The sequence below is a fragment of the Grus americana genome, chromosome 32 (assembly GCF_028858705.1).
Source record: "Grus americana isolate bGruAme1 chromosome 32, bGruAme1.mat, whole genome shotgun sequence".
In the NCBI taxonomy this organism is placed as follows: Eukaryota; Metazoa; Chordata; class Aves; order Gruiformes; family Gruidae; genus Grus; species Grus americana.
Window position 1 is genome coordinate 1,234,605 of NC_072883.1, and position 69,301 is coordinate 1,303,905.

The 69,301-nt window shown below is 58.1% G+C and overlaps 2 protein-coding genes and 2 long non-coding RNA genes across 4 annotated transcripts; 1 reads left to right on the forward strand and 3 right to left on the reverse strand.

Moving 5' to 3' along the window:
- Positions 1 to 313: 313 nt before the first annotated feature.
- On the reverse strand, positions 314 to 26,385 carry LOC129198251 (butyrophilin subfamily 2 member A2-like). The gene is made up of 7 exons (XM_054807403.1): positions 26,307 to 26,385; positions 7,096 to 7,443; positions 2,973 to 3,254; positions 1,613 to 1,636; positions 1,341 to 1,373; positions 705 to 852; positions 314 to 527 (listed from the first exon to the last, which is right to left on the reverse strand). Exons 1-7 carry the CDS (start codon positions 26,383 to 26,385, stop codon positions 314 to 316), a joined length of 1,128 nt encoding a protein of 375 aa, XP_054663378.1.
- On the reverse strand, positions 23,786 to 24,522 carry LOC129198388 (uncharacterized). The gene is made up of 3 exons (XR_008574468.1): positions 24,475 to 24,522; positions 24,026 to 24,130; positions 23,786 to 23,806 (listed from the first exon to the last, which is right to left on the reverse strand). It is a non-coding gene; the product is annotated as an uncharacterized LOC129198388 (long non-coding RNA).
- A 7,035-nt stretch (positions 26,386 to 33,420) lies between the features above and the next one.
- Positions 33,421 to 34,183, reverse strand: LOC129198390 (uncharacterized). Its single transcript, XR_008574469.1, has 3 exons — positions 34,136 to 34,183; positions 33,687 to 33,791; positions 33,421 to 33,467 (listed from the first exon to the last, which is right to left on the reverse strand). It is a non-coding gene; the product is annotated as an uncharacterized LOC129198390 (long non-coding RNA).
- Positions 34,184 to 57,877: 23,694 nt separating this feature from the next.
- On the forward strand, positions 57,878 to 64,910 carry LOC129198252 (class I histocompatibility antigen, F10 alpha chain-like). The gene is made up of 9 exons (XM_054807404.1): positions 57,878 to 57,992; positions 60,082 to 60,309; positions 61,057 to 61,320; positions 62,072 to 62,347; positions 62,425 to 62,697; positions 62,780 to 62,881; positions 63,035 to 63,061; positions 63,361 to 63,393; positions 63,573 to 64,910. Exons 1-9 carry the CDS (start codon positions 57,878 to 57,880, stop codon positions 63,584 to 63,586), a joined length of 1,332 nt encoding a protein of 443 aa, XP_054663379.1. The 3' UTR covers positions 63,587 to 64,910.
- The last annotated feature ends 4,391 nt before the right edge of the window (positions 64,911 to 69,301 follow it).

Genomic DNA, 69,301 nt, shown 5'->3' on the forward strand with positions numbered 1-69,301 from the left:
CCGTGCTCATCCTGCAGGGAGCTGCCCCCAGGCTCCTGCTCCAACCACTGCTCCAACTGCACTGGCTGCAAATGCCCTTTGCGGGCAGGCAGGAATCAGGACAAAAAGCCCCCAGGAACCAGCACGGCCACACTCCATGGTCACCCACAAAGCTTTCTTGAAGGCCATGGTGCTGTGCCTGGGCAGGGTGGGCTTGGGCAGGGCAGAGAGGGACAAGTGCTCCTGCGGGATGGAGGAGAGGAGAGCGGGCAGCGTCTGCAGCAGGGCAGGGGCTGTCCGGGGCTGCGGTGGGGATGGAAGGGGGGCAGAGGGTCTAGGAGGTGCAGTCCCTCAGGCACAGTTCGGTTTCCTCCGTTTCCAGCAAAAACCAGGGTCGGATGATCTCTGCATTGAAGGAGGCTGGTGGGAAAGTGAAGATCTCGACCCCGCTGTCAGCATCAATGAAACTCACCTCCCCCTGCATGCAGTCCAGACAGACCCAGAATCTCGTGGGGATGGGGATCGGGGACAGGGAGGTGCGAGGAGAGCTGAGAGACACAAAATGCCCTTTCCAGTTCTGCACCGCCCAGATCCCTCTTTCAGGGCTCAGGTCCATATACCCCTTCCTGTGCACAGAGTCCCTGGCCACCCCCACAGCCCACCAGGAATCACCTCCCACCTCCCCCTTCACCTCCACCCCCCAGCAGTGCCTCCCCTCCCTGAACCCCTCCTGGCCCAGCACACAGCACCGAGTGTCAAATCTCTCAGGGGTGTCGGGCAGGTCCTGACGTGCTCTTCCCCATCTCACACTTCTCCCATCTGCTGACAGGACAAGATCAGGATGAGCCGAGTTTGGATCCAGGGTCACCACGTCTGCAGGGGACAGGAGGAGCCAGAGCATCAGGGGCAGAGCTGCGTCCTGGGCAGGGTTTGAGCACCCTGGGGCCAGGCTCTGCCCCGCGGGGCAGCACACGGGGCATCTCCTTCCTCCTAGAGATGCCCATGACGGGGCCGGCCCCAGCACGGCCACGGCCCAGCTGGGTCCCCTGGGAACAGGCAATGGTGGGGCTGCAGCCCCAGCAGGGAGGAGCAGCCTGGGGAGGCAGTGGCTGGGTCTGGGCAGTGCACGGGCTCTCAGGGGGGTGGCAGAGGGCTCCTCTTGGCCCCAGGGATGCCACTCACAATGCCTTGGAAAGGCAAGAAAACAGGCTGGAGAACAGGCTAGTGCCCTGCTCTGGGGTGTCTGAGTCACCAAACACACCCAGGCACGGCCAGTCCTGGGCACTGCCCAGCCCAGATGCCCCTTGCACACAAGCACAGGGAGGAGACCCACCCAGAATGACAATAAAATACGGGATTACCTGGATGATGGGGAAGCAGAAACTTTCTCCAGGCTACAAAGAGAGACAAGAGCTGGTCACATCCCCCAGCCGGTCCCCAGCATCTCTGGGCAGAGGAGAGGGTCCAGGCGTGGGCTGGTGTCCCCGAGCTGCCCACCCTGCCAGGCACATCGCCTTGGGCTTTCCCAGAGCCAGGGGCTGCAGGGATGGAGAGGACGGGCAAGGAGGGAAAGGGCCGAGCACAGAGTGCCTGGGACAGCACCCAAACCATGAGAGAGCTCATGGAGACTCACCATTCAGTCCTGCAACTGTTTTCTCTGGAAAGCAAAACCAAAAGCATTACAAGATCAGAGGGGACAGGTTGTCATCCCAAGGCTGCTCCCACAGCAGCAGGCAGAGCTGTGGCAGACCTCAAATTCCTTCTTTGTGGGGATTGGGAAAAGACCACCTTGCTCCTCGGAATGGCTCCCTGCCAGCAGGGTCACATCCAATGGCTAGTGGCCAACGAGAGTGGTGGGGGAGAGAGGACAACCCTGGGCTGGTGTCCCTGAGCTTCCCACCCTCTCAGGCATAGTGCCTTGGGCTTTCCCAGAGCCCGGGTATGCAGGAATGGAGAGGACGGGCAAAGAAGGAAAGGTCTGAGCACAGAGCACACGGCACAGGACCCCATGTTGTGATGGAGCTCATAGACTCACCCAGTAATGCATCTCGTTCCTCTGGAAAGCAAAACCAAAAGCAATAAGTGATCAGAGGGGACAGCTTCTCATCCCATGGCTGCTCCCACAGGAGCAAACAGAGTTTGGGCAGACCCTCAACTCCCCCACCTTCTCTTTGGGGAGTGCAAAAAAACCCCAGACCCCAGGGAATGGATCCCTGCCAACCCATCCCCCGTCAGCCCACCCAGGCACTCTGGAGTTCAGCCGTAACTTCAGGAGCCATCCAAACCCAAGTCCCTCCCAGGGGGGCTCCTTTGCCAGGAGGTTTGCTTGGTGGAAGGGGCCAGAAGGACTCACCCAGCTCTCGGGACTGCAGCACTGAAAAGCAAAGGCAGAGGAAGAGGGGGTCAGGACAGCAGCTGGCTTCATCCCTGGGAACATCTCAAGAGGGTCTCTTGCACCTTCCCTCCAGCCAGAGATGGTCTGGCCATGCTCCCTGTCCGCCCACACACACCCCGCCGTGTCCTTGTCCCCTTCCTTCCTTTGCCCAAAGAGCTTTTTGGTGAAGGCAAAACATTCTTCTGACACCACTTACCTTTCCTTCTCCACAGATAAGCACCGAGGCCAAGGAACACAAGTGAAAGCACGAGGAGCACCCCCACACCAACCATCCAGGGACGGGCATTGTGGAAAAAGGGAGCTGAGAAACAAAACCATCAGCAGGAAAAGGGATGGTTTTACAGTCCCGTGTTTGAGCAGCAGAAGAACAAAAAGACAAATGCCCCAAAGCTCGAGCTCACAAGCCCCTTGTCCTGGGAGCCCTGGCCTCAAGGGGACATAGTCCTCTCTCTCCCCTGCAAATACCAATGCTCACCTGAAGCGCACGAGGCTCCGGTTCTCTCGTGCACGAGAACTGCTGTGAAGGTGCACACCCCTCCCGTGCCCCCACACCCCACACCTTGCACCGGGAACCCCAGATCAAAGCTGCTCAAAGCACCTGAGATGTGCAGGGACGTCTCCTGCTGCTGGTTGAGGCGGCTGTTCCTGACCACGCAGGACCAGTTCCCATGTCTGTTCCCAGTCACAACGATGACGCCTTCGATGTCAAATAGGCCCCTCACATCCGAGGAACGTCTCTGGGAGACTGAGGGGAGACGCTGCCCATCGGGATCTTTCCACAGCACCTCCGGTTGTGGGTACCAGCCGGCCGATTGACACACCACCCACATTCCTCCATCCTTGTAAGCCTCGAGGGAGAGCTGAGGGACAGAGCCTGTGGCTGGGGAAGAGCCCGTGGTTGGGGTCAGTGTGGGATGGACTCAGCTCAAAGGCAACGACTGATCAAAAGGGACTTCAGTCTCTTGGGTCAGTCACTGAAGGATTCAGGAGTGCAGGTAATATTCTCCTCCCTCCTTCCAGTTGAGGGCAGCAATGGTGGGTGGAACAGGCGGACACAGTCCATAAATGCATGGCTCAGTGGCTGGTGTCAGCGCCACAACTTTGGGTTCTTTGACAATGGGACAGCCTACACGGCACCTGATGAACCCTGATAGGATTCATTTCCGTCAAAGGGGGAAGAGGATCTTTGCCCAGGAACTAGCGGGACTCATTGACAGAGATTTAAACTAGGCTTGAAGTGGGAGGGGGATAACATCAGGCTTGCCAGCAACATGTGGGACGACATGCCCAGGTTGGAGGGATGGGGTGCTGGTGAGGGCTCTCAGCCTACTGCTCAGAGACATGCTGGATGCTGGCCAGCACATTTGAAGCCTAGAGAAGATGAGCCGGGGACTCCAGACGCAACAAGAACCAACCCAGGTAACACTGGGAAGATACATCAAAAGAATTCCAGCCACCCCAGCCAATAAGTCAGCCTCATCGGGGGCACAACTGAAATGCCTCTACGCGAACGCACAGAGCATGGGGAACAAACAAGAGGAGCTGGAGACGTGTGCACGCCTGCAAGGCTATGACCTTATTGGCATTACAGAGACGTGGTGGGATAGCTCCTATGACTGGAGTGTTGGGATGGAAGGGTACAGGCTCTTTAGGAAGGACAGGCAGGGCAGATGAGGATGGGGCATTGCCCTCTACATCAATGACCAGCTGCAGTGCATGGAGCTCCACCTGGGGATGGATGAAGAGCTGACAGAGAGCCTATGGGTCAGGATTAAAGGGAGCGCTGGGGCAGGGGACATCATAGCGGGGGGTCTGCTACAGGCCACCTGACCAGGGGGACTGAGCAGATGAAGCCAACTATAAGCAGATAGGAGCAGTCTCATGTTCACAAGCCCTGGTCCTTAGGGAGGACTTCAACCACCCCAAAATCTGTTGGAGGGGAAACACAACAGGCCACAAGCAATCCAGGAAGTTCCTGGAAGGTGCTGATGATAACTTTCTCCTCCAAGTGATAGAGGAGCCAACGAGGAGAGGTGCCATGCTGGACCTTATTCTCACCAATAAGGAGGGCCTGGTATGGGATGTGAAGCTGAAGGGCAGCCTTGGCTGCAGTGACCACAAAATGGTGGAGTTCAAGAGCCTCAGGGCAGCATGGAGGGCACACAGCAAACTCACTACCCTCGACTTCAGGAGAGTGGGTTTTGGCCTCTTCAGGGACCTGCTTGGTAGAATACCACGGGACAAAGCCCTGGGGGGAAGAGGGGCCCAAGAAAGCTGGTTGCTATTCAAGGGTCACCTCCTCCAAGCTCAGGAGCGATGCATCCCATCAAAGAGGCAGTCAAGCAATAATGCCCGGAGGCCCCCCATGGATGAACAAGGAGCTCCTGGGCAAACTCAAACGCAAAAAGGAAGCCTCCAGAGGGTGGAAGCAAGGGCAGGTGGGCTGGCAGGAATACCGAGAAACTGTCTGATCAGCCAGGGATCAGGTTAGGAAAGCCAAAGCCCTGGTAGAAATTAGTCTGGCCAGGGATGTTAAAAACAACAAGAAAAGCTTCTATAGGTATGTTAGTGAGAAATGGAGGACAAGGGAAAATGTGGGTCCCCTCCAGAATGAAATGCACGACCTGGTTACCTGGGATATGGAGAAGGCTGAGGTACTCAACAACTTCTTTGCCTCAGTCTTCACTGGCAAATACTTGAGCCACACTGCCCAGGTCACAGAAGGCAGGGACTGGGAGAATGCAGAACCGCCCACTGTAGGAGAAGATCAGGTTCGAGAATACCTAAGGAACCTGAAAGTGCACAATTCCATGGGACCTGATGAGATGGGGTTACAGTGTTGGTGAGCAAGGGAGAGTGACTGACGTCATCTACCTGGAATTGTGCAAAGCATTTGGCACTGTCCTGCATGACACCCTTGTCTCTAAATTGGAGAGACATGGATTTGATGGATTGACCACTCAGTGGATAAGGAATTGGCTGGATGGTTGCACTCAAAGAGTTGTGGTCAACGGATCGATGTCCAAGTGCAGACCAGTGACAAGTGGCATTCCTCAGGGGTCGGTACTGGGACTGGTGCTGTATAACATCTTTGCTGCTGACAGGGACGGTGGGATCGAGTGCACCCTCAGAAAGTTTGCCAATGACACCAAGCTGTGTGGTGTGGTCGACACGCTGGAGGGAAGGGATGCCATCCAGAGGGAACTTGACAGGCTGGAGAGGTGGTCCCGTGCAAACCGCATGAAGTTCAACAAGGCCAAGTGCAAGATCCTGCACGTGGGTCAGCGCAATCCCAAGCACAACTATAGGCTGGGCGAGGAATGGATTGAAAGCAGCCCTGAGGAGAAGGACTTGGGGGCGTTGGTTCATGAGAAGCTCAACATGAGCTGGCAGTGTGCGCTTGCAGCCCAGAAAGCCCAACCATGTCCTGGGCTGCATCCAAAGAGGTGTGACCAGCAGGTCGAGGGAGGTGATCCTGCCCCTCTACTGCGCTCTGGTGAGACCCCACCTGGAGTACTGCATCCAGCTCTGGGGGCCCCAGTACAGGAGAGACATGAAGCTGTTGGAGCGAGTCCAGAGGAGGGCCAAGAAGCTGATCAGAGGGCTGGAGCACCTCTTCTATGAGGACAGGCTGAGAGAGTTGGGATTGTTCAGCGTGGAGATGAGAAGGCTCTGGGGAGATCTAATTGTGGCTTACCAGTACCTGAAGGGGCCTACAGGAAAGATGGGGCGGGGCTGTTTATCAGGGAGTGTAGTGACAGGACAAGGGGTAACGGGTTCAAGCTGAAGGAGGGTCGATTTAGATTAGATGTTAGAAAGAAATTCTTTACTGTTAGAGGGGTGAGGCACTGGCACAGGTTGCCCAAAGAGGTTGTGGATGCCCCTGGCTCCCTGGAAGTGTTTAAGGCCAGGTTGGATGAGGCTTTTGGGCAACGTGGTCTAGTGGAGGGTGTCCCTGCCTGCAGCAGGGGGGTTGAAACTAGATGACCTTTAAGGTCCCTTCCAACCCAAACCATTCTAGAATTCTATATGATTCCATGACTAAATCCGATAGCAGACACATCACAGGTCCCACCAGGGCTACATGGCCGGCCACCAAAACCACCCCAACTTGTGCAGGAACTGCAGAGCATTGATGCCAAACAACCCCAGATCTCCCACAAAACACCCCGGCAGAGCAAGACCCAGCTGCCGAGCTTCAGCACCTCAAGGCAGCATCAGCACTGACCCGTCTTTGTTCAAGAAGCCCCAACGCTTCCAGACAACGTGCCAGGTCTCCTACGGCACAAAGGGCAAAGCCAAAGCAAAGATCCAGCTGCTCAGAGCCAGGAAGAGATCTCTTCCCAACTCCACCCCTAACAGCGTCAGGTCCCAGCCTTGGCTTGGCTGGCAGCCCCAGCTCTCAGCCCAAGGAGCTGCTCAGCACCTTGACCCCACGGCCTTCACCACATCACCAGGACACCCTTCACAGGCACCGCGCACACCCAGCAAAGCCACCGCAGCCATGTGGCTCTGCCCCAAAACCACCTCCAGCACCACCTGCATGCTCCCTCCTGGGCAGGCACTGCAGGCAACAGCCCCCTCGCACCCCACCTCTTTCAATGGCTCCTGTCCTTCGGCACCTCATCCACACACCTGAGGATGGGACAGAGCTCTGGGAGGGACACACAAACCCAGGGACACGCGCACCAGCCCCTGCAAACACCACACCCACCACAAACCTGCCACCTCCAGATCCACCATAGCTTCTCCATAAGAGGCACCATCTGTCACAGTGCAGACGTACTGACCATCGTCAGAGGGTCTCAACCCAGAGATTCGCAAGTCCAGGCGTCCACTGGAGAGACCATCTCTGACCAGCTCTGTCCTCCCAACATATTCCTCCATCTGATCCCCATACAGGTCCTCTCCATTTCGGTAGTGGTGCACCGTTTCAGAGACATGACGCCGAATCCACCTGATGTCCAAGCTCCGAGTGTCCGCACGGGGGGACAAGTGACATGGCAGCACGACATACTGCCCCACGGTGACCTGGAGAGGGCGGTCTGGTCCCACCACAGTAAAGTCAGCTTGGTGACAGAGAAGGAGACAGAGACACGGAGATTGCACCTACGTTAATTTAGGGGCATTGCATGGCAAGGGGTGAGCTTGGAGTGACCTTGGTGCATGCTCCATCCCACGGGCGTTGCTTTGCCCTCCCTGTGGTCCAAAGACCCTGGAGAAAGTGGAGAGGGAGTGGGAGGACTGGAAGGAGAAGGAGGTTTCCTGGGAGTGGGAACGTGCTCCAGAAAACGACCTCCACCCCAGCCAGCCCTGCTGCAAGCCAGAAACGTTTGAGGGGAGCGCTGCAGGATGGGACCGAAGGTGCCCCCAGGGCAAGGGACGTATTGCAGAAAGAGCCCAAGGGAAAGCAAAACCCATGCGGGGCCCAGCTCTGGGCTCGGCTCCCCCCACCCCACGGCAGCTCCTGTGCCCCACAGCTGCCACCCAGAGTGGGAGAAACCCCCCACCAGCCCTGCAGGATCCCTACCTGATCCCAGCCGCAGGACATGGAGAGTCACCAAATAACTTAGGAGGCCCCTGGGGCTCGCGGGGAGCCACATCTGCGTCCAGAGCTGGAGAAGAGGGAGGGGAAGGGAGGCAGAGGGAGGGTGATGGGGGGTTACAGCTGCTGGAGAGGGGATGGGGAAGAAGGGCTGCACCTGCCCCGAAAGAGGCTCCGGAAATCCCACCAAACCACCTGCATCAGCACCCCAATGGCAGAAAAACTGTTGCTCCGGGGCGGGACGGGACCAGACACGGCTCCCCCGGTGCAGCCCCCTGCTCTGCCCCACTCCCCCTCACCAGCATTTATTCCAAATCCCTGACAAGACTCTAAAGGAAAGGAAATATTCTAAATCCCCTGCGGAAAGAAAAGTCACTCACCAGATGGGCACGAGCTGTGGGAGGCACCAGGCTGCTCGGTTTCAGGTGCAGAATTACTGCCTGTGGGGTGATGTTCAGGGTTTGCGTGGCAAGGTTTTGGTAGCGGGGGGGCTACAGGGGTGGCTTCTGTGAGAAGCTGCTAGAAACTTCCCCTGTGTCTGATAGAGCCAATGCCAGCCGGCTCCAAGAGAGACCCAGTGCTGGCCAAGGCCAAGCCCATCAGCGACAGTGGTAGCACCTCTGGGACAAAAGAGATAAGAAGGAGGAAAAAAAAAAACAACAAAAAAACCAGCAGCTTTTGCAGCCAGAGAGAGGAATGAGAAGATGTAAGAAACTCTGCAGACACCCAGGGCAGTGCAAAAGGAGGGGGAGGAGGCAATGCCGGTGCAGGAGCAGAGATTCTCCTGCAGCTCGTGGTGAAGGCCATGGTGAGGCAGGCTGTCCCCCTGCAGCCCATGGAGGAAGGATGGTGTTAGGGGCCTTCAAATGTCAGGACATGCCAGCTGTGCCCTGTCCCTTTGCCCTGTCCCCTCGGGGACCTCAGATCCCAGGGGAGGACGTGTCCCCCGCTGTCCCCACCCTCCCATCCCCATGCAGGGGCAGCCCATCCCCAAGAGAAGGGGTGCAGGGGGGTGCAAGGGGCTGTACCCAGAGCAGGGTATGGGTACGGGGGCCCAGGGGCCATACCACGATCTAGGAACAACGATGAGGGCAAGCCCCATCTACCCCAGAGCTGCCTGGGAGCCCAGACGTAGATCCAGGGGGGTCTGGGAGCACCAGGGGGTAGGGTGGTCAGAAGGAGGCCCTGCAACACCCCCCCGGGGACTGAAAAATTGGTCTGCAAATGCCCTTCGCAGGCAGGCAGGAATCAGGACAAAAAGCCCCCAGGAACCAGCACAGCCACACTCCATGGTCACCCACAAAGCTTTCTTGAAGGCCATGGTGCTGTGCCTGGGCAGGGTGGGCTTGGGCAGGGCAGAGAGGGACATGTGCTGCTGCGGGATGGAGGAGAGGAGAGCGGGCAGCGTCTGCAGAAGGGTCAATCAAAAAAATTCACTCAGTAGCCAATGTGACTATTAAGCAGCGCTGGGAGTCGCACCAGGATATTTCCACGAATGTGCGTCTCGACGAGAAACAAATTGTACGTAATTTATATTACAAAAAAGTTACAAATTCATCAGGTTTCCAATAAATTTAATACATATTCATTATTATTCCGTGAACGCATGAATATATGCTAATGTCCTGATACGCCTGCGCAGTTTCTTTCTCAGGTGGTCATCAGGGGTCGTCCTCCTCAAATCTTCCTCTTTCTCCGCTTCTTCAGTGTACACAGTTGGGTGACCTCTTCTTCATGATCTCCGTTTTGCAAGCTCAGCAACCTCGTTATCCGCCCTGCCCAGATGGTCCCAGGCTCGTTGGCATATTGGGCCCCCTTTATCAGAATGCCTCAAACTTTGTGTCTTTTTCTAGTTTATACCCAAAGACTATTCCCTAATTTACAGCTTCTCTTATCCTGTTTCTACATTCCAACTATCTTACTAATTGTTGTCTTTTGTACTGCAGCATGAGACAGGTGAAGCCTGAGTTTGTGGGGCCTGACTCAAGTGTTGCCAAGTTATATATTCTGGTTTAAAATTGTTCTACGCTAATTAGTTTCCCTTATTCATTCCCCCCTTTTCATTAAAATTGCCGATTCTTTCTCAAGAAGGCCTATAATACATTCTATTTTTGCAGCGTTCTCTTAAAGTATTTCCCTGACTCTACTGCGTTCCTTATTTTATTTCATTTCCAGTTCTCATATTCTCCTGAAGTTCGCCTGCTACACCAAAATGCACATTGCATTAATATACAAGTCAGGATTATCATCAGTCCTATAAGCAGGACAAAACCAAATAGCTGCTGGAGTCAGGTCAAATTAGGTAGCCAGGAAGGTAACTTGTGCCAAATTTCTTCAAAACCCCATGAGGTATGGTCTTTAGTTATTTTATACAATACTTCGCTTTGTCTACGGATTTTGTCTAAATCTGTGGAGATTCTACCGCTTTGGTCTATGTACATACAACAGCTTATATTTATGGTTGCACAAACACCACCTTGTGAAGCTAGTAATAAATCAAGGGCCATTCGGTTTTGAATGACTTCTTTCGACAGACTAGTTATTTCAATTTGCAAGGCCTGTATTGCATCAATGGTTTTGTTCTCAATGTTTTCTATTACCGCCGAAACGTTCACTATAGTTTTTTCTAGTTCACTTACCCCTAGCCATGGGAGAAACCACCTTACAAAACTATGGAACTTAGTAAACCTATCTGCTATAGCATGATGAGTTTTCTCATAAATTATGGGGAAGAGGTGCTTGAATATTGACCAGCTCTCTTGGGCCCCTCTACCTTCTAGAGCCCTAACCCATGGGATTCTGCCAAGCAGGTCTTTGAAGAGGCCGAAGTTAGCTCTCCTCAAGTCCAGGGTTGTAATCCCACTCATTACCCTGCTTCTTCCACGCAGGAACCTGAATTCAGCCATCTCATGGTCACTGCAGCCAAGGCTGCCCCCAGCCTTCACATCCCCAACTGTTGTCCCTTTAAATCGGGTTCGTTAGCCCGGTGTGCAATAAGCCACAGAGATGAGATATTGTTTATTCCATATTTGCTCAAAGATGGGGCCTAGGTAGTTTCCCACAAAGTTCACACACCAGTTACAGTTCCATCGTATATTTATACAGTCCAGGGTGTTAGTTCTGCCTACTGTTCACACCTTCTAAATGACAATTGGTTAACTCTTTGCTTCGATTTAAAGACACAGTACCTTCTAAATTCACTACGCATGTTCGGTGAGTAGGGGAGGGGGTGTTTTCAGCAGTGGAGGTGTGGTTTTCATATTATAATGAGACAGTTCACTCAAAGGACACCAATTAGAGGAATTTAGCTGACTTTTGACTTTCAAGGATGTACATCTCCTTGTTAACAAGTGTTCCTCTGTTCAAGATGCCTTTACTACATCTTATCTAAGTATACTTCATTCTAATTAAATACATTTGAAGGTTCCAAGGACAGTCCTCCTGTTCTCAAATCCCAAGTTACCTTATTCTCAAGCAATAAGCAATAATGAATACACAGCTCAGAACACACACTCTAAATGTTAACTCCTTCTTTCTTATTTCAGAAAATGCAACCAGTACTTCTTTGTTTGTTAGTACAAGGTCCAGCAGCACCCCTCTCCTCGTGGGCTCCTTCACCACCTATGTCAAAAAGTTATCATCAATGCTCTGCAGGAACCTCCTGGACTGTGCGTGCCTGGCCATCTTGCCTTTCCAGCAAATATCAGGGTGGCTGAAGTCTCCCATGAGGACCAGGGCCTGTGATTGTGAGGCTACTTCCAGCTGTCTGCAGAAGGCCTCATTGACTTCCTCATCCTGACCAGGTGGCCTGTAGTAAGCACCCACAACAGTGTCACCCATAGTAGCCTGCCCCTTACTTCTTACCCATAAGCTCTCGACTCGTCCTTCATCCACCCCTACGCAGAGCTTGATACATTCCAGTTGTTCTCTCACATGAAGAGCAACTCCACCACCTCACCTTGCTGGCCTGCCTTTCCTGAGAAGTACATGGCCATCCGTGAGAGCATTCCAGTCACATGAGCTATCCCACCATGTCTCTGTCATTGCAATGAGATCATGGCCCTGCGACTGCACACAGACCTCTAGTTCTTCCTGTTTGTTCCCTGTGCTGCGTGCGTTGGTGTACAGGCATTTCAGAGAGGTAACTGAGTGTGGAGGTTTCCCTGGAGGGGTGCAAGAGGGTCCACCATAGCCATACACATCCGTGAGGTGGTTGGCTTTCTGGTTGTCAGAACCTCTTTCTCTTTCCGGAGGCAGCTAAGGAACATTTGTTGCCGCTCTGGTTGGCCTGGCTTATTCCCCAGTTGGATGCGATGCTACGAGCGTTGCCACGTTGGACCCCATCCCCTGAGTCCCTCAGTTTAAAGCCCGCTTCACCAAGTTGGCCAGCCTGCTGCCAAAGATTCCCTTGCCTCTTCTAGGCAGCTGGATCCCATCCTTCTCGAACAGGTTAGAGTCATCCAGGAATGTCCCATTGTCGTAAAAGCCAAAAGCCTTGTGGTGGCACCAGCCATGTAGCCAGGAGTCGATATGCATTATACGCCTAGTTCTGTCTGCCCCCTTTCCCCCAACAGGTAGGAGGGATGAAAAGATAACTTGGGCACCGATGTTTGTCACTTGCACCCCCAGGGCTTTATAGTCCTCCTCGATTCTGCCCAGGTTCTGGCTTGCAGTGTCATGAAAGAGAGCAGTGGACAGTAGTGTGTCCGCTTGACAAGTTGTGGCACCCTCTCAGCAACCTCTCGGATCTTGGCTCCCGGAAGGCAGCGTACCTCTCGTGACTCCCTGTCAGGTCGGCAGATGGGCGCCTCGGTGCCCCTTAGCAGAGAGTCACCCACTATGAGCACTCGTCATTTCTTTTTACGGTCCCCACTGTGTGCTGCTGGTACAGTTTCTCCTTGCACGCCTTGCTTGTGGGTGTCTATAGCTGTTAAAGCTTCATATCTGGTTTTGGTTGTGAAGCTGGAGGGTGGAGACTGAAGCAGAGTCCTGCTTTTGTGGGTCAGCAGGGTCCAAGGTGCCTCATTCTCAGCGGTGCCCACTACAGGTACTTGGTTATGGAACCACCCATCTATCTCTGTCTTGGCCCCTCTAACACTGCGCAGCCTTTTCACTGTTTCCTGCAACTCGGACACCTGACACAACAGGTCATCAACCTGTGCACACCTCGTGCCGGTACGGACCTTTTCAGCAGGAGAGGGGTCTGGGCACTCCCTGCAACCTACCGCCTGGCCTGAAGTCTCCTTCCTTACCACTTTCATCTGGGTGGATGCATCAGACATCTCAGGGCAGATGTTCTCTGTAGGAACACTGGCTTTACCTCTGAGGCGAGTGCCCCCCGTTTTGACAGAGACCTAGAGCACTTCCCTGGGCTGTGTGGCCTACAAGGAGATCTCAGTCTCCCCTCTTTCATTTTCAAACCACGGCCCATGTCCTGTCACTACAGCCCTTGGTAAAAAGTCTTTCTCCATCTTTCTTCCTTGGAGGGAAGCTGCAGAAGTCAAAGCCAGACAGCTGGACCTAGAGATTGCTGCCTGAGAAACATGGCCAGTACTCTGTACTGACTCGTTGAGGGTGGCCAGTGCCCTGTGGGGGTGGCTACAACAATGGTCACAGAGGTAAACCCCTCAGGACCTTGCTGCCTGGGCAGAGCTCTGTGACATAGATATCCAAGAGCCGTGTCCCTGGAGAACATCAACACAAGGACCATGTAGACCGGGTGGCTAAAATTGGAGTGGCTCGGGTAGACCTGGAGTGAGAACATCATTGTGAGCTGTTCACGGTTCTGTGGGCCCATGGGACACTGGGGGAAGAGACACTATGGATGGGTGGGCTCACGATGGAGGGGTGGACCTGACCTGGCGGAAATGACCGAAGGGCAATTGCATGGCTTCAGCACCTGAGACCCCGCAGTCGGGCCAGGCCCCCATGACCCAGCCGGCTCCTCTCTGAAGCAATTCTGCTTTATTCCATACAAATTTCTGTCTCAACGTGGGCAGGGCAGCCCCCCTGGCCAACCCATTGCTGCCTCCATCCCTGCACCCCTATTTCAGCCCCCCATCCCTGCAGCCCCTTCCCCCACCCCATCTCTGGGGTGCCCCAATACATCCTGGGTACAAACAGAAGGATTTATTTTGAACTCTGTGTCCTGTGGCCAGCCCTGCTGGTTACCAGTAGCACCCGCTGGAACCTGCTGGCCCCCTTGGTCACCATCACGCAGCAGGGACGTGGCAGCATGCCCAGCTGGGCGCCTGCACTCCCCCATCACAGCTCTCATGGTTCCTTGTCACAGCTTTTGGTGTGCCCATCCCTGCTCCTGGTGTCCCCATCCATGTCCCTGGTGTCCCCATCCTGGTATGAGGTGTCCCCATCCCATCTCTTGGTGTCCCCATCCCTGTTCTCAGTGACACCATCCCTGCCCCCAGTGCCCCCATCCCAGCTCCCAGTGTACCCACCCCTTGGTGTCCCCATCCTGGCATCTGGTGTCCCCTGCCCCTCACCCTCTTTTCCTGTGTCCCCATCCCCCGTTCTCCCCCCTCCTCCCCCACCCTGCAGCAGGTGCCAGTAGTGGCTACCTGGGCGCAGGAGCTCCCCAGGGGACCCCAGTTCATGCAGTCGTCCCCCCTCCAGCACGGCCACCCGCTGTGCCCTCATGGCCAGGGCCACCTGCCCCGTCACCAGCAGCACTGCGCGCCTGGTCCTGCTGGCTCTGAAGATCTCCTGCTCCACCTGCGGCAGGTAGAATCATCAGTGGGGACCCCCGGGTGTGGGGACACAGGGGACGTAGGGAGCAAGGACCCAGGGGACACAGGGAACAGAGACCCAGGGGACATGAGGAGTTGAGACTAAGGGGACACAGGGACCAAAGACCCAGGGGACATGGGGAGTGCAGATCCAGAGGACACGGGGACCAGGGACCCAGGGGACATTGGACGGAGGGACCTAGGGAACACTGGGAGTTGAGACCAAGGGGACATGTGGACCAGGGACCGGGGGGGATGCTGGGAGAAGGACCCAGGGACATGGGGACACCAGGGGATACCAGGACTGAGGGCCAAGGCAACCCAGGCAGCAGGGACCAAGGAGACACAGGGACCAGGGACAGAGGGTACATTGGAACTGGGGACTATGGGAACACAGGGGCCAGGGACCCAGGGACACTGGGACTGGGGACCAAGAGGACATGGGGACCAGGGGCCCAGGAGATGATGGAAAGAGGAGACCCAGGGGGACCCCCAGGGACTGGGGTGCTGCTGGACAGGGGGACCGAGGGGATACGGGTGTCACTTCCCACCTGCAGCTGGCTCTCGGCATCCAGGGCGCTGGTGGGTTCATCGAGGACGAGGACACGAGGGTCCCTCACCAGGGCACGAGCAATGGCCACCCCCTGCCGCTGTCCCCCAGAGAGCTGCCCCCCCAGCTCGCCCACCTCTGCACGAGACGGGGGGTCAGTGTGGGGACATGGGGATGCGGGGACAGCAGGGGTGGGGGGCACCTCCTACCTGTGTCATAGCCCCGGGGCAGGCGGGTGATAAAGGTGTGGGCACCCGCACGGGTGGCTGCCACTGTCACCTGTGCCCGGCTCCAACTCTCCGGCCCGTAGGCGATGTTGGCGTGGAGTGAGCGGGAGAAGAGCACCGGCTCCTGGGGGACGGTGGCCACCTGCGGCACAGGGGACGGCTGGGGACACGGTGGGGATGTGGGGGGGGGACATGGTGTGGAAGTGGGGGTAGATGGTGGGGACGTGGCTGGGGATGTGATGGGGAGATGGTTCGGACATGGCTGGGGACATGGTGGAGACGTGGCAAGGAGATGGTGGGGATGGATGGGGACGCTGCAGGGGACATAGCAGGGGACTTGGCAGGGACACGGACGGGACAGCCGAGGATGCAGCAGGGATGCAGAGGTGACATGGCAGGGACATGGCGGGGATCGGGATACAGTGGGGACACAACTAGGGACGTGGCAGGGATGGCTGGGGACACAGCTGGGGATGCGGGGGGAACATCTGGGGACACGGCAGGGATGCGTTGGTGACATGGTGGGGATGGCTGGGGACATGGCAGGGACATGGTGTGAGAAGTGGTGGGGACACGGTGGAAGCGGCCTGTGGATGTGGTAGGGATGTCTGGGGATGCGTCGGGGATGTCTGGTGACACGGGGTGCTGGCGAGGTCATGGTGAGGATGGCTGGTGACACGGGGGTGGCAGTGGGGACCCGTTGGGGGCGGCTGGTGACACAGGGGTGGGAGTGGGGACCAGTGGGGACATTGTGTGATAGGGCGGTGGCAGCACCTGGCAGCGCAGGTAGGCGTGCTGGTAGTCAGGGAGGGGATGACCATCCAGTAGCACCCGCCCGGCCCCCGGCGGGCGCAGGCACAGGACCAGGGACACCAGGGTGCTCTTCCCCGCCCCTGGGGGGGCCACCACCGCCAGCACTTCCCCGGGGTGCAGCTCCAGGGACACGCCCTGGGGGGGACAGAGGTGACACCCCCACACCCCCTCCTGCAGTGTCCCCGGCCCTCCCCATACTCTCCCTGCCATGTCCCCATGTCCACGTGCCATGTCCCCTCACCATGCCCCCATGCCCTCCCTGCCAGGTCCATGTCCCCATGTCCCCTACCATGTCCCTCTGTCCCCCCAATCAAATCAGAGTAGGATAATAAGAACAAAACTCAAACCCGCTTCCCCCCATCCCTCCCTTCTTTCCAGGCTCAACTTCACTCCTGATTTATCTCCCTCCTCTCCCCCAGCACCACAGGGGGATGGGGAATGGGGGCTGTGGTCAGTTCATCACACCTTGTCTCTGATGCTCCTTCCTCCTCAGGTGGAGGACTCCTCACACTCTTCCTCTACTCCAGCACGGGGTCCCTCTGTCATGGTTTAACCCGGCTGGCAGCTAAAACCACCACATGGCTGTCTGCTCACCCCAGTGGGATGGGGGAGAGAATCAGAAAAGAAAAAAAAAAAAGAAGTAAAACTTGTGGGTTGAGAATAGAACAGAAAAGGAATAACAATAATAACAACAACAATAGTATACAAAACAAGTGATGAACAGCACAATTTCTCACCACCTGAAGTCGATGCTCAGCTACTTCCCAAGCTGCCCCACCTACTGGCCCACCCCCAGTTATATAAAGAACATGATGTCATACGCTATGGAACATCCCTTTGGCCAGTTTGGGTCAGCTGTCCTGGCCGTGTCCCCTCCCAGCTTCTTGGTTGCCCCTCACCTTCTCCTTGGCAGGGTGGTGTGAGAAGCTGAAAAGTCTTTGACTGCTTGGCAACAACTAAAAACATCGGTGTGTTATCAACATTACCCTCATCCTAAATCCAAAACACAGCACTGTACCCGCTGCTAGGAAGAAAATTGACTCTATCCCTGCCAAAACCAGGACAGGATCCCCCACTTGTTCTATATCATCTACATCATATCCAGGTCCCACACTTTCCAAGACATTGCAATTAATCACCACTGTTTTTCCTGTCTTCTGATATATACACACAGATATGATTCCCTTAGTCAATGGACTGTGAAGTGTAGGTAAAATATTCATAAATGTCCAGAAGATGTCTGTTGAGTTCATTTAGTCCATGACTTCTGGCTCCATCTGTCATAACAGTCTCCCAGGGCAGGGGAGATGGTGGGTGCTGTTGGGTTGCTGCATCCAGAGCTCCTAGCTGATGCATCTGGCACGGTCCACGCTGAAGCGCTGTGGGTTGAGACATCAATCTCGAGGAAGTTGCTGGGCGGTTGTTGCTAAAGCCAGTTCGGGTTTCATCACCTCTGCACCTTGCTCAGTTTCATCAAAGTTCATCATTAATCTGGATAATTCTTACTGTAATGCCATTATTACGGCACACAGCAATCAGAACAGCAATGACATGCAATATTATTTAGTAATTAACATCATACAATTTTAATCACCGGCTATTCTCACCCAAACCCAAATCCCCCTGAGGTACACATCGGACTTCCCCATCCCTCCGCATCACCCACCAGGTGCACCCAGGTCCTTGAGCAAAAGTAATTCCACAGATGGGTTTGCCTTTGCCACCTTGAGTCTCCCCTGGTGCTTTCTGCCAGAGACTCCAGGTCTGGCCATTCTCCCCGGCTGCAGTGTAGAGTACTTTTGGTTTTAACATCTGGTCCTGCCCAGGCTGGCCCAAGGGATACTCCATGGACAATTTATTGTTTGGTTTCTTCAAAGGCTTGTTGTTGCTCGTGGCCCCATTTACAATCATTCTTCTTCCAGGTCACCTCATAGAGAGGGCTTACAATCAGACCGTCATTTGGGATGTGCATTCTCCAGAAACCCACAGCACCTAAGAAAGTTTGTGTTTCCTTTTTCTTGGTCAGTGGAGACATGGCTGCTGTTTTGTTACTCACATCCATTGGGATCCGATGACGCCCATCTTGCCATTTTATTCCTACACACTGGATCTCCTGTGCAGGTCCCATGACCTTACTTTGTTTTATGGTGAAAGCAGCTTTCAGCAGGATTTGGATTATTTTCTTCCCTTTCTCAGAAGCTTCCTCTGCTGAGTTGCCCCATGCGATGATGTCATCAATGTAGTGCAGGTGCTCCGGAGCGTCACCCTGTTCCAATGCAGCCTGGATCAGGCCATGGCAAATGGTGGGGCTGTGTTTCCACCCCTGGGGCAGTTGGGTCCAGGTGGACTGGACACCCCTCCAAGGGAAAGCCAACTGTGGCCTGCACTCTGCCGCCAAAGGGACTCAGAAAAACGCATTAGCAATATCAATTGTGGCGTACCGCTGGGCTGCCTTTGACTCCAGTTCCTATTGAAGTTCCACCTTGTCTGGCACAGCAGCACTCATCAGTGGCGTGAATTCATTCAGGCCACGATAGTCTACTGTCAGCCTCCACTCTCCATTGGACTTCTGCACTGGCCATATGGGACCGTTAAAGGGTGAGCAGGTTCTGCTGATCACTCCCTGACCCTCCAGTTGACGAATCAGCTTATGGATGGAAACCAGGGAGTCTCGGTTGGTGCGGTGTTGCCGCTGGTACACTGTTGTGGTAGCGATTGGCACCTGTTGTTCTTCAACCCTGAGCAACCCCACAAGAGAAGGGTCCTCAGAGACTGGGCAGACTAGACAATGGTTCAATTTCCTCCGCTCCCAAGGCAGCTATTCCAAAAGCCCACCGGTAGCCTTTTGGGTCCTTGAAATACCCTCTCCGGAGGTAGTCTATGCCCAGGATGCACGGAGCCTCTGGGCCAGTCACAATGGGGGGCTTTTGCCACTCATTCCCAGTTAGACTCACTTCAGCCTCCAGCAGAGTCAACTGTTGGGATCCCCCTGTCACTACGGAAATAGGGATGGGTTCCACCCCTTCGTAGCTGCATGGCATTAAAGTACACTCACCCACGGGAGACCTTACAGCACCCCGAGGCCTCTCTCTGCCTCCGCCCCTTGCTCCTCCACAGTGCCGGCTGCCTGACCCTCGCCCACCCAGGAGCAGGTGGCGGGTACCTCCACGCTCCTCTCCCACCAGGCTTCCTGGACGCACGGCAGCTCACGCACACGGCCGACGGAGGCACTGAGCTCCCGGCGCTGTGTGCTGGTGGTGCGTGAAGTCAGGCATTGCTAGGAGGGATCCTTCCTTGCCACAGGGACGGGCTGCTCCTTGCTGGAGGCAGCTGCCTGTGGGGGCAGCCCCTTCCCCTCCCTTCCCTTCCCTTCCCTTCCCTCCCCCTTCCCTTCCCCTTCCCCTTCCCCTCCCTTCCCTTCCCTTCCCTTCCCTTCCCTTCCCTTCCCTTCCCTTCCCTTCCCTTCCCTTCCCTTCCCTCCTAGGCCAGCTGGCAAGGGCAGGCAAGGGCAGGCAGCCCCCTCCCCAGCTAGAGCCCTTGGCCCAGCAGGGCCAGCCCCAGCCTCAGGGGCTGCACAAAGAGCTGCCCTGGCCCTTGCCCACCTCCAGCCTTTGGAAAACCTGGGCTGCCCAGCCCCAGCCTCATGGCACCCACCTGGGCTGCCCAGCCCCAGCACACAGCTGGGAAGCTTTGTTCCTTCAGGCACATCACAAAGTCGAGCAGGGACTTGGCTACAACACTCAGTGCCCAAAGTTTCCACCATGAAACCTCCCTCAGCGGCACTTTCACAGCCCCACTGACACTGGGGCTGCAGACTTGCCCAGCCGCCTAAACAGTCCTAACAACGCCTTATGTCTGTCTGGCTGTCTACCAGAGTCCAGCTTCGAAAGACAGCAAGGGTTGAAGAAGGATGGCCCATAAGCCCCCCCCAGTCAGTGCAGCGAGGACAGTCTTGTCCCCAGCCCCAGCCATCCTCTGCCCATTACCTACAGGGATGTGGCATCACCGGGAGAGGGTCCGAGCATCAGTACCGGCTGCGAGCACCCAGGCTGCCTGGGCTCTACTTTGTTCTTCATTCCCGCAGCCCCAGTCCCTGCTTCTTGTGTGTCCCCCACCCCTTCTCATGCCCTGCCGGGTTCGGCTACCCTTCCACCCCACTCCCGGCACCCTCCCACCCCACCCCACCCCAGCCAACAGTCCCTGGCTCTGCTACAGTACCAAAACCACGGAGCAGCAGCAGCCACAGCAATCAATATTGCTAAATATCACCCTAAAAGAGCCCCAGGTTGGGAAATTCTTTCTCCACTCAGAAGGTTCCTCTGCTGCTGCAACTAAAGCCACTCAGTTACCAAGATGCTTTCGCACACTCAGCCCAATCCCCAAAAGAAGCAACGAGCCACAGCTGCCTGTCCCGAGTGCCCAGCGAGGAAGGGGATTAGGGAAAGACAAATCACTCTTGCTCCCAACAGGACTGTGTGGTGTAGAAGGATGCTGAGAGAGCAGGGGCATCCTGGGGACAGGGGGTGCGCGCAAAGTTTGGGTCTCCCCAGAAGGAAGAGAAGGGGGTGCCTGAGTTGTGAGTGCCCCCCGCCTCCGCTCCCCACTCCCCGTGCTCATCCTGCAGGGAGCTGCCCCCAGGCTCCTGCTCCAACCACTGCTCCAAGTGCGCTGGCTGCAAATGCCCTTCGCGGGCAGGCAGGAATCAGGACAAAAAGCCCCCAGGAACCAGCATGGCCACACTCCATGGTCACCCACAAAGCTTTCTTGAAGGCCATGGTGCTGTGCCTGGGCAGGGTGGGCTTGGGCAGGGCAGAGAGGGACATGTGCTCCTGCGGGATGGAGGAGAGGAGAGCGGGCAGTGTCTGCAGAAGGGCAGGGGCTCTGCTCTGGACTTCTTCATGGCCACAGGCACTTTGGGGTCACCATCCCTTCGACCTGAGCTCAAAATGCAGTTCCAGGCTGTCCGGTGCAACAGCACAGGAACAACAACGATGCCCTGGCCATCGCACAGCCCACGCGTATGGCCATGGCTCTTAGCAAAGTGTTCCCAGCACAGCACAGTGCCATGATCAGCAGTACGGCAGTACAGCGAGTCGCAAAAGCAAAAATCCGCTGCTGACGTGCACCAGGCTCTACCATCCAGGAAGGCAAGCAAGACCCATGGCAAGCAGAGGACCCTGCCAACCAATACCTAAACAGCAGTAACAGCTATAAATACAATCTAGCATATTGCAAGCAAACCTGTCCTTGCAACCCCTTCAACATCCCTGTGCTATCAACACTGTTTCCAGCAGAAATCCAAACCTGAGTGCCATACTAGCTACTATGAAGCAAATAAACTCCAGCCCAGCTCAAACCAGCACCGGCCCTTCACTGCTCCTCTGCTCCCTGGGCTTGGGCAGGGCAGAGAGGGATATGTGCTCCTGCGGGATGGAGGAGAGGAGAGGAGAGCGGGCAGTGTCTGCAGCAGGGCAGGGGCTGTCCAGGACTGTGGTGGGGATGGAAGGGGGGCAGAGGGTGCAGGAGGTGCTGTCCCTCAGGCACAGCTGGGTTTCCTCTGTCTCCACCCAAAACCAGGGTCGGATGATCTCTCCATTGAACAGGGCTGGTGGGAAAGTGAAGATCTTGACCCCGCTGTCGGCATCAATGAAAGTCACCAGCCCCTGCGTGCAGTCCAGACAGACCCAGAATCTCCTGGGGACGGGGATCGGGGACAGGGAGGTGCAAGGAGAGCTGAGAGACACAAAGTGCCCTTCGCAGTGCCCCAGTCCCCAGATCCCCCCTGCAGGGCTCAGGGCCGTATCCCCCTTCCTGTCCACAGAGTCCCTGGCCACCCCCACAGCCCACCAGGAATCACCTCCCACCTCCCCCTTCACCTCCACCCCCCAGCAGTGCCTCCCCTCCCTGAACCCCTCCTGGCCCAGCACACAGCACCGAGTGTCAAATCTCTCAGGGGTGTCGGGCAGGTCCTGCCGTGCTCTTCCCCTTCTCACACTTCTCCCATCCGCTGACAGGACAAGTTCAGGATGAGCCGAGTTTGGATCGAGGGTCACCACGTCTGCAGGGGACAGGAGGAGCCAGAGCATCAGGGGCAGAGCTGCGTCCTGGGCAGGGTTTGAGCACCCTGGGGCCAGGCTCTGCCCCGCGGGGCAGCACACGGGGCATCTCCTTCCTCCTAGAGATGCCCATGACGGGGCCGGCCCCAGCACGGCCACGGCCCAGCTGGGTCCCCTGGGAACAGGCAATGGTGGGGCTGCAGCCCCAGCAGGGAGGAGCAGCATGGGGAGGCAGTGGCTGGGTCTGGGCAGTGCACGGGCTCTCAGGGGGGTGGCAGAGGGCTCCTCTTGGCCCCAGGGATGCCACTCACAATGCCTTGGAAAGGCAAGAAAAGGGGCTGGAGAACAGGCTAGTGCCCTGCTCGGGGGTGTCTGAGTCACCAAACACACCCAGGCACGGCCAGTCCCAGGCACTGCCCAGCCCAGATGCCCCTTGCACACAAGCAGAAGGAGGAGAACCACCCGGAATGGCACTAAAATACGGGATTACCTGGATGATGGGGAAGCAGAAACTTTCTCCAGGCTACAAGGAGAGACAAGAGCTGGTCACATCCCACAGCCAGTCCCCAGCAACTCTGGGCAGGGGGAGGGTCCAGGCCTGGGCTGGTGTCCCCGAGCTGCCCACCCTGCCAGGCACATCGCCTTGGGCTTCCCCAGAGCCAGGGGATGCAGGGATGGAGAGGACGGGCAAGGAGGGAAAGGGCCGAGCACAGAAAGCCCAGGGTAGGATCCTATGCCGTGACAGAGCTCACAGAGACTCACCCATCAGTTCTGCAGTTTGTTCCTCTGGAAAGCAAAACCAAAAGCAGTAAGTGATTAGAGGGGACAGCTTCTCATCCCATAGCTGCTCCCACAGGAGCAGACAGAGTTCGGGCTGACCCCCAACTCCTTCTCTTTGGGGAATGTGAAAAATGCTGAAAACCTGGGAATGGCTCCCTGCCAGCCTGGTCACGTCCCATGGCTGGTACTCAGGGCTCTAGGCAGGGGAGAGGGGACAACCCATTTCTGGTCTGCCCAAGCTGCCCACCCTCCCAGGCACATCGCCTTGGGCTTTCCCAGGGCCCAGGGATGCAGGGATGGAGAGGATGGGCAAGGAGGGAAAGGTCTGAGTACAGAGTGTCAGGGACAGCACCCCACTCGGTGATGGAGATCATGGACACTCACCCAGTAATGCATCTGTTTTTGCTGGAAGGCAAAACCAAAACCAATAAGTGATCAGAGGGGACGGCTTCTCATCCCATGGCTGCTCGTACAGGAGCAGACAGAGTTTGGGCTGACCCTCAACTCTTTCTCTTTGGGGAGTGCAAAAAAACCCCAGACACCAGGGAATGGATCCCTGCCAGCCCATCCCCCCGTCAGCCCACCCAGGCACTCTGGAGTTCAGCCGTAACTTCAGGAGCCATCCAAACCCACGTCCCTCCCAGGGGGGCTCCTTTGCCCGGAGGTTTTGCTGGGGGAAGGGGCCAGAAGGACTCACCCAGCTCTCTGGACTGCAGCACTGAAAAGCAAAGGCAGAGGAAGAGGGGGTCAGGACAGCAGCTGGCTTCATCCCTGGGAACATCTCAAGAGGGTCTCTTGCACCTTCCCATCAGCCAGAGATGGTCTGGCCGTGCTCCCTGTCCTCCCGCCCACACCCCACCGTGTGTCCTTGTGCCCTTCCTTCCTTTGCCCAAAGAGCTTTTTGGTGAAGGCAAAACATTCTTCTGACACCACTTACCTTTCCTTCTCCACAGATAAGCAGCGAGGCCAAGGAACACAAGTGAAAGCACGAGGAGCACCCCCACACCAACCATCCAGGGACGGGCATTGTGGAAAAAGGGAGCTGAGAAACAAAACCATCAGCAGGAAAAGGGATGGTTTTAGAGTCCCGTGTTTGAGCAGAAGAACAAAAAGACAAATGCCCCAAAGCTCGAGCTCACAAGCCCCTTGTCCTGGGAGCCCTGGCCTCAAGGGGACATAGTCCTCTCTCTCCCCTGCACATACCAATGCTCACCTGAAGCGCACGAGGCTCTGGTTCTCTCGTGCACTAGAACTGCTGTGAAGGTACACACCCCTCCCATGCCCCCACACCCCACACCTTGCACCGGGAACCCCAGATCAAAGCTGCTCAAAGCAACGTAGGAAACCTGCTGCCAGCGCCGCAGGGTCTGGCTGCCATCGTTGCACCTGAGATGTGCAGGGACGTCTCCTGCTCCTGGTTGAGGCGGCTGTTCCTGACCATGCAGGACCATTTCCCATGTCTGTTCCCATTGGACACAACGATGACGCCTTCGATGTCAAACAGGCCCATTGAATCCCAGAAATGTCCCTGGGAGACTGAGGGGAGACGCTGCCCATCGGGATCTTTCCACAGCACCTCCAGTTGTGGGTACCAGCCGGCCGATCGACACACCATCCGCATGCCTCCATCCTCATAAGCCTCCAGGCAGACCTGAGGGCAAGAGCCTGTGGCTGGGGAAGAGCCCGTGGTTGGGGTCAGTGTGGGATGGACTCAAGTCAAAGGTGACGACCGAAGCCGATAGCAGACACATCACAGGTTCCACCAGGGCTGGGGGACCAGCCACCAAAACCACCCCAACTTGCACAGGAACTGCAAAGCATTGATGCCAAATGACCCCAGATCTCCCACAAAACAGCCCGGCAGAGCAAGACCCAGCTGCCGAGCTTCAGCACCTCACGGCACCATCAGCACTGACCCGTCTTTGTTCAAGAAGCCCCAACGCTTCCAGACAACGTGCCAGGTCTCCTACGGCACAAAGGGCAAAGCCAAAGCAAAGATCCAGCTGCTCAGAGCCACAAAGACATCTCTTCCCATCTCCACACCTAACAGCGTCAGGTCCCAGCCTTGGCTTGGCTGGCAGCCCCAGCTCTCAGCCCAAGGAGCTGCTCAGCACCTTGTCCCCAGGGCCTTCACAACATCACCAGGACACCCTTCACAGACACCGCACACACCCAGCAAAGCCACCGCATCCATGCCGCTCTGCCCCAAAACCACCTCCAGCACCACCTGCGTGCTCCCTCCTGGGCAGGCACTGCAGGCAACAGCCCCCTCGCAGCCCACCTCTTTCAACGGCTCCTGTCCTTCGGCACCTCATCCACACACCTGAGGACGGGACAGAGCTCTGGGAGGGACACACAAACCCAGGGACACGCGCACCAGCCCCTGCAAACACCACACCTACCACAAACCTGACACCTCCACATTCACCGTAGCTTCTCCATAAGAGGCACCATCTGTCACAGTGCAGACGTACTGACCATCATCAGAGGGTCTCAACCCAGAGATTCACAAGTCCAGGCGTCCATGGGAGAGACCATCTCTGACCAACTCTGTCCTCCCAACATATTCCTCCATCTGCTCCCTGTACAGGTCCTCTCCATTTCGGTAGTGGTGCACCATTTCAGAGAATGGATGCCGGATCCACCTGATGTCCAAGCTTCGAGCCTCCATGCTGGGGGACAAGTGACATGGCAGCACAACATCCTGCCCCACGGTGACCTGGAGAGGGTGGTCTGGTCCCACCACACTGAAGTCAGCTTGGTGATGGAGAAGGACACAGAGACACAGAGATTGTGCCTACGTTAATTTAGGGACATTGCATGGCAAGGGGTGAGCTTGGCGTGACCTTGGTGCACGCTCCATCCCATGGGCGTTGCTTTGCCCTCCCTGTGGTCTAAAGACACTGGAGAAAGTGGAGAGGGAGTGGGAGGACTGGAAGGAGAAAGAGGTTTCCTGGGAGCGGGAACGTGCTCCAGAAAACGACCTCCACCCCAGCCAGCCCTGCTGCAAGCCAGAAACGTTTGAGGGGAGCGGTGCAGGACGGGACCGAAGGTGCCCCCAGGGCGAGGGACGTATTGCAGAAAGAGCCCAAGGGAAAGCCAAACCCATGCGGGACCCAGCTGTGGGCTCGGCTCTCCCCACCCCACAGCAGCTCCCCTGCCCCACAGCTGTCACCCGGAGTGGGTAAAACCCCCCACCAGCCCTGCAGGATCCCTACCTGATCCCAGCCGCAGGACGTGGAGAGTCACCAAATAAATCAGGAGGCCCCCGGCGCTCGCGGGGAGCCACATCTGCATGCGGAGCTGGAGAAGAGGGAGGGGAAGGGAGGCAGAGGGAGGGGGATGGGGGGTTACAGCCATCAGAGAGGGGATGGGGAAGAAGGGCTGCACCTGCCCCCAAAGAGGCTCCGGAAATCCCACCAAACCACCTGCACCAGCACCCTAACGGCAGAACAAACCGTTGCTCCAGGGCAGGACGGGACCAGACACGGCTCCCCTGGTGCAGCCCCCTGCTCTGCCCCACTCCCCCTCACCAGCATTTATTCCAAATCCCTGACAAGACTCTAAAGGAAAGGAAATATTCTAAATCCCCTGCGGAAAGAAAAGTCGCTCACCGGAAGGGGACGATCTGCAGAAGGCACCAGGCTGCTCGATTTCCATTTCAGAATTCCTGCCTGTGGGGTGATGTTCAGGGTTTGCGTGGCAAGGTTTTGGTAGCGGGGGGCTAGAGGGGTGGCTTCTGTGAGAAGCTGCTAGAAGCTTCCCCTGTGTCTGATAGAGTCAATGCCAGCCGGCTCCAAGACAGACCCACCACTGGCCAAGGCCAAGCCCATCAGCGATGGTGGTAGCACCTCTAGGACAACAGAGATATGAAGGAGAGAAAAAAAAATAGCAACAGCTTTTGCAACGACATTAAGATGTGAGACACTTTGCAGACACCAAGATCAGTGCAGAAGGAGGTGCTCCAGGCACCGGAGCAGAGATCCCCCTGCAGCCCGTGGTGAAGACCATGGTGAAGCAGGCTGTCCCCCTGCAGCCCATGGAGGAAGGATGAGGGGGTGTAGAGATTCCACCTGCAGCCCGTGGAGGATCCCACTCTGGATCAGGTGGAGGCACCTGAAGGAGGCTGTGGCCCATGGGAAGCCCACGCTGGAGCAGGTGGAGGCACCTGAAGGAGGCTGTGGCCCCGTGGGAAGCCCACGCTGGAGCAAGCTCCTGGCAGGACCTGTGGCCCCATGGAGAGAGGAGCCCACGTTGGAGCAGGTTTGCTGGCAGGACTTGTGACCCTGTGGGGGACCCATGTTGGAGCAGTTGGTGAAGAATGGGAAGGACTCACGTTGGAGAAGTTGGTGGAGGACTGTCTCCCATGGAAGGACCCCCATGGTAGATCAGAGGCAGAGTGTGAGGAGCCTTGCTCTGAGGAAGAAGGAGCAGCAGACAAGGTGTGATGAACTGACCACAGCCCCCATTCCCCATCCCTCTGTGATGCTGCGCTGGAACAGGTAGAAATCGGGAGTGAAGTTGAGACCGGGAAGATGGGAGGGGTGAGGGGAGGTGTTTTAAGATTTGGGTTTATTTCTCATTGCTCTACTCTCTTTTGCTTGGTAATAAATTAGATGAATTTTTTTTCCTCTACGATGAGTCTGTTTGCCCATGATGGTAATTGCTGAGTCATCTGTTCCTGTCCTTATCTCGCCCCACCAGCCTTTCGTTACACTTTTCTGCCCTGTCTAGTACAGGAGGGGGAGTGATGGAGCAGCTCTGGGGGGCACCTGGCCTCCAGCCAGGGTCAACCCATCCCAGGTGACTTCAGGCTCCATCCCCCACACAAGGACCTGAGGTTCCGCATCTATGTCACCAAGTCATGAGTCACAAAATAAACCTCCAAGCACAAAATAAAAAGGGAAACCAACAGCCTCCCCACTCCCACCTGGATGGGAGCTGCTGAAGGTGGCTTTTCCTGGAGCTGCACCTCTCCCGGCAGCCTGTGTGAGGGAACAGCACTAGGCCAGGTTTGGCACCCAGAAATACCTGTTTCCTTTCCCAAAAAGGGCTGATTGTCTTGTACATGAGCACTGTTGCTGAAGCAATGAGGAAACCCCCAACCAGACCCCAGGGAATTGTCCACCTGAGCCAGTTGCACTGGGTCCATCTCTTGGGGTTCTTTGGTGTTTCAGGACATTGGTGTGTTCTGGAGTGCAAGGCAGGAGCCCCTCAGTCGTAGGAAAGAGAAAAGGAGAAGAAGAAAGGCAAAAGAAGGCTGTTTGTTGGGGGTGATGGTGCAAAGCTTAGAGCTTCGAGAGGACAAGTTGGGAATGAGCCGAGTTTGGCTGATTGGGGATTTCAAACTGTAAACGTCGAGGCCCTGTTCCCAGGCCAAAGGTGCCAGCCCCAAAAGGGATGCCTGGTCTCAAACCTCCCTCAGCGGCCCTCGCACGGTCCCACTCCCATTGGGGCTGTGGCCTCCCCTCATCACCTAAAAGCCCCCGACGTCTCTCCCTCCCCAACAGTCCTGTCCATACAGGTCAGAACTTAGAGATCAGGAGAGGGAAGCCAGCAGACAGCCACAGGGCAAAGGACCTTGGAAGAGCCCTGGGGGGCAGAGCAGAGGGACACACTGCAGACAGAGACAGCTTGCTGCACAGACACAGGGGCAGAAATGCATTTGTCAGAAGCCATGAGGGCAGAATGAAATCCCAGCAGGTGGGGTAGCAGAACAGGAGAGGCAGAGAAAGGCCAAGTGGAAGGCAGCAGGGTACAGGGCAGCATTGGCAGAAGAGCAACGATCTTGGGGGATCCGGCCAGGCGGAAAGGGAGCTGGAGGCAGGGAGAGGAAGGAGGCAGGCAGAGATCTGGAGAAGCACGGCAGGGATGGGCCCGCACACATGACTCACCCCACCTCCTGGCACCCACGGGAGACCTTCAGCACCCTGAGGCCTCTCTCTGCCTCCGCCCCTTGCTCCTCCACAGTGCCGGCTGCCCGACCCTCGCCCACCCAGGAGCAGGTGGCGGGTACCTTCACACTCCTCTCCCACTAGGCTTCCCGGACGCACGGCAGCTCACGCACGCGGCTGACGGAGGCACCGAGATCCCGGCGCTGTGTGCTGGTGGTGCGTGAAGTCAGGCATTGCTGGGAGGGATCCTTCCTTGCCACAGGGACGGGCTGCTCCTTGCTGGAGGCAGCTGCCTGTGGCGGCAGCCCCTTCCCCTCCCTTCCCTTCCCTTCCCTTCCCTTCCCTTCCCTTCCCTTCCCTTCCCTTCCCTTCCCTTCTCCCTTCCCTTCCCTTCCCTTCCCTTCCCTTCCCTCCTAGGCCAGCTGGCAAGGGCAGGCAAGGGCAGGCAGCCCCCTCCCCAGCTAGAGCCCTTGGCCCAGCAGGGCCAGCCCCAGCCTCAGGCGCTGCACAAAGAGCTGCCCTGGCCCTTGCCCACCTCCAGCCTTTGGAAAACCTGGGCTGCCCAGCCCCAGCCTCATGGCACCCACCTGGGCTGCCCAGCCCCAGCACACAGCTGGGAAGCTTTGTTCCTTCAGGCACATCACAAAGTCGAGCAGGGACTTGGCTACAACACTCAGTGCCCAAAGTTTCCACCATGAAACCTCCCTCAGCGGCACTTTCACAGCCCCACTGACACCGGAGCTGCAGACTCGCCCAGCCGCCTAAACAGTCCTAACAACGCCTTATGTCTGTCTGGCTGTCTACCAGAGTCCAGCTTCAAAAGAGGGCAGGGGGAGCAGAAGGATGGCCCAGAAACCCCCCAGGTCAGTGCAGTGGGGGGATCTCGTCCCCAGCCCCAGCCATCCTCTGCCCATTACCTACAGGGATGTGGCATCACCGGGAGCGGCTCCGAGCATTGGTACCGGCTGCGAGCACCCAGGCTGCCTGGGCTCTACTTTGTTCTTCATTCCCGCAGCCCCAGTCCCTGCTTCTTGTGTGTCCCCCACCCCTTCTCATGCCCTGCCGGGTTCGGCTACCCTTCCACCCCACTCCCGGCACCCTCCCACCCCACCCCACCCCAGCCAACAGTCCCTGGCTCTGCTACAGTACCAAAACCACGGAGCAGCAGCAGCCACAGCAATCAATATTGCTAAATATCACCCTAAAAGAGCCCCAGGTTGGGAAATTCTTTCTCCACTCAGAAGGTTCCTCTGCTGCTGCAACTAAAGCCACTCAGTTACCAAGATGCTTTCGCACACTCAGCCCAATCCCCAAAAGAAGCAACGAGCCACAGCCGCCTGTCCCGAGTGCCCAGCGAGGAAGGGGATTAGGGAAAGACAAATCACTCTTGCTCCCAACAGGACTGTGTGGTGTAGAAGGATGCTGAGAGAGCAGGGGCATCCTGGGGACAGGGGGTGCGCGCAAAGTTTGGGTCTCCCCAGAAGGAAGAGAAGGGGGTGCCTGAGTTGTGAGTGCCCCCCGCCTCTGACCCCCACTCCCCGTGCTCATCCTGCAGGGAGCTGCCCCCAGGCTCCTGCTCCAACCACTGCTCCAAGTGCGCTGGCTGCAAATGCCCTTCGCGGGCAGGCAGGAATCAGGACAAAAAGCCCCCAGGAACCAGCATGGCCACACTCCATGGTCACCCACAAAGCTTTCTTGAAGGCCATGGTGCTGTGCCTGGGCAGGGTGGGCTTGGGCAGGGCAGAGAGGGACATGTGCTCCTGCGGGATGGAGGAGAGGAGAGCGGGCAGTGTCTGCAGAAGGGCAGGGGCTCTGCTCTGGACTTCTTCATGGCCACAGGCACTTTGGGGTCACCATCCCTTCGACCTGAGCTCAAAATGCAGTTCCAGGCTGTCCGGTGCAACAGCACAGGAACAACAACGATGCCCTGGCCATCGCACAGCCCACGCGTACGGCCATGGCTCTTAGCAAAGTGTTCCCAGCACAGCACAGTGCCATGATCAGCAGTACGGCAGTACAGCGAGTCGCAAAAGCAAAAATCCGCTGCTGACGTGCACCAGGCTCTACCATCCAGGAAGGCAAGCAAGACCCATGGCAAGCAGAGGACCCTGCCAACCAATACCTAAACAGCAGTAACAGCTATAAATACAATCTAGCATATTGCAAGCAAACCTGTCCTTGCAACCCCTTCAACATCCCTGTGCTATCAACACTGTTTCCAGCAGAAATCCAAACCTGAGTGCCATACTAGCTACTATGAAGCAAATAAACTCCAGCCCAGCTCAAACCAGCACCGGCCCTTCACTGCTCCTCTGCTCCCTGGGCTTGGGCAGGGCAGAGAGGGATATGTGCTCCTGCGGGATGGAGGAGAGGAGAGGAGAGCGGGCAGTGTCTGCAGCAGGGCAGGGGCTGTCCAGGACTGTGGTGGGGATGGAAGGGGGGCAGAGGGTGCAGGAGGTGCTGTCCCTCAGGCACAGCTGGGTTTCCTCTGTCTCCACCCAAAACCAGGGTCGGATGATCTCTCCATTGAACAGGGCTGGTGGGAAAGTGAAGATCTTGACCCCGCTGTCGGCATCAATGAAAGTCACCAGCCCCTGCGTGCAGTCCAGACAGACCCAGAATCTCCTGGGGACGGGGATCGGGGACAGGGAGGTGCAAGGAGAGCTGAGAGACACAAAGTGCCCTTCGCAGTGCCCCAGTCCCCAGATCCCTCCTGCAGGGCTCAGGGCCGTATCCCCCTTCCTGTCCACAGAGTCCCTGGCCACCCCCACAGCCCACCAGGAATCACCTCCCACCTCCCCCTTCACCTCCACCCCCCAGCAGTGCCTCCCCTCCCTGAACCCCTCCTGGCCCAGCACACAGCACCGAGTGTCAAATCTCTCAGGGGTGTCGGGCAGGTCCTGCCGTGCTCTTCCCCTTCTCACACTTCTCCCATCCGCTGACAGGACAAGTTCAGGATGAGCCGAGTTTGGATCGAGGGTCACCACGTCTGCAGGGGACAGGAGGAGCCAGAGCATCAGGGGCAGAGCTGCGTCCTGGGCAGGGTTTGAGCACCCTGGGGCCAGGCTCTGCCCCGCGGGGCAGCACACGGGGCATCTCCTTCCTCCTAGAGATGCCCATGACGGGGCCGGCCCCAGCACGGCCACGGCCCAGCTGGGTCCCCTGGGAACAGGCAACGGTGGGGCTGCAGCCCCAGCAGGGAGGAGCAGCATGGGGAGGCAGTGGCTGGGTCTGGGCAGTGCACGGGCTCTCAGGGGGGTGGCAGAGGGCTCCTCTTGGCCCCAGGGATGCCACTCACAATGCCTTGGAAAGGCAAGAAAAGGGGCTGGAGAACAGGCTAGTGCCCTGCTCGGGGGTGTCTGAGTCACCAAACACACCCAGGCACGGCCAGTCCCAGGCACTGCCCAGCCCAGATGCCCCTTGCACACAAGCAGAAGGAGGAGAACCACCCGGAATGGCACTAAAATACGGGATTACCTGGATGATGGGGAAGCAGAAACTTTCTCCAGGCTACAAGGAGAGACAAGAGCTGGTCACATCCCACAGCCAGTCCCCAGCAACTCTGGGCAGGGGGAGGGTCCAGGCCTGGGCTGGTGTCCCCGAGCTGCCCACCCTGCCAGGCACATCGCCTTGGGCTTCCCCAGAGCCAGGGGATGCAGGGATGGAGAGGACGGGCAAGGAGGGAAAGGGCCGAGCACAGAAAGCCCAGGGTAGGATCCTATGCCGTGACAGAGCTCACAGAGACTCACCCATCAGTTCTGCAGTTTGTTCCTCTGGAAAGCAAAACCAAAAGCAGTAAGTGATTAGAGGGGACAGCTTCTCATCCCATAGCTGCTCCCACAGGAGCAGACAGAGTTCGGGCTGACCCCCAACTCCTTCTCTTTGGGGAATGTGAAAAATGCTGAAAACCTGGGAATGGCTCCCTGCCAGCCTGGTCACGTCCCATGGCTGGTACTCAGGGCTCTAGGCAGGGGAGAGGGGACAACCCATTTCTGGTCTGCCCAAGCTGCCCACCCTCCCAGGCACATCGCCTTGGGCTTTCCCAGGGCCCAGGGATGCAGGGATGGAGAGGATGGGCAAGGAGGGAAAGGTCTGAGTACAGAGTGTCAGGGACAGCACCCCACTCGGTGATGGAGATCATGGACACTCACCCAGTAATGCATCTGTTTTTGCTGGAAGGCAAAACCAAAACCAATAAGTGATCAGAGGGGACGGCTTCTCATCCCATGGCTGCTCGTACAGGAGCAGACAGAGTTTGGGCTGACCCTCAACTCTTTCTCTTTGGGGAGTGCAAAAAAACCCCAGACACCAGGGAATGGATCCCTGCCAGCCCATCCCCCCGTCAGCCCACCCAGGCACTCTGGAGTTCAGCCGTAACTTCAGGAGCCATCCAAACCCACGTCCCTCCCAGGGGGGCTCCTTTGCCCGGAGGTTTTGCTGGGGGAAGGGGCCAGAAGGACTCACCCAGCTCTCTGGACTGCAGCACTGAAAAGCAAAGGCAGAGGAAGAGGGGGTCAGGACAGCAGCTGGCTTCATCCCTGGGAACATCTCAAGAGGGTCTCTTGCACCTTCCCATCAGCCAGAGATGGTCTGGCCGTGCTCCCTGTCCTCCCGCCCACACCCCACCGTGTGTCCTTGTGCCCTTCCTTCCTTTGCCCAAAGAGCTTTTTGGTGAAGGCAAAACATTCTTCTGACACCACTTACCTTTCCTTCTCCACAGATAAGCAGCGAGGCCAAGGAACACAAGTGAAAGCACGAGGAGCACCCCCACACCAACCATCCAGGGACGGGCATTGTGGAAAAAGGGAGCTGAGAAACAAAACCATCAGCAGGAAAAGGGATGGTTTTAGAGTCCCGTGTTTGAGCAGAAGAACAAAAAGACAAATGCCCCAAAGCTCGAGCTCACAAGCCCCTTGTCCTGGGAGCCCTGGCCTCAAGGGGACATAGTCCTCTCTCTCCCCTGCACATACCAATGCTCACCTGAAGCGCACGAGGCTCTGGTTCTCTCGTGCACTAGAACTGCTGTGAAGGTACACACCCCTCCCATGCCCCCACACCCCACACCTTGCACCGGGAACCCCAGATCAAAGCTGCTCAAAGCAACGTAGGAAACCTGCTGCCAGCGCCGCAGGGTCTGGCTGCCATCGTTGCACCTGAGATGTGCAGGGACGTCTCCTGCTCCTGGTTGAGGCGGCTGTTCCTGACCATGCAGGACCATTTCCCATGTCTGTTCCCATTGGACACAACGATGACGCCTTCGATGTCAAACAGGCCCATTGAATCCCAGAAATGTCCCTGGGAGACTGAGGGGAGACGCTGCCCATCGGGATCTTTCCACAGCACCTCCAGTTGTGGGTACCAGCCGGCCGATCGACACACCATCCGCATGCCTCCATCCTCATAAGCCTCCAGGCAGACCTGAGGGCAAGAGCCTGTGGCTGGGGAAGAGCCCGTGGTTGGGGTCAGTGTGGGATGGACTCAAGTCAAAGGTGACGACCGAAGCCGATAGCAGACACATCACAGGTTCCACCAGGGCTGGGGGACCAGCCACCAAAACCACCCCAACTTGCACAGGAACTGCAAAGCATTGATGCCAAATGACCCCAGATCTCCCACAAAACAGCCCGGCAGAGCAAGACCCAGCTGCCGAGCTTCAGCACCTCACGGCACCATCAGCACTGACCCGTCTTTGTTCAAGAAGCCCCAACGCTTCCAGACAACGTGCCAGGTCTCCTACGGCACAAAGGGCAAAGCCAAAGCAAAGATCCAGCTGCTCAGAGCCACAAAGACATCTCTTCCCATCTCCACCCCTAACAGCGTCAGGTCCCAGCCTTGGCTTGGCTGGCAGCCCCAGCTCTCAGCCCAAGGAGCTGCTCAGCACCTTGTCCCCAGGGCCTTCACAACATCACCAGGACACCCTTCACAGACACCGCACACACCCAGCAAAGCCACCGCATCCATGCCGCTCTGCCCCAAAAACACCTCCAGCACCACCTGCGTGCTCCCTCCTGGGCAGGCACTGCAGGCAACAGCCCCCTCGCACCCCACCTCTTTCAACGGCTCCTGTCCTTCGGCACCTCATCCACACACCTGAGGACGGGACAGAGCTCTGGGAGGGACACACAAACCCAGGGACACGCGCACCAGCCCCTGCAAACACCACACCTACCACAAACCTGACACCTCCACATTCACCGTAGCTTCTCCATAAGAGGCACCATCTGTCACAGTGCAGACGTACTGACCATCATCAGAGGGTCTCAACCCAGAGATTCACAAGTCCAGGCGTCCATGGGAGAGACCATCTCTGACCAACTCTGTCCTCCCAACATATTCCTCCATCTGCTCCCTGTACAGGTCCTCTCCATTTCGGTAGTGGTGCACCGTTTCAGAGAATGGATGCCGGATCCACCTGATGTCCAAGCTTCGAGCCTCCATGCTGGGGGACAAGTGACATGGCAGCACAACATCCTGCCCCACGGTGACCTGGAGAGGGTGGTCTGGTCCCACCACACTGAAGTCAGCTTGGTGATGGAGAAGGACACAGAGACACAGAGATTGTGCCTACGTTAATTTAGGGACATTGCATGGCAAGGGGTGAGCTTGGCGTGACCTTGGTGCACGCTCCATCCCATGGGCGTTGCTTTGCCCTCCCTGTGGTCTAAAGACACTGGAGAAAGTGGAGAGGGAGTGGGAGGACTGGAAGGAGAAAGAGGTTTCCTGGGAGCGGGAACGTGCTCCAGAAAACGACCTCCACCCCAGCCAGCCCTGCTGCAAGCCAGAAACGTTTGAGGGGAGCGGTGCAGGACGGGACCGAAGGTGCCCCCAGGGCGAGGGACGTATTGCAGAAAGAGCCCAAGGGAAAGCCAAACCCATGCGGGACCCAGCTGTGGGCTCGGCTCTCCCCACCCCACAGCAGCTCCCCTGCCCCACAGCTGTCACCCGGAGTGGGTAAAACCCCCCACCAGCCCTGCAGGATCCCTACCTGATCCCAGCCGCAGGACGTGGAGAGTCACCAAATAAATCAGGAGGCCCCCGGCGCTCGCGGGGAGCCACATCTGCATGCGGAGCTGGAGAAGAGGGAGGGGAAGGGAGGCAGAGGGAGGGGGATGGGGGGTTACAGCCATCAGAGAGGGGATGGGGAAGAAGGGCTGCACCTGCCCCCAAAGAGGCTCCGGAAATCCCACCAAACCACCTGCACCAGCACCCTAACGGCAGAACAAACCGTTGCTCCAGGGCAGGACGGGACCAGACACGGCTCCCCTGGTGCAGCCCCCTGCTCTGCCCCACTCCCCCTCACCAGCATTTATTCCAAATCCCTGACAAGACTCTAAAGGAAAGGAAATATTCTAAATCCCCTGCGGAAAGAAAAGTCGCTCACCGGAAGGGGACGATCTGCAGAAGGCACCAGGCTGCTCGATTTCCAGTTCAGAATTCCTGCCTGTGGGGTGATGTTCAGGGTTTGCGTGGCAAGGTTTTGGTAGCGGGGGGCTAGAGGGGTGGCTTCTGTGAGAAGCTGCTAGAAGCTTCCCCTGTGTCTGATAGAGTCAATGCCAGCCGGCTCCAAGACAGACCCACCACTGGCCAAGGCCAAGCCCATCAGCGATGGTGGTAGCACCTCTAGGACAACAGAGATATGAAGGAGAGAAAAAAAAATAGCAACAGCTTTTGCAACGACATTAAGATGTGAGACACTTTGCAGACACCAAGATCAGTGCAGAAGGAGGTGCTCCAGGCACCGGAGCAGAGATCCCCCTGCAGCCCGTGGTGAAGACCATGGTGAAGCAGGCTGTCCCCCTGCAGCCCATGGAGGAAGGATGAGGGGGTGTAGAGATTCCACCTGCAGCCCGTGGAGGATCCCACTCTGGATCAGGTGGAGGCACCTGAAGGAGGCTGTGGCCCGTGGGAAGCCCACGCTGGAGCAGGTGGAGGCACCTGAAGGAGGCTGTGGCCCCGTGGGAAGCCCACGCTGGAGCAAGCTCCTGGCAGGACCTGTGGCCCCATGGAGAGAGGAGCCCACGTTGGAGCAGGTTTGCTGGCAGGACTTGTGACCCTGTGGGGGACCCATGTTGGAGCAGTTGGTGAAGAATGGGAAGGACTCACGTTGGAGAAGTTGGTGGAGGACTGTCTCCCATGGAAGGACCCCCATGGTAGATCAGAGGCAGAGTGTGAGGAGCCTTGCTCTGAGGAAGAAGGAGCAGCAGACAAGGTGTGATGAACTGACCACAGCCCCCATTCCCCATCCCTCTGTGATGCTGCGCTGGAACAGGTAGAAATCGGGAGTGAAGTTGAGACCGGGAAGATGGGAGGGGTGAGGGGAGGTGTTTTAAGATTTGGGTTTATTTCTCATTGCTCTACTCTCTTTTGCTTGGTAATAAATTAGATGAATTTTTTTTCCTCTACGATGAGTCTGTTTGCCCATGATGGTAATTGCTGAGTCATCTGTTCCTGTCCTTATCTCGACCCACCAGCCTTTCCTTACACTTTTCTGCCCTGTCTAGTACAGGAGGGGGAGTGATGGAGCAGCTCTGGGGGGCACCTGGCCTCCAGCCAGGGTCAACCCATCCCAGGTGACTTCAGGCTCCATCCCCCACACAAGGACCTGAGGTTCCGCATCTATGTCACCAAGTCATGAGTCACAAAATAAACCTCCAAGCACAAAATAAAAAGGGAAACCAACAGCCTCCCCACTCCCACCTGGATGGGAGCTGCTGAAGGTGGCTTTTCCCGGAGCTGCACCTCTCCCGGCAGCCTGTGTGAGGGAACAGCACTAGGCCAGGTTTGGCACCCAGAAATACCTGTTTCCTTTCCCAAAAAGGGCTGATTGTCTTGTACATGAGCACTGTTGCTGAAGCAATGAGGAAACCCCCAACCAGACCCCAGGGAATTGTCCACCTGAGCCAGTTGCACTGGGTCCATCTCTTGGGGTTCTTTGGTGTTTCAGGACATTGGTGTGTTCTGGAGTGCAAGGCAGGAGCCCCTCAGTCGTAGGAAAGAGAAAAGGAGAAGAAGAAAGGCAAAAGAAGGCTGTTTGTTGGGGGTGATGGTGCAAAGCTTAGAGCTTCGAGAGGACAAGTTGGGAATGAGCCGAGTTTGGCTGATTGGGGATTTCAAACTGTAAACGTCGAGGCCCTGTTCCCAGGCCAAAGGTGCCAGCCCCAAAAGGGATGCCTGGTCTCAAACCTCCCTCAGCGGCCCTCGCACGGTCCCACTCCCATTGGGGCTGTGGCCTCCCCTCATCACCTAAAAGCCCCCGACGTCTCTCCCTCCCCAACAGTCCTGTCCATACAGGTCAGAACTTAGAGATCAGGAGAGGGAAGCCAGCAGACAGCCACAGGGCAAAGGACCTTGGAAGAGCCCTGGGGGGCAGAGCAGAGGGACACACTGCAGACAGAGACAGCTTGCTGCACAGACACAGAGGCAGAAATGCATTTGTCAGAAGCCATGAGGGCAGAATGAAATCCCAGCAGGTGGGGTAGCAGAACAGGAGAGGCAGAGAAAGGCCAAGTGGAAGGCAGCAGGGTACAGGGCAGCATTGGCAGAAGAGCAACGATCTTGGGGGATCCGGCCAGGTGGAAAGGGAGCTGGAGGCAGGGAGAGGAAGGAGGCAGGCAGAGATCTGGAGAAGCACGGCAGGGATGGGCCCGCACACATGACTCACCCCACCTCCTGGCACCCACGGGAGACCTTCAGCACCCCGAGGCCTCTCTCTGCCTCCGCCCCTTGCTCCTCCACAGTGCCGGCTGCCCGACCCTCGCCCACCCAGGAGCAGGTGGCGGGTACCTTCACACTCCTCTCCCACTAGGCTTCCCGGACGCACGGCAGCTCACGCACGCGGCTGACGGAGGCACCGAGCTCCCGGCACTGTGTGCTGGTGGTGCGTGAAGTCAGGCATTGCTGGGAGGGATCCTTCCTTGCCACAGGGACGGGCTGCTCCTTGCTGGAGGCAGCTGCCTGTGGCGGCAGCCCCTTCCCCTCCCTTCCCTTCCCTTCCCTTCCCTTCCCTTCCCTTCCCTTCCCTTCCCTTCCCTTCCCTTCCCTTCCCTTCCCTCCTAGGCCAGCTGGCAAGGGCAGGCAAGGGCAGGCAGCCCCCTCCCCAGCTAGAGCCCTTGGCCCAGCAGGGCCAGCCCCAGCCTCAGGCGCTGCACAAAGAGCTGCCCTGGCCCTTGCCCACCTCCAGCCTTTGGAAAACCTGGGCTGCCCAGCCCCAGCCTCATGGCACCCACCTGGGCTGCCCAGCCCCAGCACACAGCTGGGAAGCTTTGTTCCTTCAGGCACATCACAAAGTCGAGCAGGGACTTGGCTACAACACTCAGTGCCCAAAGTTTCCACCATGAAACCTCCCTCAGCGGCACTTTCACAGCCCTGATAACACTGGGGCTGCAGACTTGCCCAGCCGCCTAAACAGTCCTAACAACGCCTTACGTCTGCCTGGCTGTCTACCAGAGTCCAGCTTCGAAAGACAGCAAGGGTTGAAGAAGGATGGCCCATAAGCCCCCCCCAGTCAGTGCAGCGAGGACAGTCTCGTCCCCAGCCCCAGCCATCCTCTGCCAATTACTTACAAAGATTTGGCATCACCAGGAGCGGATCCGAGCATCTGTACTGGCTCCAAGCAGCCGGGCTGCCTGGGCTCTGCTTTGTTCTCAGGTCCTGCCGTCCCGGCTCCTGCTTCTTGTGTGTCCCCCACTCCTTTGCATGCCCTTCCGGGCTCAGCCACCCTAGACCCCTGCTCCCACCACGATCCCATCCCATCCCATCCCACTGTCCCCAATACTACACTAAACTCTGGAGCAGCAGCAGCAGCAGGCATCAGTATTGCTAAATATCACCCTAAAAGAGCCCCAGGTTGGGAAAGTCTTTCTCCGCTCAGAAGGTTCCTCTGCTGCTGCAACTAAAGCCACTCGGTTACCAAGATGCTTTTGCACACTCAGCCCAATCCCCAAAAGAAGCAACGAGCCGCAGCTGCCTGTCCCGAGTGCCCAGCGAGGAAGGGGATTAGGGAAAGACCAATCAGTCTTGGTCCCAACAGGATTGTGTGGTGCAGAAGGATGCTGAGAGAGCAGGGGCATCCTGGGGACAGGGGGTGCTGGCAAAGTTTGGGTCTCCCCAGAAGGAAGAGAAGGGGGTGCCTGAGTTGTGAGTGCCCCCCGCCTCCACCCCCCACTCCCCGTGCTCATCCTGCAGGGAGCTGCCCCCAGGCTCCTGCTCCAACCACTGCTCCAAGTGCGCTGGCTGCAAATGCCCTTCGCGGGCAGGCAGGAATCAGGACAAAAAGCCCCCAGGAACCAGCACGGCCACACTCCATGGTCACCCACAAAGCTTTCTTGAAGGCCATGGTGCTGTGCCTGGGCAGGGTGGGCTTGGGCAGGGTGGGCTTGGGCAGGGCAGAGAGGGACATGTGCTGCTGCGGGATGGAGGAGAGGAGAGCGGGGAGTGTCTGCAAAAGGGCAGGGGCTGTCCGGGGCTGCGGTGGGGATGGAAGGGGGGCAGAGGGTGCAGGAGGTGCTGTCCCTCAGGCACAGCTGGGTTTCCTCTGTCTCCACCCAAAACCAGGGTCGGATGATCTCTCCATTGAACAGGGCTGGTGGGAAAGTGAAGATCTTGACCCCACTGTCGGCATCAATGAAAGTCACCAGCCCCTGCGTGCAGTCCAGACAGACCCAGAATCTCCTGGGGACGGGGATCGGGGACAGGGAGGTGCAAGGAGAGCTGAGAGACACAAAGTGCCCTTCGCAGTGCCCCAGTCCCCAGATCCCCCCTGCAGGGCTCAGGGCCGTATCCCCCTTCCTGTCCACAGAGTCCCTGGCCACCCCCACAGCCCACCAGGAATCACCTCCCACCTCCCCCTTCACCTCCACCCCCCAGCAGTGCCTCCCCTCCCTGAACCCCTCCTGGCCCAGCACACAGCACCGAGTGTCAAATCTCTCAGGGGTGTCGGGCAGGTCCTGCCGTGCTCTTCCCCTTCTCACACTTCTCCCATCCGCTGACAGGACAAGTTGGGAATGAGCTGAGTTCGGCTGATTTGGGATTTCAAACTGTAAACATCCAGCCCCTACTCCCAGGCCAAAGGTGCCAGCCCCAAAAGGGCTGCCTGGCCTGAGACCTCCCTCTGTCTTGGTTTAGCCCCAGCTGGCAGCTGAGCACCACGCGGCCGCTCACTCATCCCCTACTCCCCCAGTGGGATGGGGAGGAGAATGGGAAGACAAAGGCAAAGCCTTGCGGGTTGGGATAAGGACAGTTTACTGGGACAGCAAGGGGAGAGGGAAATAACAACAACAGTACTTAACAGAATGTACAGACCTGGTGACACAGTGCAGCTTCTCACCCAATGGCCATAGAACTTAGACCGCACCCTCAGACCCATCCCGCAGTCAGACTGTCCCGGAGCCATGCGCCCTGGAGACGTGCCACCCCCCTTTTATATGGAGCATGATGTGACATGGTAGGGAATACTCCCTGTGGCTAGTTTGGGTCACCTGTCCTGGCTGTGTCCCATCCCAGCTTCTGGTGAAATTTACCTCTATCCTAGCCAAACCCAGGACATTACCCACCCCTTACTCCATACCTTCTACGGCATGCCCAGACCCTACATGTCCCAATTAATCAGCACCCTTTCCCCTGTGTTTGAGATACATGTAGACACACACAGATCTCATTCCCTTAGTCTGTAGGTGTCCACTGAGTTCATTTTGTCTGTGACTTTGGGCTCCATCTGTCACAACGGTCTCTCAGGGCAGGAGCGATGACATGTGCTGCGGGAACGTTGCATGCTGCATCTGGAACTCGCGGCTATGTATCTGGTGTAGTCCACGCTCGTGGTCTGTGAGTGTAAGATGTTGATTTTTCAAGGCCGTTGGTGGGTGCCAATTGCTAAGGCTAGTTCTAGTTCCATCATCGCAGCATTCATCCTTCTTAATTTGGGTGATTCTTACCGTAATACCCTTGATAGAGCGTATAGTAATTGTGGCAATGATAACGTACAATGCCAGGTTTGTTTAGCAATTAATGACAGACAATTGAATTTATTGGCTATTTTCACCCCAAATCAGATCCCCCTGAGGTACACATCGGACTTCCCCATCCTTCCGCATCACCCACCAGGTGCACCCAGGTCCTTGAGCAAAAGCAATGCCACAGATGGGTTTGCTTTTGCCTGAAGCAGGGCTAACCCAGACTGTCTTCTCCAACATATTCTCCATACATACTATGGGGACTTTACCTCCTTCTACAGGGCGTGGAAGTTTTGATTGGGCAGGGCCAGCTCGATTGGTAGACCCCCTAGTGTTAACTAACCAGGTGGCCTTTGCTAAACGTGCGTCCCAATGTTTGAAGGTCCCACCACCCATTGCTCTCAGGGTAGTCTTTAGCAGTCCATTGTATTGTTTGATTTTCCCAGAGGCTGCTGCACGGTAGGGGATGTGATACACCCACTCAATGCCACGCGCTTTGGCCCAGGCGTCTGTGAGGTTGTTCCGAAAACGAGTCCCGTTGTCTGACTCAATTCTCTCTGGGGTGCCATGTCCCCACAGGACTTGCTTTTCAAGGCCCAGGACAGTGTTCCAGGCAGTGGCATGGGACATGGGATATGTTGCCAGCCATCCGGTGGTTGCTTCCACCATTGTAAGTACATGGCGCTTGCCTTGGTGGGCTTGTGGGAATGTGATGTCATCAATCTGCCAGGCCTCCCCATATTTCAGCCATCGTCCTCCATAGCAGACAGGCTTTAGCCACTTGGCTTGCTTGACTGCAGCGCATGTTTCTCATTCATGGGTAACATGTGAGATAGCGTCCACGGTCAAGTCCACCCCTCGCTCATGAGCCCATCTATATGTTGCATCTCTTCCTTGATGGTCTGAGGTGTCCTGAGCCCAAGAAGCTGTAAACAATTCACCCTTATGTTGCCAGTCCAGATTTACCTGAGCCACTTCAGTCTTACCAGCCTGATCCACCTGCTGGTTGTTCTGATGTTCCTTGGTGGCCCCAATCTTGGGTATGTGGGCATCTACCTGACAGACTTTCACAACCAGCTTCTCCAGCCGGGCAGCAATATCTTGCCATAATTCGGCAGCCCAGATGGGTTTGCCTCTGTGCTGCCAGTTGCTCTGCTTCCATTGCTGTAACCACCCCCACAGGGCATTGGCCACCACCCACGAGTCAGTGGAGAGGTAGAGCATCGGCCACTTTTCTCTTTCAGCAATGTTTCGAGCCAGCTGGATGGCTTTCACCTCTGCAGACTGGCACCTTCTCCTTCTGCAGCTTCTGTGACTCACCATGTAGGAGTCCATACAGCAGCCTTCCTCCTCCGATGCTTTCCCACGATGCGACAGGACCCGTCAGTGAACAGGGCGTAGGGCTTCTCATTTTCTGGCAGTTTATTGTATGGTGGGGCTTCTTCAGCGCGTGTCACCTCCTCCTCTGGCGACATTCTGAAATCTTTGCCTTCTGGCCAGTCCGTGATCGCTTCCATAATTCCTGGATGATTGGGGTTTCCTATTCGATCCCACCGTGGGATCAGTGCAACCCGCTTACTCCACGTAGCACCCATTGCATGGTGTGTAGAGGGGGCCCTCTCTTTGAACATCCAGCCCAGCACTGGCAGTCGGGGTGCCAGGAGGAGTTGTGCTTCAGGATCAATAATCACTTCCAAATCAGCTCTTCATATCTCTCTTTTTCAGTCGGAGCGTAGCAGGCCTCATATCCTCTGTATCCTTGACTCCAAAACCCCATGGGTCGACGTCAAGTCTCCAATGGTGCTTTCTGCCAGAGACTCCAGGTCTGGCCATTCTCCCCGGCTGCAGTGTAGAGTACTTTTGTTTTTAACATCTGGTCCTGCCCAGGCTGGCCCAAGGGGTACTCCATGGACAATTTATTGTTTGGTTTCTTCAAAGGCTTGTTGTTGCTCATGGCCCCATTTACAATCATTCTTCTTCCAGGTCAGACTTACTATCAGACTGTCATTTGGAATGTGCATTCTCCAGAAACCCACAGCACCTAAGAAAGCCTGTGTGTCCTTTTTCTTGGTCAGTGGAGACATGGCTGCTGTTTTGTTAGTCACATCCATTGGGATCTGATGACGCCTGTCTTGCCATTTTATCCCTACAAACTGGATCTCCTGGGCAGGTCCTATGACTTGACTTTGGTTTATGGTGAAAGCAGCTTTCAGCAGGATTTGGATTATTTTCTTCCCTTTCTCAGAAGCTTCCTCTGCTGAGTTGCCCCATATGATGATGTCATCAACATAGTGCAGGTGCTCCAGAGCTTCACCCTGTTCCGATGCAGCCTGGATCAGGCCATGGCAAATGGTGGGGCTGTGTTTCCACCCCTGGGGCAGTTGGGTCCAGGTGGACTGGACACCCCTCCAAGGGAAAGCCAACTGTGGCCTGCACTCTGCCGCCAAAGGGACTCAGAAAAACGCATTAGCAATATCAATTGTGGCGTACCGCTGGGCTGCCTTTGACTCCAGTTCCTATTGAAGTTCCACCATGTCTGGCACAGCACCACTCATCAGCGGCATGAATTCATTCAGGCCACGATAGTGTATTGTCAGCCTGCACTCTCCATTGGACTTCTGCACTGGCCATATGGGACTGTTAAAGGGTGAGCAGGTTCTGCTGATCACTCCCTGACCCTCCAGTTGACGAATCAGCTTATGGATGGGAACCAGGGAGTCTCGGTTGGTGCGGTGTTGCCGCTGGCGCACTGTTGTGGGAGTGATTGGCACCTGTTGTTCTTCAACCCTGAGCAACCCCACAAGAGAAGGGTCCTCAGAGACCGGGCAGACTAGACAATGGTTCAATTTCCTCCGCTCCCAAGGCAGCTATTCCAAAAGCCCACCGGTAGCCTTTTGGGTCCTTGAAATACCCTCTCCAGAGGTAGTCTATGCCCAGGATGCACGGAGCCTCTGGGCCAGTCACAATGGGGGGCTTTTGCCACTCATTCCCAGTTAGACTCACTTCAGCCTCCAGCAGAGTCAACTGTTGGGATCCCCCTGTCACTCCAGAAGTAGGGATGGGTTCCACCCCTTCGTAACTGCATGGCATTAAAGTACACTGTGCACTGGTGTCCACTGGGGCCTTGTACTCCTGTGGGTCTGACGTGCCAGACCATCGGATCCACACAGCCCCATAAACCCCGTTGTCCCTCTCCTGCACCTGGCTGGAGGCAGGGCCCCCTCTAATTCCGCTCATCATATTCGCTACTCACTTCTTGCAAAAATGACTTAGAGGTCCTTTCAAGAGGATCATGCGTACAAGCAGGCCTTCCTCTCGGTCTGGGGAACTGCCTGCTGGAAACTGGAGCAGCATTTTTCCTGGAAGAATCTCCTGTGGTGACTGTTTTGCCTTGCAGCTCATGTAGTCGTGCCTGTAGGATTGAGGTAGGTTTTCCATCCCACTTCCTCATGTCCTCTCTGTGGTCACACAGGTAAAACCACAGGGTGCCTCAGCACCCCAAAAGGGGGGTGCCTGGCCTGAAAGCTCCCTCAGCGGCCCTTGCACAGCCACACTCACACTGGGGCTGCGGGCTCGCCTAGCCACCTAAACAGTCCTAACAACGCCTTACATCTGTCTCGCTGTCTACCACAGTCCAGCTTCAAAAGTGGGCAGGGGGAGCAGAAGGATGGCCCATAAACCCCCCAGGTCAGCGCAGCGGGGGGATCTCGTCCCCAGCCACGGCCATCCTCCGCCTGTTACCTACAGGGATGTGGCACCACCGGGAGCGGCTCCAACCATCAGTACTGGCTCCGAGCAGCCGGGCTGCCCAGGCTCCGCTTTGTTCTCAGTTCCCACAGCCCCAGCCCCTTCTTGAGCATCCCCCACCCCTTCCCATGCCCTGACCAGCTTGGCCACCCTCCCACCCGGCTCCCAGCACCCTCCCATCTCATCCTATCACACCCCACCCCATGCTGTCCCACAGTCCCTGGCTTTGCTGCAGCACCAAACCCCAGAGCAGCAGCATCCACCACAATCAATCTTGCTAAATATCACCCTAAAAGAGCCCCAGGTTGGGAAATTCTTTCTCCGCTCAGAAGGTTCCTCTGCTGCTGCACCTAAAGCCACTCAGTTACCAAGATGCTTTCGCACACTCAGCCCAATCCCCAAAAGAAGCAACGAGCCACAGCCGCCTGTCCCGAGTGCCCAGCGAGGAAGGGGATTAGGGAAAGACAAATCACTCTTGCTCCCAACAGGATTGTGTGGTGTAGAAGGATGGTGAGAGAGCAGGGGCATCCTGGGGACAGGGGGTGCTGGCAAAGTTTGGGTCTCCCCAGAAGGAAGAGAAGGGGGTGCCTGAGTTGTGAGTGCCCCCCGCCTCTGACCCCCACTCCCCGTGCTCATCCTGCAGGGAGCTGCCCCCAGGCTCCTGCTCCAACCACTGCTCCAAGTGCGCTGGCTGCAAATGCCCTTCGCGGGCAGGCAGGAATCAGGACCAAAAGCCCCCAGGAACCAGCACGGCCACACTCCATGGTCACCCACAAAGCTTTCTTGAAGGCCATGGTGCTGTGCCTGGGCAGGGTGGGCTTGGGCAGGGCAGAGAGGGACATGTGCTGCTGCGGGATGGAGGAGAGGAGAGCGGGCAGTGTCTGTAGCAGGGCAGGGGCTCTGCTCTGGACCTCTTCATGACCACAGGCGCTTTGGGGTGTCCTGCTCCCACGTGGACTCATCCACAGGTGCATCTCCACAGATAAGCACCGAGGCCAAGGAACGCAACTGAAAGCACGAGGAGCACCCCCACACCAACCATCCAGGGACGGGCATTGTGGAAAAAGGGAGCTGAGGATGAAAACCATCAGCAGGAAAAGGGATGGTTTTACAGTCCCGTGTTTGAGCAGAAGAAGAACAAAAAGACAAACGCCCCAAAGCTCTAGCTTACAAGCCCCTTGTTCTGGGAGCCCTGGCCTCAAGGGGAAATAGTCCTCTCTCTCCCCTCCAAATACCAATGCTCACCTGAAGTGCACGAGGCTCTGGTTCTCTCGTGCACTAGAACTGATGTGAAGGTGCACACCCCTCCTGTGCCCCCACACTCCACACCTTGCACCGGGAACCCCAGATCAAAGCTGATCAAAGCACCTGAGATGTGCAGGGACGTCTCCTGCTCCTGGTTGAGGTGGCTGTTCCTGACCACGCAGGACCACTTCCCATGTCTGTTCCCATTGGACACAACGATGACGCCTTCGATGCCAAACAGGCCCATTGAATCCCAGAAATGTCCCTGGGAGACTGAGGGGAGACGCTGCCAATCGGGATCTTTCCACAGCACCTCCGGTTGTGGGTACCAGCCGGCCGATCGACACACCACCCGGATGCCTCCGTCCTCGTAAGCCTCCAGGGAGAGCTGAGGGACAGAGCCTGTGGCTGGGGAAGAGCCCGTGGTTGGGGTCAGTGTGGGATGGACTCAACTCAAAGGTGACGACCAAATCTGATAGCAGACACATCACAGGTGCCACGAGGGCTGGGGGACTGTCCACCAAAACCACCCCAACTTGCACAGGAACTGCAGAGCATTGATGCCAAACAACCCCAGATCTCCCTCAAAACAGCCCAGCAGAGCAAGACCCAGCTGACGAGCTTCAGCGCCTCAAGGCAGCATCAGCACCGACCCGTCTTTGTTCAAGAAGCCCCAACACTTCCAGACAACGGGCCAGGTCTCCTACGGCACAAAGGGCAAAGCCAAAGCAAAGATCCAGCTGCTCAGAGCCAGGAAGAGGTCTCTTCCCAACTCCAGACCTAACAGCGTCAGGTCCCAGCCTTGGCTTGGCTGGCAGCCCCAGCTCTCAACCCAAGGAGCTGCTCAGCACCTTGTCCCCACGGCCTTCACAACATCACCAGGACACCCTTCACAGACACCGCGCACACCCAGCAAAGCCACCACATCCATGCCGCTCTGCCCCAAAACCACCTCCAGCACCACCTGCGTGCTACCTCCTGGGCAGGCACTGCAGGCAACAGCCCCCTCGCAGCCCACCTCTTTCAATGGCTCCTGTCCTTCGGCACCTCATCCACACACCTGAGGATGGGACAGAGCTCTGGGAGGGACACACAAACCCAGGGACACCCGCACCAGCCCCTGCAAACACCGCACCCACCACAAACCTGCCACCTCCACATCCACCATAGCTTCTCCATAAGAGGCACCATCTGTCACAGTGCAGACGTACTGACCATCATCAGAGGGTCTCAACCCAGAGATTCTCAAGTCCAGGCGTCCATGGGAGAGACCATCCCTGACCAACTCTGTCCTCCCAACATATTCCTCCATCTGCTCCCTGTACAGGTCCTCTCCATCTCAGTAGTGGTGCACTGTTTTGTAGAACCGGTGCTGGATCCACCTGATGTCCAAGCTCCAAGCCTCCATGCTGGGGGACAAGTGACATGGCAGCACGATGTACTGCCCCACGGCGACACAGAGAGGGTGGCCTGGTCCCACCACTCTGAAGTCAGCTTGGTGATGGAGAAGGACACAGAGACATGGAGATTGCGCCTACGTTAATTTAGGGGCATTGCATGGCAAGGGGCGAGCTTGGCGTGACCTTGGTACACGCTCCATCCCACGGGCGTTGCTTTGCCCTCCCCATGGTCCATAGACAGTGGAGAAAGTGGAGAGGGAGTGGGAGGACTCGAAGGGGAAGGAGGTTTCCTGGGAGCAGGAACGTGCTCCAGAAAACGACCTCCACCCCAGCCAGCCCTGCTGCAAGCCAGAAACGTTTGAGGGGAGCGGTGCAGGACGGGACCGAAGGTGCCCCCAGGGCAAGGCAAGCTCTGGGCTGTGCTCCCACCACCCCACGGCAGCTCCCCTGCCCCACAGCTGCCACCCAGAGTGGGCAAAAGCCCCCACCAGCCCTGCAGGATCCCTACCTGATCCCAGCCGCAGGACGTGGAGAGTCACCAAATAACTCAGGACGAGCCACCTCTGCGTCCGGAGCTGGAGGTGGAGAAGAGGGAGGGGAAGGGTGGCAGAGGGAGGGCGATGGGGGGTTACAGCCACTGGAGTGGGGATGGGGAAGAAGGGCTGCACCTGCCCCCAAAGAGGCTCTGGAAATCCCACCAAACCACCTGCACCAGCACCCTGACGGCAGAACAAACCGTTGCTCCAGGGCAGGACAGGACCGCACACGGCTCCCCTGGTGCAGCCTCCTGCTCTGCCCCACTCCCCCTCACCAGCATTTATTCCAAATTCCCTGACAAGACTCTAAAGGAAAGGAAATATTCTAAATCCCCTGCGGAAAGGAAAGTCGCTCACCGGACGGGCACGAGGTGCAGGAGGCACCAGGCTGCCCAATAATTCCAACCTTTGTCTAGTTTCAGGTCCACAATTTCGAAATGTGGGGTGACTTCAGGCTCTATCCACCAGACAAGGAGCTGAGGTTTCACAACCACATATCCAAGTCCAGGGTCATAAAATCATCTTCCAAACACAAAACCAAAAGAGAAACCAACAGCGTCCCCACTCCCACCTGGATGGGAGCTGCTGAAGGTGGCTTTTCCCAGAGCTGCACCTCTCCCAGCAGCCTGTGCTGGGGAACAGCACTAGGCCAGGTTTGGCACCCAGAAATACCTGTTTCCTTTCCCAAAAAGGGCTGATTGTCTTGTGCATGAGCACTGTCGCTGAAGCAATGAGGAAACCCCCAACCAGACCCCAGGGAATTGTCCACCCGAGCCAGTTGCACTGGGTCCATCTCTTGGGGTTCTTTGGTGTTTCAGGACATTGGTGTGTTCTGGAGTGAAAGGCAGGAGCCCCTCAGTCGTAGGAAAGAGAAAAGGAGAAGAAGAAAGGCAAAAGAAGGCTGTTTGTTGGGGGCGATGGTGCAAAGCTTAGAGCTTTGTTGTGATGTTGGGCCATCCAGGAGGAGCCCAGCAGCGTCCCTGCAGCCCGACAACAGCCAGGAGCTCGTGGGGAGTGGGGGAGAAGGGGACAAGATGGGGGCGTGTGGGCTTGCAGTGTTGGGACATGCCAGCTGTGCCCTGTCCCTTTGCCCTGTCCCCTCGGGGACCTCAGATCCCAGGGGAGGACGTGTCCCCCGCTGTCCCCACCCTCCCATCCCCATGCAGGGGCAGCCCATCCCCCAGAGAAGGGGACACAGGGAGGTCCGAGGGGCTCCCAACTGTGCTGTCGCCGACTGACAGCTCCGTACAGTCCAGCCCCTCTGTTACATAGAGGGCCACCCCCCCACCTCTCCTGCCCTGCCTGTCTCTTCTGAAGAGCCTGTAACCATCCATCACAGCACACCAGTCGCAGGCCTCTTCCCACCAGGCTTCACTTATGCCAATGACGTCATAGCACTGGGACTGAGCCAAGGCTTCCAGCTCTTCTTGCTTGTTCCTCATGCTGCGTGCATTGGTACCGAAGCATTTCAGATGTGCTTCCACGTACCCAGCACCTCGTGGAGCAGACTGAAGAATCTTACTAGCACACAGCCCCTCTGATTGTGGCCTGCCTTCCCATAGCTCGTCACTGGTGATGTGGTTACACTTCAGCTGGGCTATTGGTCTAACCCCCGTCTCTGACATGGTGCCCCTAGGCTCATCTCTAGCAAGCCTGGTTCTATCCCCTTCCCCCTTCAGAGCTAGTTTAAAGCCCTCTCCACGAGCCCTGCCGACTCCTGGGCTAGAATTCTTTTCCCCCTCTGAGACAGGTGGACCCCATCTGTCGCCAGTAGGCCTGGTGCTGAATAGACCGCCCCGTGATCAAAAAACCCAAAATTCCACCGACGGCACCAGCCTCTGAGCCATGTGTAGATCAGGTGGGTTTTCCTGCTCCTTGCAGTGTTTATCCCTGCTACTGAAGGGATAGAGGAAAATACCACCTGTGCCCTTGCTCCTTGCACCAATCGCCCCAATGCACTAAAGCCCCTTTTGATGGCCCTCGGGCTTCTCCCTGTACCTTCATCGCTGCCGACCTGAAATACCAAAAACGGGTGATAGTCAGAGGGCCACACCAGGTCAGGGAGCTGCCTAGTAACGTCCCCGACCCGGGCCCCAGGGGGGCAGCAGACTTCCCCATGGGTAGGGTCAGGTCGGCATGTCGGCCCCTCCGTTCCCCTCAGAAGGGAGTCGCCTATGACAATGACCCTTCTTTTGTTCTTGGCAGAGGCAGTCATGAGGCGTGGGGACGACCGACTCCCTCTAGACAATCCGCTGGATGGGCTGTCACCCACGTTCTCATTTTCCTGTCCCTCAAGTTCCAGGGCCACAAACCTGTTCCGTAGGGGCACCTGGGAGGGCAACGTAGGCTGGGAGGAGATCCGCCTGGCTCCGCCACCCTCCAGTAGCAGCGATACGCTCAGGCACTCCCTGCAGCCAGAGACTTGGACAGCCGCACGTTTACGTGGGCGCTCGGTTTGGGTCGCCATGTTCTTTCTGGCGACAGCTTTCAGCCGGGTGGAGACCATGGCTAGGTCTAGTGCTTCTGGGAGGGTGATGGCCGTTAGGCAAGCTGGCCTCTTGAGAGGGGATGGGGACTGTGCCCTACCCGCTCGCCCTGCCTATGCAAACTGCCGCACCACGCCCTTCTGACACACCACATCCTGTTTGCCGCGCTCCTGGTTGCTCGCGCTCCCTGGGGGGTACTCTTGGATGTGAGGGGGTTTGGCCACCAAAACTCTTGTCCCTGCCCACGCTGAGTCAGAGCTGCTGCACATCAGCCCCATGAAAGAGAGCAGTGGACAGTAGTGTGTCCTCTTGACAAGTTGTGGCACCCTCTCAGCAACCTCTTGGATCTTGGCTCCCGGAAGGCAGCGTACCTCTCGTGACTCCCTGTCAGGTTGGCAGATGGGCGCCTCGGTGCCCCTTAGCAGAGAGTCACCCACTACGAGCACTCGTCATTTCTTTTTACGGTCCCCACTGTGTGCTGCTGGTACAGTTTCTCCTTGCACACCTTGCTCGTGGGTGTCTATAGCTGTTAAAGCTTCATATCTGGTTTTGGTTGTGAAGCTGGAGGGTGGAGACTGAAGCAGAGTCCTGCTTTTGTGGGTCAGCAGGGTCCAAGGTGCCTCATTCTCAGCGGTGCCCACTACAGGTACTTGGTTATGGAACCACCCATCTATCTCTGTCTCGGCCCCTCTAACACTGGGCAGCCTTTTCACTGTTTCCTGCAACTCGGACACCTGACGCAACAGGTCATCAACCTGTGCACACCTCGTGCAGGTACGGACCTTTTCAGCAGGAGAGGGGTCTGGGCACTCCCTGCAACCTACCGCCTGGCCTGAAGTCTCCTTCCTTACCACTTTCATCTGGGTGGATGCATCAGACATCTCAGGGGAGATGTTCTCTGTAGGAACCCAGCTGGACCTAGAGATTGCTGCCTGAGAAATGTGGCCAGTACTCTGTCTCCGTACTGACTCGTTGAGTGTGGCCAGTGCCCTGTGGGGGTGGCTACAGTGATGGTTGCGGAGGTAAACCCCTCTGGGCTGCTGCGTTATGTCATCAGGACCTTGGTGCCTGGGCTGAGCCCTGTCACGTAGATGTCCAAGAGGCATGTTCCTGGAGAACATCAACACAAGGACCATGTAGACTGGGTGGCTAAAACTGGAGTGGCTCAGGTAGACCTGGAGTGAGAACATCGTTGTGAGCTGTTCACGGTTCTGTGGGACACTGGGGGTAGAGACACTATGGATGGGTGGGCTCACGATGGAGGGGTGGACCTGACCTGGGGGAAATGACGGAAGGGCAATTGCATGGCTTCAGCACCTGAGACCCCGCAGTCGGGCCAGGCCCCCATGACCCAGCCGGCTGCTGTCTGAAGCAATTCTGCTTTATTCCATACAAATTTCTGTCTCAAAGTGGGCAGAGCAGCCCCCTGGCCAACCCATTGCTGCCCCCATCCCTGCAGCCCTATTTCAGCCCCCCATCCCTGCAGCCCCTTCCCCCCCACCCAAGCTCCGGGGTGCCCCAATACATCCTGGGTACAAACAGAAGGATTTATTTTGAACTCTGTGTCCCGTGGACAGCCCTGCTGGTTACCAGTGGCACCCGGTGGAACCTGCTGGCCCCCTTGGTCACCATCACACAGCAGGGACGTGGCAGCATGCCCAGCCAGGTGCCTGCACTCCCCCATCACAGCTCTAACAGTTCTTTGTCACAGCTTTTGCTGTCCCCATCCCATCTCTTAGTGTCCACATCCCTGCTCTTGGTGTCCCCATCCTGGTTTGTGGTGTCCTCATTGCAGCTTCCAGTGTCTCCATTCCATCTCTTAGTGTCCCCAACCCATCTTGTGGTGTCTCCATCCCCATCCCTCACGTCCCCATCCTGGTATGTGGTGTCCCCGTCCCACCTCTTGGTGTCCCCATCCGTGTCCTCAGGGACATCATCCCTGCCCCCAGTGTCCCCATCCCTTGGTGTCCCCATCCTGGCATCTGGTGTCCCCAGCCTCAGGTCCTGCTGTCCTTCACCCTCCTTCCCCGTGTCCCCGTCCCCCGCTCTCCCCCCTCGTCCCCCACCCTGCAGCAGGTCCCAGTAGTGGCTACCTGGGTGCAGGAGCTCCCTGGGGGATCCCAGTTCATGCAGTCGTCCCCTCTCCAGCACAGCCACCCGCTGTGCCCCCATGGCCAGGGCCACCTGCCCCATCACGAGCAGCACCGCACACCTGGTCCTGCTGGCTCTGAAGATCTCCTGCTCCACCTGCGGTGGGTGACATCATCAGTGGGGACCCCCGGGTGTGGGGACACAGGGAGCAGAGACCCAGGGGACATGGGGATTGCGACCAAGGGGACATGGGGACCAAGGGCACATGGGGAGTGAGGATCCAGAGAACACGGAGAGCAGGGACCCAGGGGACATTGGACGGAGGGACCTGGGGAACACTGGGAGTTAAGACCAAGGGGAGATGGAGACCTGGGACTGGGGGGCTGCTGAGAGAGGGACCCAGGGGACACCAGGACTGGAGGCCAAGGCAACCCAGGCAGCAGGGACACGGGGACCACAGACTGAGGGGAGACTGGAACTGGGGACCAGGGGGACAGTGGGATTGGTGTATTGGGTTTGCGTGGCAAGGTTTTGGTAGGGGGGGGGTACAGGGGTGGCTTCTGTGAGAAGCTGCTAGAAGCTTCCCCTGTGTCTGACAGAGCCAATGCCAGCCAGCTCCAAGACGGACCCGCCGCTGGCCAAGGCCAAGCCAATCAGCGCCTCTGTGATAACATATTTAAGAAGGAAAAAACCAGTTAGAGAGAGCTTTTGCAGCCGGAGAGAGGAGTGAGAAGATGTAAGAAACTCTGCAGACACCAAGGTCAGTGCAGATGGAGGGGCAGGAGGGGCTCCAGGCGCCGGAGCAGAGATCCCCCTGCAGCCCGTGGTGAAGGCCATGGTGAAGCAGGCTGTCCCCCTGCAGCCCATGGAGGACGGATGAGGGGGTGTAGAGATTCCACCTGCAGCCCGTGGAGGACCCCATGCCGGAGCAGGGGGAGGCACCTGAAGGAGGCTGTGGCCCGTGGGAAGCCCACGTTGGAGCAAGTTCCTGGCCGGACCGGTGGACCCGTGAAGAGGGGAGCCCACGCCAGGGCAGGTTTGCTGGCAGGACTTGTGACCTCGTGGGGGACCCCACGCTGGAGCAGTTTGCTCCTGAAGGTCTGCACCCCGTGAGAGGGACTCCATGTTGGAGCAGGGGAACGATGAGAGGAGTCCTCCCCCTGAGGATGAAGAAGCGGCAGAAACACCGTGAGATGAACTGACCGTAACCCCCACTCCCCGTCCCCCTCTGCCGCTGAGGGGGGGAAGGTTGAAGCCGGGAGTGAAGTTGAGCCCGGGAAGATGGGAGGGGTGGGGGGAAGTGTTTTAAGAGTTGATTTTATTTTCTCATTCCTCTACTCTGTTTTGCCTAGTAATAAATCAGATGAATTCCCTCTCTAAGTTTGGTCTGTTTTGCTCGTGACAACAATTAGTGAGTGATCTCTCCCTGTCCTTATCTCGACCTACAAGCATTTCGTTATGCCTTTTCTCCCCTGTTTGGTGAATGAGGGGAGTGAGAGAGCGGCTCTGGTGGGCACCTGGCCTTCAGCCAGGGTCAACCCACCACAATTGGGGACCAAAGGGACACTGAGATTGGCGACCAATGGGACACAGGGACCAAGGACCCAGGAGATGATGGAAAGAGGAGACCCAGGGGGACCCTCAGGGACTGGGGTGCTGCTGGACAGGATAATTGAGGGGACATGGGTGTCACTTCCCACCTGCAGCTGGCTCTCAGCATCCAGGGTGCTGGTGGGTTCATCGAGGACAAGGACACGAGGGTCCCTCACCAAGGCACGAGCAATGGCCACCCCCTGCCGCTGTCCCCTGGGGAGCTGCCCCCCCCAGCTCGCCCACCTCTGCGTGAAACGGCCGTCAGTGTGGGGACATGGGGACAGCGAGGGGGAGGGGCACCTCCTACCTGTGTCATAGCCCCGGGGCAGGCAGGCGATGAAGGTGTGGGCACCCGCACGGGTGGCTGCCACTGTCACCTGCGCCCAGCTCCAGCTCTCCGGCCTGTAGGCGATGTTGGCGTGGAGTGAGCGGGAGAAGAGCGCCAGCTCCTGGGGGACGGCGGCCACCTGCGGCACAGGGGACGGCTGGGGACACGGTGGGGATGTGGGGGGGACATGGTGTGGCAGTGGGGGTAGATGGTGGGGACGTGGCTGGGGATGCTGCAGGGACGTGGTGGGGATGGTTGGGGACAGAACCATTGCATCACAGACTGGTTTGGGTTGGAAGGGACCTCACAGCCCATCCAGTTCTAACCCCCTGCCACAGGCAGGGACACCCTCCACTAGCCCAGCTTGCCCAAAGCCCCATCCAGCCTGGCCTTGAATGCTTCCAGGGATCCAGGGACAGCCACAGCTTCTCTGGGCAACCTGTGCCAGGGCCTCACCACCCTCACAGGGAAGGATTTCTGCCTCACATCTCATCTCCATCTCCCCTCCTGCAGCTTTAGGCCATCACCTCTCAAGCCTGGAAGGGATGCCATCCAGAGGCACCCTTCCCTGAGTGCGACCGTCCAGCCAATTCCTTATCCTCCATCCGTCAAATCCACGTCTCTCCAATTTAGAGACAAGGACGTTGTGTGGGACAGTGTCAAATGCTTTGCACAGGTCCAGGTAGATGACATCAGTCGCTCTCCTTGTCCAGCAACACTGTAACCCCATCAGAGAAGGCCACCAAAGTTCTTAGGCATGATTTGCTCTTAGTGAAGCCACGTTGGCTGTCACCAATTTTAATGGCCCAGCCCACTCAGTGCGTTAGGGTGAGGTTAACTTTTTACTCCTGAGTACCGTGCAGAGAATTAACGACAATTACTCTAACGGTTCAAACACACTGCTTGGCCAGCAGTGGGTGCGTCCTGGAGCCGGCTGGAAGTGACTCCATCCAACACGGGGGCAGCTCCTGGCATCTCCTCAGAGAAGCCCCCCACTACCAAACCCTTGCCACGTAAACCCAACAGTCCCCAGCACCGGGAAGGACCTTTCTCCACCAGCTCCCTCACGTGGTTCCCATCAGAACTGAGGCCTTGCTGCACACATAAGGCCGTTGCTTTGAGCAGCTTGAACTCCAGAGATCATGGTCCTTCAGGAACAAACACGGTTCTTGGCCCTGCACCGGGATCCTGCAACAGGAAGCAAATACACTGCTGGTACCATCGGGTTAGCGGGTGTCCCCTCAGGCACCGGGAGGGGACAAGGGCTGCCTGCAAGGGACAGTCCCAGCAGACACGTCCCACCAGGCCTCTGCCCATCCCACCGCAGGACGGTTTCCGCATGGGACTCACCTCTGGTTGAAGCTGCTGCCATCCACCCACTCCAGGCGCTCGCCTTGTCTCTGCAGCCCAAGCCAGACATCAGTGTTGCCCTTGAGGCGCAAGAGAAACTCCTGGGTAGGAAAGACAAGCCAACAGTCAGGAGCTGCTGCCGGCCCCACGCTGGTCCCTGCCGGCCTCGCAGGCAGCCCCAGCCCTGCACCACCACCACTGGCCCTGGGATGGCAGCAGCTCCCTCCCAACGGCTGCTCCAACAGGCTCCAGCGCTTCTGAACGAGCTCACCAGCCCCAGGCTCCACACCCAGGGTCTGCACCCAACCCAGGAAACCCCCTTCCTTCACCCCCCCGCAGCCACAACAGCCCCTCACTCACCATTTCCCACTCCCTCTGGAGCACAGCCAGCGAGGCCCCGTGTGAGGAGCACCACTCCTGGCTCCACTCCCAGCTCCCCTCCTCATTCGAGAGGTAGTAGCAGACTTTGCGATACCCAACCCAGTCGTCAGGACAGGCCAGCACCAGAGTTGGACAGCCTTCATGTCTCCCTGCTGGAGAGGGAAAAGGAGAAGGGAAGAAGGTCAGAGGATTCTCCTCCGCAGGGAGCAGGGGACACAGCTCTGCAGGGCAGGGAAGGAGGTAACCACGGGCTCCCCCCACAGGGATCCCCAATTTGCTCCCAGGGACCGAGAAGGAGCAGACACCCCAGGCGTTAACAGCCTGTCCCCACAGCACAGGTGAGGGTGTCCCTGCTCCTCCCCAGGACCCCTCAGACAGGGTGGGGGCACAGCCATTCCAAGGGCCTGGCCCCATCACGCTCCCCCCACACCAACAGTTGCCCCAGCCCAGAGGGGAAGGGGCCACATCCAGCCTGGTACTGCGTGGGCCGGGTTGCTGGCAGCACACACGGTCCTGTGCCAAGGGGCCAGAAGGAGGCAGCTGCTCCTCCCTTACCTGATTGTACAGGAAGAGCGGCAGCCAAAGCTAGGACCACAACCACCACCAGGATGTACGCTAGATAGGGACCGCACCGCTTGCCTGCGGGAGGAAAAAGTCACTCGAAACAGACGGTGCTGTCCCAGAGCAGGCACGGCCCTCACATCCCCGCCACCCCCAACACAAGCTACCCAGGGATCGCGGGAGGGACCCCCTAGGGGACGGCCCACAGCAGGAGAGCTGCCAGACAGATGGCGAAGTGGTGGGGAGCTGCTACAGACCACCTGATGGGAACTGAGCACAAGACGAGGCCTTTTCCAGACAGCTGGAAGAAGCGTCACACTTGCCAGCCCCAATCCTCCCAGGGTGACACCACCACCAAGACATTGTCCCCTCCCTACAGGTCACAGGGGTGGCCCCACACTCACCCAGAACTCTTCTGTGTGTCCTTTTGTCTGGATACCCAGGCACCTCTGTGTGGGAGGATGCCTCTTCGTCCTGGGGACCCAGGGGCTCCTCCATGTTCCTACTGGTACAGGGGAATGCCTCCTCCTCCCCTTGTCCCATGGGAAAGGGATGTAGAAGCACTTTGCTTGTGATAAGCAGAGTCTTGTGCCCAAGGCATCACAGCTGCTGGCAGAGGCTGTTCCAAGCCAGGCTTAGATCTTGTTTTACCATCACAGCTGCTATTGGGAGATTGCCAAGAACATGCTGAGGACACACCAGACCAGGACTTCTAATTCTATTAATAGAAGCAAGGCACTCGCTGGCTAGGAGTGTCTCCCTTCCCGGCTCAGCCGACACACAGGAAGGAAGCACCAGCACCCAGAGAGGCAGGAACGGGGTGCACCTGGCAGAACAAGGCACCACAGCAGCCCCCAGACACCAAAATCGGAGGCCCAGGGTGTCCTTAACAAAACATCAAGGATACCGAGTCAAAGTCGGCACACAACATCCCACCCCCACCTGAGCAGAGGATACCGAGGGTGGGTCTCAGCCCTGTTTTACAAACAGATGAGCACACAGGATTAAAGGGGGACAGGAGGACAGGGCTGCTCCCCTGCACCGCCCAGAGGCAGCTCAGCCGGAAAAGCTCCAAGTGATGCCATGCGGCGACAGGACGAGGGGGAATGGTCTTAACCAGAGGGTTTTACCCCAGAGGGCAGATGCAGCCCAGATCTAAGGGGGACACAGGCACATCCCAGCGCCTGGCTACTCCCCGCTGCTGGCACAGGACGGGGACAGCGCAGGCCGAGCCCGCCCAAGACCATCACACTGTTCACCCCAGGGGTGCTGGCGGCGGCTGGGCCAAGCAGCTCCCGCCGTGCCGGTGCCCTGAAGGGTTCCCAAGCCCCACAGACTCAGCACGGCTCCCCGCCCGGCACGGCTCAGGGCACAGCGCCAAGGGGGGGCCCACAAGCGGCCGCTCCCTCAGCAGCCCCAGGAGGGAGGCGGGAAAGCCGGGGGGAACACGGCGAGCAATACAGGGACGGGGAGCCCTCCCCGCACCCCACAACCACCGGGCCCGAGCACCACCGCCCGCCCGGCCCCTACCTCCGCCGCTGCCCACGTGCGCCCGCACCGCTCTGAGGAAAGCGCCGCTCTGCTCTTTAAAGGTGGCCCGCCCGCTCGCCCACCAATCAGCGCGCAAAAGGTGAGGAGTGGCGGGGGAAGCAGCCAATCGAGACCACTTATATTTTAGCCCCGCCCCCGTAACCTGTCGCTGCCCGCTGTGAGGGAGGTGGGGGCGGGCTGGGCTGCTGCCGCCGGAGCGGCTTTCTGGGGGGACTTGTGATGGCGGGGGGCTGTCCTTACCACACCCAACAGTTTTGCCTTTTTCTTCTGATTTTCCTCCCCATCCCATGGGGCAGGAGGAGCAGGCAAAGGGCTCGGCTGCCGGCTGGGGCTGAACCACGACAGGGCCCAACGCTGGAGCAGTTGGTGAAGAACTGGAGCCCGTGGGCACCGGACACGAGGGACAGCGGGTGCAAGGGACACCTCCCAGAAGCCCCGGGGGGTGCCCACACTCCCCAGTTTTTGTACCATTTTCCCAGCTTTTTCACCCATAAACCCCCAGGGTGGCAGAGCCGGGGTGGGGAGAGCCGTGGGGCACCTGGGTGTCCCCCTCCCCCCGGGACAGACAGGTCGTGGGGGTCTCGGGGTGCCCCAGGGGAAGGGGACAAGACCAGGGCCGGGGGGGCGGGTGTAGAACTGCGACTTGGGGGGCCCAGGGGTGACCCCAGGCTGGGGGGGGGGGAACAGGCGAAGTGGGGGTGCGGGGGGATCTCGGGCCCTGAGGAGGGGTCGGGGGGGGCTGAGGGCTGGGCTGCCCCGTGGGGGGTCCCGGCCCGAGGATCCCGGGGGGTGGCGGGGTCCCGGTTGGTCCCGGGGAGCTCCTGTCCCCGCCCCTCCCCCCGCGCTCCCTCCGCCGCTTTCGCTTCTCCCCAACCTGCAGAGACGGGATCTGCCCGGCGCCCGGTGACGTCCGAAGCGTCTCGGGCTGCCATTGGCGGACGGGCTCTGGCGGAGCCAATCGCGGGGCGAGGCGGGTCCTGGGGCGGGTCTTGGGTCGGCGCGAGGCTCGTGGGGCCGGTGCGGGCGCGGTGCCGGAGCGGAGCGGAGCGATGGGGCCGGGCGCTGTGGCTGGGGCTGCTGCTGGGGGTCCTCGGCGGGGCAGCGAGCGGTGAGCGCGGGCGGGGACCCGGGAGCCCGTTCCTTGGCGCCGGGACCCCCCTGGACCCCCTTTCCTGGTCCCCGGTGCCCCGTTCCCCGGGCACGGGGACCCCCCTCCATGACCTCCCCCTCCATCCCGGGTGACCAGGACCCCCCTGGAGCCCCTTTCCTGGGCACGTGGGCACCCTCCCGGGCACCGGGACCCCCCCCCTTGACCTTCCCTTCCGTCCCGAGGCACCGGGACCCCCTTGGACCCTCTTTGCTGCGCACCGGGACCCCCCTGGACCCCCTCTCCTGGGCACCGGGAACCCCCCTGGCACGGGGACCCCCCCGGTCCTCCTCCCTGGACACCGAGTACGCCCTGGGAACACCCCCCAGACCCCCGGGTCTGCCTTCCTGGGCCCCGCCCCCCCCGCCCATGCCCCTGATCTGCTTCTTGACGCTGGGGACCCCCCTGCACCCCCCTTCCTGGGCACCTGGGGTCCCCCACCCCCCGGGCCCCCCTTTCATTGACACCAGGGACCCCCTGGGCTTCCCTTCCTGGGAACCAGGACCCCCCTCCTGGACACACCTCGCTCCCCCAACACCCCCCCACCAGTCACAGCCCCCCTGCAGCTGCCCCCCATCCCCCCCGGATCTGCTCCCCTGGGACCCCCACCCATCCTCGCTGCCCACCCCTGGACCCCCACCCCTTGGGCACCCTCACCCCTGTCCCCCCGAGCCCCCCAATCCCTCACCGTCCCCCGTGTTCCTGCAGAGCTCCATTCCCTGCAGTACTTCCACATTGGGGTGTCAGAGCCCAGCCCGGGGGTGCCCCAGTTCGTGTCCGTGGGGTACGTGGACGGGAACCTCATTTCACGCTACGACAGCGAGACGGGGAGGACGGTGCCTGGGGCGGACTGGATGAGGGACAACCTGGATCAGCAGTACTGGGACGGGCAGACCCAGATTGCACAGAGCAATCAGCAGGTTAACCGTGTGAACCTGGACACAGCGCGGGACCGCTACAACCAGAGCGGGGGTGAGTGCGGGCTGGGACGGGGCTCTGTGGGGCTGGGAGGAGGCTCCGTGGGATGCGAGAGTTCCCACCCCCCCCCACAAGACCCTGCCCTGCCCCACGCTCCTGCCCCGGCTTGTGCCGACCCTTCCCTGCCCGGTGCCATTGTCAGAGGGCTCCCAGCCACCCTATCCCCCAGTGTGAGGGGGTCCCGGCTGCCTGTCCCAGCCCCACAGTCCTTGGGATCCCTTGTCCCAGAGCCGGGGGGGCTTCTGGCCGCCCCACCCAGCGCATCCCCGCCCCACAGTGCCCAGCACCCCATCCCAGGACTGGGCCACCACATCCCAGCCCCTTGCCATCCCCACGGCAGTCGAGACCCCCAGAACCGGAGGGGGTCTCATCCCCTCGCCATTCCTGTGGTACATTGTACCCCCCACCCCAGAGGCAGAGGGGCTCCCCCCACACACCCCACCTCCTTGTCCCCCCCTCAATGGCACTCAGGACCCTGTCCCAGCCCGTCGCTGTCGCAGGGTGCTATGGGGCTGGGTGCCAGCTCAGCCATGCCCTGGGCGCAGGGGGTCTGGATCACGGCTGTACGTGACGCCCCGAGTGCTGTGGGCCCCGGGCAGGACGGGGGGCAGCTCTGGTGCTGGTGCCCGATCCCCCCGGACCTCACACAGGGCTGGAGTGGGGGGTGCTGCTGGGGGGTCCATGCCCCACTGAAGGCCCAGGGCTGTGGCAGCCCCTCAGCCCCGTCTCCCTGGTCGTGTTTCAGGGGCTCACACGCTGCAGCGCATGTACGGCTGTGACCTCCTGGAGGATGGTAGCACCAGGGGGTATTGGCAGGACGCCTACGTCGGGAGGGACTTCATCGCCTTTGACATGGACACGATGACGTTCACTGCGGCGGACGCAGCAGCGCAAATCACCAAGAGGAAGTGGGAAGCGGACGGGACTGTCGCTGAGCGATGGAAGCACTACCTGCAGAACACCTGCGTTGAGTGGCTGAGGAAATACGTGAGCTACGGGCAGGCCGTGCTGGAGAAGAAAGGTGAGGGCGAGACGGGGACCCCGGGGACCGGCCAGCGTGGGCGCGTGTGCCAGCCCTCACCGCCACCCCCTCCGCAGAGCGCCCCACGGTCCGAGTGTCGGGGCAGGAGACCCCCGGGATCCTGACCTTGCACTGCCGCGCTTACGGCTTCTACCCGCGGCCCATCACCGTCAGCTGGCTGAAGGACGGCGAGGTCAGGGACCACGAGACCGAGCGGGGCAGCATCACGCCCAACAGCAACGGCACCTACTACACCTGGGCCTCCATCACGGCCCGCCCGGAGGAGAAGGACAAGTACCGGTGCCGCGTGGAGCACGCCAGCCTGCCCGAGCCCGGGCTTTTTGCGTGGGGTGAGCCCGGTGGCCTTGGGCACGTGGAGCGGTGGGCTGGGGTGGTTCCCCTTCCCCTCCTCACAGCCCTGCTCTCCCCCAGAGTCGGAGTCCAACCTGTTGGCCATCGTGTTGGGCGTGATTGTTGCCATCCTGGCTGTCATCGCCATCATCGCTGGAGTCGTCATTTTGAAGCAGAGATCGGGTAAAGCACCGGGGTGGTGAGGCAGAGGGGTGTGGGAGGAAGGCAGGGCCCGGGGGTCCAGGAGGGGCTGTGGGCACGAGCTGCTGCGCTCTGGGGAGCCCCCGAGCCTGACGGTGAAGCGTGGTGGATGCTGATGCCTTTCTCTTTCTGCAGGGAAGAAGGGCTACGGCATGGCGTCAAGTGAGTACCGGGGGCAGGTGTGGCTCCAGCCGCTGCCCAGTGCCGGGGTGGTCTCGTGGCTCCGGTTTCTGGCCGCTGCCGGCATTTCCCCATCCCCGGTCCTCCCTGTGCTGCCCCTCTTTACAGCCCCGTAGCGGGGACGTGTGGCAGAGGTGGTGTCTCCCCCCCGGTGCTCGCGGTGCCATCCTCCTCTCCTGGTGGCTGCAGCGTGGCCACGGCTCCCGGGCCGGCTCCTGGCACGTGCACCGAGCCCGCAGCGAGCAGGGGGCTGGCAGCTCACGGCTATTTCTCCCTCGCAGGCACGGACAGGGGTGCTGGCAGCTCGGCCCAAGGTACGGTGTGGGACTGGGGGGGTGGACGGGGGCAACCCCAGCTCTCTGTGCTCCCCCGTGGGACCCGTGGCCAGAACAACGCCGGGCTGCAGGAGGGGGACGCTGAGACCCCCCGAGCAGAGGGTTGGGGACAGGGAGGCGGCCCTGGGTGACACTGTCTGTTCCTCTGGTCCCTGCAGTGATGAACGCCTAACCGCTCCACGAGGGACTGGGGGGCTGGATGCGGCCCCCTGCCCTCTCACCGGCTGGACACAGAGGTGCTGGAGGCGGCTGGGAGCTGCCCGCAGAGAGCTGGTCACGCTGCGCCTGCCCACCCCGATACACTGGGGGCTCTTCTGGCTGGGTGAACTGCCTTCTTTACAATACTTTTAAAATCCTGGTGCCTGGGCTGCTCTGGCAGCCTTGGGTCGAGGGCTGAGCTGGTTTTATGTGGGATAGAGCTGATTTTCTTCACAGCAGCCCAGCATGGTGAGGTGTTTAGGATTGCATTGGGTCTGGCTGAGATGGAGTTAATTTTCCTCATATTAGCCCAGTTTCAGCTGAGAGGGTTAATCGTCTTCATAGTCAGTAGCATGGGGCTATGGTTTGGATTTGTGCCGGAAGCAGTGTTGATAACAGAGAGACGTGTTTGTTATCTGGAGCTGTTGTTGTTGAGCAGTGCTTCCCCAGAGCCAAGGCCTTTGCTGGTTCTGGCACGGCCCCGCCAGCGGGATGGCTGGGGGTGCCCAAGGAGTTGGGAGGGGACACAGCCAGGACAGCTGACCCCATGGACCAAAGGGATATTCCATCCCATATGATGTCATGCTCAGTTTATAAGGGGCTGGGGGAAGGGGAAGGTGAGGAGATGGCTGTATTCACAGTGATGGCGTTTGTCTTCCCAAGTAACCGTTGCGCGTGACAGAGCCCTGCTTTCCTGGAGAGGGCTGAACAGCTGCCTGCAATGGGAAGTGGTGAATGAATTCCTTGCTTTGCTTTGCTTGTGCACGCAGCTTTTGCTTTAGCTATTAAATTGTCTTTATCTCAACCTATGAGTTTTCTCACTTTTACTCTTCCAATTCTCTCCCCCATCCCGATGGGGGGGAGTGAGCGAGTGGCTGCGCGGTGCTCAGCTGCTGGCTGGGGTAAAACCCCGACAGTCCTTTTTGGCACCCATTGTGGGGCTCGAAGGGTTCAAGATAATGACAGATTTGATTGGAATATGCTACATTGAATTTATAGTTCTTGCTCTTTAGCTGTTAATTGGCAGCTTCCTGTGCTTGCCCTGGGCCTTGCTTGCCTTACTGTATGTTACAGGCTAGTGCTCGTTAGTGGCTGCTTTTTGCTTTTGCTGCTCGCCGTACTGCTTATCACCTTACCGTGCTGTTCCTGGGAACATTTTGATAACAGCAATGGCAACGTACCCGGGCTGGCAGGTGCCCAGGGCAACGCTGCTGTTCCTGTGCTGTTTGTTATAACTTTTGCCAAGCCGCTATCTTTTGTAGTTGCGCGGAGTTTTAAGTAAATTTGTGATGTTTGAACCTCTCGAGTAATTGTCGTTACTCCCGATTACCGCACAGAGAATTAAAAAGTTAACCTCACCCACTGAGTGGGACGGGACAGTGATGTTGCGGTGGAGTGAGCAGGAGAAGAGCACCGGCTCCTGGGCGACAGCCGCCACCTGCAGCGGAGGGGAGGGCTGGGGACATGGCAGGGATGTGGGGGTACGTCGGGGGAAAGTAGGGGGGACATGGCTGGGGATGTGGCAGGGACCTGGTGGGGATGGCTGGGGACAGGGTGGGTATGGGGCAAGGAGATGGTGGGGATGGATGGGGACGCTGCAGGGGACGTGGCAGGGGACTTGGCAGGGACACGGACGGGACAGCCGAGGATGCAGCAGGGATGCAGCGGTGACATGGCAGGGATGTGGTGGGGATGGGGATATGGTGGGGACACAACTAGGGACATGGCAGGGATGGCTGGGGACACAGCTGGGGACATAGCAGGGGGAACATCTGGGGACACGGCAGGGATGCGTTGGTGACATGGTGGGGATGGCTGGGGACATGGCGTGAGAAGTGGTGGGGACACGGTGGAAGCGGCCTGTGGATGTGGTAGGGATGTCTGGGGATGCGTCGGGGATGTCTGGTGACAGGGGGTGCTGGCGAGGTCATGGTGAGGATGGCTGGTGACACGGGGGTGGCAGTGGGGACCCGTTGGGGGTGGCTGGTGACACAGGGGTGGGAGTGGGGACCAGTGGGGACATTGTGTGATGGGGCGGTGGCAGCACCTGGCAGCGCAGGTAGGCGTGCTGGTAGTCAGGGAGGGGATGACCATCCAGTAGCACCCGCCCGGCCCCCGGCGGGTGCAGGCACAGGACCAGGGACACCAGGGTGCTCTTCCCCGCCCCTGGGGGGGCCACCACCGCCAGCACTTCCCCAGGGTGCAGCTCCAGGGACATGCCCTGGGGGGGACAGAGGTGACACCCCCACACCCCCTCCTGCAGTGTCCCCGGCCCTCCCCATACCCTCCCTGCCATGTCCCCATGTCCACGTGCCATGTCCCCTCACCATGCCCCCATGCCCTCCCTGCCAGGTCCGTGTCCCCATGTCCCCCACCATGTCCCTCTGTCCCCCCAATCAAATCAGAGTAGGATAATAAGAACAAAACTCAAACCCGCTTCCCCCCATCCCTCCCTTCTTTCCAGGCTCAACTTCACTCCTGATTTATCTCCCTCCTCTCCTCCAGCACCACAGGGGGACGGGGAATGGGGGCTGTGGTCACTTCATCACCCCTTGTCTCTGATGCTCCTTCCTCCTCAGGTGGAGGACTCCTCACACTCTTCCTCTACTCCAGCACAGGGTCCCTCTGTCATGGTTTAACCCGGCTGGCAGCTAAAACCACCACATGGCTGTCTGCTCACCCCAGTGGGATGGGGGAGAGAATCAGAAAAGAAAAAAAAAAAAAAAGAAGTAAAACTTGTGGGTTGAGAATAGGACAGAAAAGGAATAACAATAATAACAACAATAGTATACAAAACAAGTGATGAACAGCACAATTTCTCACCACCTGAAGTCGATGCTCAGCTACTTCCCAAGCTGCCCCACCTACTGGCCCACCCCCAGTTATATAAAGAACATGATGTCATACGCTATGGAACATCCCTTTGGCCAGTTTGGGTCAGCTGTCCTGGCCGTGTCCCCTCCCAGCTTCTTGGTTGCCCCTCACCTTCTCCTTGGCAGGGCGGTGTGAGAAGCTGAAAAGTCTTTGACTGCTTGGCAACAACTAAAAACATCGGTGTGTTATCAACATTACCCTCATCCTAAATCCAAAACACAGCACTGTACCCGCTGCTAGGAAGAAAATTGACTCTATCCCTGCCAAAACCAGGACAGGATCCACCACCTGTTCTATATCATCTACATCATATCCAGGTCCCACACTTTCCAAGACATTGCAATTAATCACCACTGTTTTTCCTGTCTTCTGATATATACACACAGATATGATTCCCTTAGTCAATGGACTGTGAAGTGTAGGTAAAATATTCATAAATGTCCAGAAGATGTCTGTTGAGTTCATTTAGTCCATGACTTCTGGCTCCATCTGTCATAACAGTCTCCCAGGGCAGGGGAGATGGTGGGTGCTGTTGGGTTGCTGCATCCAGAGCTCCTAGCTGATGCATCTGGCACGGTCCACGCTGAAGCGCTGTGGGTTGAGACATCAATCTCGAGGAAGTTGCTGGGCGGTTGTTGCTAAAGCCAGTTCGGGTTTCATCACCTCTGCACCTTGCTCAGTTTCATCAAAGTTCATCATTAATCTGGATAATTCTTACTGTAATGCCATTATTACGGCACACAGCAATCAGAACAGCAATGACATGCAATATTATTTAGTAATTAACATCATACAATTTTAATCATCGGCTATTCTCACCCAAACCCAAATCCCCCTGAGGTACACATCGGACTTCCCCATCCCTCCGCATCACCCACCAGGTGCACCCAGGTCCTTGAGCAAAAGCAATGCCACAGATGGGTTTGCCTTTGCCACCTTGAGTCTCCCCTGGTGCTTTCTGCCAGAGACTCCAGGTCTGGCCATTCTCCCCGGCTGCGGTGTAGAGTACTTTTGGTTTTAACATCTGGTCCTGCCCAGGCTGGCCCAAGGGGTACTCCATGGACAATTTATTGTTTGGTTTCTTCAAAGGCTTGTTGTTGCTCATGGCCCCATTTACAATCGTTCTTCTTCCAGGTCACCTCATAGAGAGGGCTTACAATCAGACCGTCATTTGGGATGTGCATTCTCCAGAAACCCACAGCACCTAAGAAAGTTTGTGTTTCCTTTTTCTTGGTCAGTGGAGACATGGCTGCTGTTTTGTTACTCACATCCATTGGGATCCGATGACGCCCATCTTGCCATGTTATTCCTACACACTGGATCTCCTGTGCAGGTCCCATGACCTTACTTTGGTTTCTGGTGAAAGCAGCTTTCAGCAGGATTTGGATTATTTTCTTCCCTTTCTCAGAAGCTTCCTCTGCTGAGTTGCCCCATGCGATGATGTCATCAATGTAGTGCAGGTGCTCCGGAGCGTCACCCTGTTCCGATGCAGCCTGGATCAGGCCATGGCAAATGGTGGGGCTGTGTTTCCACCCCTGGGGCAGTTGGGTCCAGGTGGACTGGACACCCCTCCAAGGGAAAGCCAACTGTGGCCTGCACTCTGCTGCCAAAGGGACTCAGAAAAACGCATTAGCAATATCAATTGTGGCGTACCGCTGGGCTGCCTTTGACTCCAGTTCCTATTGAAGTTCCACCTTGTCTGGCACAGCAGCACTCATCAGCGGCGTGAATTCATTCAGGCCACGATAGTCTACTGTCAGCCTGCACTCTCCATTGGACTTCTGCACTGGCCATATGGGACTGTTAAAGGGTGAGCAGGTTCTGCTGATCACTCCCTGACCCTCCAGTTGACGAATCAGCTTATGGATGGGAACCAGGGAGTCTCGGTTGGTGCGGTGTTGCCGCTGGCGCACTGTTGTGGTAGCGATTGGCACCTGTTGCTCTTCAACCCTGAGCAACCCCACAAGAGAAGGGTCCTCAGAGACCGGGCAGACTAGACAATGGTTCAATTTCCTCCGCTCCCAAGGCAGCTATTCCAAAAGCCCACCGGTAGCCTTTTGGGTCCTTGAAATACCCTCTCCGGAGGTAGTCTATGCCCAGGATGCACGGAGCCTCTGGGCCAGTCACAATGGGGGGCTTTTGCCACTCATTCCCAGTTAGACTCACTTCAGCCTCCAGCAGAGTCAACTGTTGGGATCCCCCTGTCACTACGGAAATAGGGATGGGCTCCACCCCTTCGTAGCTGCAAGGCATTAAAGTACACTCACCCACGGGAGACCTTACAGCACCCCGAGGCCTCTCTCTGCCTCCGCCCCTTGCTCCTCCACAGTGCCGGCTGCCCGACCCTCGCCCACCCAGGAGCAGGTGGCGGGTACCTCCACGCTCCTCTCCCACCAGGCTTCCTGGACGCACGGCAGCTCACGCACGCGGCCGACGGAGGCACCGAGCTCCCGGCGCTGTGTGCTGGTGGTGCGTGAAGTCAGGCATTGCTGGGAGGGATCCTTCCTTGCCACAGGGACGGGCTGCTCCTTGCTGGAGGCAGCTGCCTGTGGCGGCAGCCCCTTTCCCTCCCTTCCCTTCCCTTCCCTTCCCTTCCCTTCCCTTCCCTTCCCTTCCCTTCCCTTCCCTTCCCTTCCCTTCCCTTCCCTTCCCTTCCCTCCTAGGCCAGCTGGCAAGGGCAGGCAAGGGCAGGCAGCCCCCTCCCCAGCTAGAGCCCTTGGCCCAGCAGGGCCAGCCCCAGCCTCAGGCGCTGCACAAAGAGCTGCCCTGGCCCTTGCCCACCTCCAGCCTTTGGAAAACCTGGGCTGCCCAGCCC

What these genes read in the sequence shown, in the direction of transcription:
- LOC129198251 (XM_054807403.1), bottom strand. Translation starts at nt 26,385, where the DNA reads ATGCAGATGTGGCTCCCCGCGAGCGCCGGGGGCCTCCTGATTTATTTG. An exon ending in AACAGTTGCAGGACTGAATG is followed by an intron (nt 1,374 to 1,612) that starts GTGAGTCTCCAT and finishes CTCTCTTTGTAG; the next exon opens with CCTGGAGAAAGTTTCTGCTT. An exon ending in TCTGCTTCCCCATCATCCAG is followed by an intron (nt 853 to 1,340) that starts GTAATCCCGTAT and finishes TGTCCCCTGCAG; the next exon opens with ACGTGGTGACCCTGGATCCA.
- LOC129198252 (XM_054807404.1), top strand. Translation starts at nt 57,878, where the DNA reads ATGGCGAAGTGGTGGGGAGCTGCTACAGACCACCTGATGGGAACTGAG. An exon ending in CCTCGGCGGGGCAGCGAGCG is followed by an intron (nt 60,310 to 61,056) that starts GTGAGCGCGGGC and finishes GTGTTCCTGCAG; the next exon opens with AGCTCCATTCCCTGCAGTAC. An exon ending in GCCCGGGCTTTTTGCGTGGG is followed by an intron (nt 62,698 to 62,779) that starts GTGAGCCCGGTG and finishes GCTCTCCCCCAG; the next exon opens with AGTCGGAGTCCAACCTGTTG.